The sequence below is a fragment of the Oreochromis aureus genome, linkage group 9, assembly GCF_013358895.1.
Source record: "Oreochromis aureus strain Israel breed Guangdong linkage group 9, ZZ_aureus, whole genome shotgun sequence".
NCBI classification, from domain to species: domain Eukaryota; kingdom Metazoa; phylum Chordata; class Actinopteri; order Cichliformes; family Cichlidae; genus Oreochromis; species Oreochromis aureus.
The window spans coordinates 32,389,668-32,461,548 of record NC_052950.1 but is presented as its reverse complement, the minus strand read 5'-3'; the positions used below and the strand labels follow the sequence as shown (position 1 = coordinate 32,461,548).

At 39.5% G+C, this 71,881-nt stretch overlaps 4 protein-coding genes and 1 long non-coding RNA gene across 7 annotated transcripts in view; 1 reads left to right on the top strand and 4 right to left on the bottom strand.

Annotated features, from left to right (window-relative positions):
• LOC120441873 (programmed cell death 1 ligand 1-like) overlaps nt 1–1,346 on the bottom strand; it is a 9,523-nt gene extending 8,177 nt beyond the window's left edge. Inside the window, exon 1 of one of the 2 annotated variants that reach the window (XM_039617366.1) lies at nt 1,170–1,346. Coding sequence is in view for 1 of the 2 variants with exons in the window: in XM_039617365.1 (XP_039473299.1) it covers nt 338–422 (85 nt within the window). In the remaining variant the exon portion in view is untranslated. Of the gene's footprint in view, nt 1–337; nt 445–1,169 lie in introns of those variants that run through there. The other variant, XM_039617365.1, reaches the window with a different exon arrangement.
• A 2,117-nt stretch (nt 1,347–3,463) lies between these two features.
• Nucleotides 3,464–9,362, bottom strand: LOC116320871 (programmed cell death 1 ligand 1-like). The gene is made up of 6 exons (XM_031740596.2): nt 9,234–9,362; nt 7,637–7,951; nt 6,583–6,846; nt 4,954–5,097; nt 4,846–4,876; nt 3,464–4,507 (listed from the first exon to the last, which is right to left on the bottom strand). Exons 1-6 carry the CDS (start codon nt 9,316–9,318, stop codon nt 4,432–4,434), a joined length of 915 nt encoding a protein of 304 aa, XP_031596456.2. The 5' UTR covers nt 9,319–9,362; the 3' UTR covers nt 3,464–4,431.
• Nucleotides 9,363–43,729: 34,367 nt separating this feature from the next.
• LOC116320872 (programmed cell death 1 ligand 1-like) lies at nt 43,730–46,935 on the bottom strand. Its single transcript, XM_031740597.2, has 3 exons — nt 46,869–46,935; nt 44,486–44,749; nt 43,730–44,007 (listed from the first exon to the last, which is right to left on the bottom strand). The coding sequence occupies exons 1-3, from the start codon at nt 46,933–46,935 to the stop codon at nt 43,730–43,732; spliced, it is 609 nt and encodes a 202-aa protein (XP_031596457.2).
• Nucleotides 46,936–51,865: 4,930 nt separating this feature from the next.
• On the bottom strand, nt 51,866–56,476 carry LOC116320869 (V-set domain-containing T-cell activation inhibitor 1-like). 2 transcript variants are annotated; one of them, XM_031740594.2, is made up of 5 exons: nt 56,381–56,476; nt 53,218–53,532; nt 52,574–52,675; nt 52,444–52,499; nt 51,866–52,195 (listed from the first exon to the last, which is right to left on the bottom strand). In XM_031740594.2, the coding sequence occupies exons 1-5, from the start codon at nt 56,457–56,459 to the stop codon at nt 52,193–52,195; spliced, it is 555 nt and encodes a 184-aa protein (XP_031596454.2). In that variant the 5' UTR covers nt 56,460–56,476; the 3' UTR covers nt 51,866–52,192. The 2 variants fall into 2 exon arrangements, with proteins under 2 accessions (XP_031596454.2, XP_039473677.1); XM_039617743.1 differs by lacking the exon at nt 52,574–52,675.
• Nucleotides 56,477–67,586: 11,110 nt separating this feature from the next.
• Nucleotides 67,587–68,344, top strand: LOC120441967. The gene is made up of 3 exons (XR_005614424.1): nt 67,587–67,659; nt 67,778–67,912; nt 68,213–68,344. It is a non-coding gene; the product is annotated as an uncharacterized LOC120441967 (long non-coding RNA).
• The last annotated feature ends 3,537 nt before the right edge of the window (nt 68,345–71,881 follow it).

Sequence of the window (71,881 nt, the reverse complement as noted above, 5' to 3'; positions counted from 1 at the left end):
TCCTGTTACCGTACAGAAAGTTGTAAATACTTCAGTTTTCTTTTAATTATACACTCATCTTTGTGTATGTTTAATTAAATTAAACTCACTATTGTGCAGTCAAACATTGTGTGAACCATATTCCTACTTCACTGAATAATGATCACATTAAAAAAAAGAGGTTTCTCGATGTACCTGTAATCTCTGACATTTATACCTGAGCTTTCTGCCTTGGAAGCTTCTAAGTTTAACTCAGTTTCTCTCTTCATTACCTCTGATGCTTGGTTTGTAAACATCATAACTGTGATTTGTATTTAAAATATAATAAGATAATATGAGCAGTGAAGCTTTTACTCACTTCCTCTTACAAAAGTCCACTGAAAAGTCAGGACCACCAAAAACAGGACACACTTGATCCCGGCCATTCTCCTGCTGTGTTTCATGGTACGCTATCTGAGTGTTTGTGAGTAAATACGTCTACATGAAGTCACATGAAATCTGACCCAGCTGGTTTGCTGCAGCTTGGCATATTCACAGTGATTAAAATCACACCCTTCATCTGAATGTTTTCAATGCTTTTTGTGACACACTCGGGAACAAGTTAATCAAAAACTGCTCACAGTATTCATGTACTTAACTGCCCAACCAGAAAAAAAAATGTTTGGATGAATAAGAATCAGTGACACTGTCTGAGGTACACGGGCGTAACTTTGTGCTGAACATTGGGGGTCAAGATCTCTGTGTAAATAAATAAATAAATCTGAGTAAAGTCCCAAATGGCCAAACATGCAACCATTTTGCTGGTAATAACTGAAATGAGCGAAGAAAATCAACAACCTATTTCTGCAAGATAATTCATAACTTTATCGAGGAGGACTGTGTGTGTGTGTGTGGTGGTGGTGGTGGTGGGGGGGGGTATTTTGGCTGGGTCTAATTATTAGGGGGGGTCAAAACCCCCCTAACCCCCTTGGAAATTGTGCGAAATTATCCAGTCATGGTTTACTGACTCTAAATATTTTCTCTGACTGTAGTACTGTGGACGTGATGTTAGCCTTGGACTTGGCCAAGGTTCACTTCCCCTGGTGCTGAACAGGACCTGGGTATGTCACATAACCACTATAAGTATACTGGAATCATCTCTTCACAACTAAAGATGGATGAATACATAAAAGTTTAAGTAAGACTGTCACCTTCTGATATTTCATATTGTCAGGGTGTGCGTGGAGGAGAGGATGACATGACCCAAACGCTGGACTCACGGTGCAGGATAATGGTGTCTGTTATGCCGAGCAGATGAGTTGAACATAAGATGACTGGCTGACTGAACACACGGGATAAACAGCATCAGTGACATGACGATGACCAGGATGAAACTGAGGAGTTAAATACATCGGCTGAATAATGACTGATTGGAGACAGGTGAGTGAACAGCTGAACATAATTGAACTGATGATACATGGAAGTAACATGAACAGAACAACAGGAAATGAGAACGAGTGACAAAATAAACTGAACCTGAACAAACTGAAAACACTGGGTCACTGACCCAGGAACCCTGACACATATTACATACATTTCTTTTATTTGGGCCCCAAACTGGACTTCATTAGTAAATAAGTGATGTCACAGTGGCTACATCTACTGTTAGTCAACAGTTGTTATCCAGACTTCATGGAATCAGATGGAGTTGGATGCTAGTCGGGTGAGCATTTTTGCATAGCAGTTATTGTCAAACAGGAGATTTTAGATAATTTCAGCATGCATTAGCAGAATACTGCTGGACAGACATGGCAGGTCACAGACCCTGCCTCTAAACTCTGTCAACCCCTTTCTTTTCATTTTCATTTTCGAGCACAAAGCTACTTTCATGCCTAGTAGTGTATTTTATGAACCAAATTGCACTGTTTTAGCCATAATTGAACCCTAAACCCTGGCAAGATGTATTTATTTATGCAAAGGAAAAGACAAAAAATCAAGAACCACGTACTGAAAATAAATTGGAACAAATAGGAATGAGGCTCTATGCTTCATCGTGTGATAAAATAGCAACTCAACTCATATACAGGCAAGAGTTACTGTTCTTTCATGTTTACTTCAGTTTTGTCTGATATCAGGCTACTTTTGTCTTTTTTTATACTTTTGTTAGACAATCCTAAAACCATGCTAAAAAACACCCAACAAAAACAAACAACCTGAATCTCTCCTTGGGGTAACTCAGTCCGTCTTCCACAGACTAAATTCCAGCATGTTTTACAATGCTGCTTCTACCTCTTGGTTTCCCCACTTCAAAATGTTATTAAAGGCAAAGGGTGATACAAAACAAAGCCAAAAGGGATGAACTAAAGCTAGGGCACAAGGAGACACAGGGAAACCACAAGGAAACACACACAACACTTTGAGATGATGCGACACGGAACAGATGGAGACTGACACAAATACACAGAAGGTAATGAGAGACATGGGAGCACAAGGGGAACACAGCTGAGGACAAGATGACAAGACAGGGAGGACATGAAAGTGAATATACTGACACAAGGCGTACCTTCAACGTAACACAGGAAGTATGACAGACACACACAAGCACAGGCCACCCGTGGGACCAGGGCAGGCACAGAGACACAGACATGACTCGAGCTTTATAACATAGAAAACGTGGACATAAAACATGACAGATTAACAGACGAAGACTTAACATGGCGATCAGGAAACTTAACACGGGGGGGATGGCACAAAGGAGTCATAGGGAAAAAAGAACTGTTACTAGGCAACCTAGGAGCTAACAAAGACTAAATGAACCAAAACATAAACAATGAATATCAAAATACAATGAAACACAAAAACACTGGATCACACAACCCAGAAGCATGACAGTTAGTCTGTTACTGTTACTGTCTCGGAGCAACTGTAACCCATGTCATTTCCTCAGGGATTAATAAAGTAATCTGATTATGATACGACTGAGGAGTCAAGCGCAGGTCACAGTGAAAAGTTCAGAAAATTTAATGAACAGAACTAGATTTTTTTTAATCTATAGAGCTATAGAAAAGGTGACATAAATCTGATTCAAATTTTAAAATGCCACGTGGCTAGGGAAAATAAATTATAAGTATTTAATTGCAGTTTTTCTTATTTGTGTTATAGTTTTGTGTCAGAACATTGTGTCAGAATGACAAATGGAGTAATACTGTGATCCTTCCAAGACCAGACAAACTTGTGTTTGAAACATGGAACGCCATCCTCAACACATAAACATGAAGAAATATGCATTTGGAGTCATATGCAGCAGCTATTCTCCACCATGAACTATGTTAAAAATAAACACCGCTCACACCTCACAGATGACAGCATGCAATCCAGCGCAGATGAAAGTGACTTCGTACAGTCCCGATTTGCAGACGCTGTGCACAGAGGTTCAGGAGCAGAAGTCCCATTAACCAGGTAAAATACATATTCATGCCACTATTTTGGAAATATTTATTTTTCATTGTTTAGTGACATAGTGCTTTTTTTCCAATGTATTTTTTAAATTCAGGTCAAGGCTCTGCTACAGGCTCCGAAAGCCCAAAGGCGATATAAGGATGACTGCTCACCACAGTTTTTGTTTGCTACATGGATAATTTAAGTTCAGCTTTTTATTTGTATTTCTTTTTTGTTATTATTTTTTAAGAGTTCAAAATGTGTTCATTAAATAAATACAATTTCATTTTCTCTGTAGCACTTCATGGATTTCATAAGCAACACACTATAGTTGTTTATACAAAGTGCAAAGGTAAAAAAAACAACAACAATATATACAGTCGGCCCTGACCCCTGATTTAGCCGCACAAATACATCAATACATTTTACTCTATATTTATTTCCTTGCAACTATAGTTAAAAAAAAATAATAATTAAAACTAAACTAAACTCAAGTTTTTCTTTCCACATTTTCAGCATGTTTCCTTCTTTTTCATCATTCAGTTTGTCAAAGACTCCAAGCAGGAAACAGCAGGGATGGATATTAAAATATTTAGGTTATATTATAAAATAAACATTCAGTCTGCTCTGAGGAGGAGAGAGAAAAACATGCTGTACTTCAAGAGCCGGAGTCTGCTAGTAAAAAATCTTTGTTTGCAGTGTAGAAAATGTGAAGCATGCTTTCAGTGTTCTTGTTCCTCAGCGACAGTGTTCCCAGTAACAGCTCCAAATCACAGATGTGAAGGTTTTCTTCTGTAGTTGTTCATCTGTTAAACTTCCTGCTTTGCTGAGCTGACAGCCAAAATGATTTTAGCTTCCAACTTAATGCTGGTCTGTGTTTACTTCCCTGAGATCACAAAGGAATTGTAACTGTTCTGTTCTTAGTTGCTGGGAGACAAAATGTGTTTGCTCTGGAATTCATTGAAATCTTCTGTCCATCATTTATTCCTTTATATCCAGAACAGAGGATAGGGAAGGTTTTTGTTTCCACCTATCTTAACTGTAATTGTTACTTGACAGAAGCAGTTGTTCAAAGGAAGCTGCTTGTTTGGTGTCAGATGTATTGGTTGACCTAATAAAATGGAAATGAAAACATATATTCATTATTGAAAAAACATCACCCGTACAGAGAAAAATAAGTCATCACATCAATCAACATTTTCTTAATTTGATATTCTGTTTAATTCTGCTTTCATTGAGCTCAATGTTTTCATATTCTGAATGTTGTTCAACTTTATTCTGACGGTGAAACTTCTGTTGTTAATTAAAGAGATGATGAAGGCTTTTTGTAAAAAAAAAAAAAAAAAAGGTTTTAATTTTATGATGGCAATTCTGTCCTTTAATATGTTATTTTATATACTGTCATTTGTACAGTGTTGTAATTCATTACGATGCATTGCATGTACTTACTCTTGGTTAGTATGGAGAGCTGAGGAAACATCTGTATTTAGAAAAACAACAATATTAGTACAAACACACAAAATAAAATTTACAAATAAAGGCAGAACTCAGTTTTACCCTTTTTTTTACTCCAGCACAGGACTGCTGCTGATACTGCTAATACTGCTAATGCTGCTATAACAAAAAGTCCTCCAATGATCCCTCCTCTGGTGGCTCTCAGCTGGTTTGAATTCGGACTCTGAGGACTGTCATTTGCTGGATCTTTAAAAAAGAAAAAGAAAACCCTCTTCAGTTTCAAGACAGAGACAGTAAGGTAACAACTGTTTGCTTTTCCTGTCACATGCCAGCATGTCCTGAGCAACACAGGACAGGAGGCAAATGTGTGTGCTACCACTGGCTCTAGTATGTTCTTATCTTTAGTTGTTTTTAGTACTTTTTAGTAACTCTAGTTTTGTTCATATAACTTTGTCAGTTTACAGCCCAATATATGTTCCTATCTGAAGCTATGGGCACCACCTGTGTGTAGAGACTTAAGGTCTATGATTGTGAATAAAATCAGTGGAAATTAGTTTCCTCTGAAGTGGGTCCAGTCTCTGGCTTAGAAGCAGGTTGTAGAACTTGGTCATTTGGGAAGGCTCACAGTAGAACTACTACTCCTCTTTACTAAAAAAATGCCTGCTAATATGTTTCAGGCAAATAATGTAGGCCCTGCTGCAGACCCGGGGCATACTGGAGAGATCACATCTGTGGTCTGTTTATTGTGTGTTTTTTCAATTATTATAAATTGGGGTGAAATGACCCAGACTAGTATCATCATATAAATTCGAGACAAATAATTTTACTTGGAGTTAATTAAAACTAATACCAGAATCAAAAGATGGTGAATAGACTTGGACTGCCTGTTGGACAAAAACTGCAAGCAGTGTTAAAGAAAGGGTTTACACTAAATGCAAATTAACTGTCACTTTGTAAAGATATTAATACTAATCATTTTTTCCTTAGACAACATTATTAACAACTTATAATAATTTGAAAAAAATTAAGTTTTCATCTCACTGTAAAACATTCTTATGGTCTCCATGGACCTCAGCTGTACTCTGTGTATGTGAAGTATGTTTATCAGATGTGTAAGCTGAAAAGCTGTCTTCTCTGGTCACTGACAGGATGTCCCCTTATATCTTAATTTGCTTCAAACATGAAAGAAAACTTCCTCCTCACACACCTCTTCAAAATCCTCAGACAACCTTCAGATTCAAACCCAGAACCCTCCTGCATAAAGTGGAAGTACTACCCAGCCCACGACCATAATGCCTTAGTGGGAACAATAAATACTGACTAAAGTTCCTACAAAAAGACCTCAGCAAACAAATATTTACATTTAGATGTATATGAATGGACTAAGCATATTTTAAATATGTAATGAGTGTACATTAATACCAAACTCTCTTCCTCTGGAGTAGATGAGCTCAACCCACTGTCCTGGACTGTATAGATAACATTTACTTGACCACATTGTTGCAGCTTCACCCCTCTGTCTGAAAAATGACTCAAAATTGGACTTTGGAACTAATAAAACTAAAACTGATTAATTATTAAATTGTTTAATATAATTTTTAGTGGAATCCAACATGCATCATATTTTGTTAGATCATACTTATTAAATGATATAAAAAAATAGTAGCTGAAGCTGTCATAAAATACTGTTGTAAATGTTTATTGTTAGTATTAATAACTTTGCATCCTTACCTGGTTTAAATAAAGTTGCTTTCTTTCTGTTTCTGCGAGTGCTGATGGTGCAGCTGTAGTCTAAATCAGTCTCACTGTCTGAAACGATCAAAGAGCTGCTGATGTTGTAAAGAAGCTGTTCAGTCGGCTGGACTGTGATGTCTTTGGAAGTTATGTTGGATGGAGGACTGGTGGACCAGGTGAGTTCAGGTTTAGGGTAGATGCCCTCTGAGCTGCAGGTGATGATGTTTCCTACCTGCTGAATGTTGACTTTTTGGATCTGAGCTGCAAAAGCAGAAAACAAACATGTTTTATGTTCACATATTTTACTTTAGAAGTTTTTTATGCAGGGGAATGAAACTGATATTTAAATCAAAATATGATCAATGTTAACAAGAACAAGGATTTCATTTTTTGTATCTGTGTAAGTTCTATGAGGTGTTTTGAATCAGCTTTTTGTGAGCAGCAGATCTTTTCATGCTGTGGAAGCTTTTTTCATTATATGGATCCATGTTCGACAACAGAAAGATTTATTATCATGGTTGCTTTTCCCACACATGTTTGAAGCTACCAGGGTAAAAAAGGAAAAGCTCTAATAAATATTAAATTTTATGATGCTCGAATGTAAATATGAATATAAATATTTTACTAGCTTTTCAGTCTGAATGTTTAAGATTGCACTGTTTAGTGTTATTGGTGATTTGCAGTTTTCATACATATATATCATCTACAGATGGAGTACCACTCAGCCCTGAATAAATAACATCACATCCTCATATTCTGATCACAATCTGAACTAACAACTGTATAAGTACATAGAGCATGGTATTCATAGTTTCAAATTCAAATTTCTGTGCATAAAAGTGTAAATAGTCTGGCACAAATTAGCAATAGACATAAACTATAGACAATAGTATGAAATTTTCTAATTAACAAATACCAAAAAACAAAACCAAACAACAGAGAACACAGATTTCTTGAATAATTGCACTGTGTATGTATTTACAATGTATCTTTAGGTTAATAAATGATTGTTGGTTTCCTCTGTCAGTTCAACACTGAATTTGTCTCTTACCATCTATCTTTAGGTTGATAAATGACTCCTTGTTTCCATCGATGGTGCTGATGTAGCACTTGTATTTGCCTTCATCCTGAACCTCCACCTTTGTCAGCTGCAGTGAGGCGTTTCCTGTGGAGATCTGGTCGTTGAACAGTGATGTCCTGCCTCTGAAGTGCTGGTTCTGACGTTCCAGCTGATCTTGGTTGTGGTAGAATGAGTGGACAGTAATGTCTCCTGTTGATACCTGAATCCAGTGGATGACTACATCTCTGCCACCATAGCTACACGGTAACATGCAGCTTTCCATGAAAATGCAGGACACCTCAGTATCTGCAACAACAGACAGAGACACATCATCAACGTTTAACCCTTCTGGAAGGTAAGAACTAAAAAATGCGCCCTCCTCCACCTTGGAAGCCCGACCACCAACTTAAATGTTGCAGAATTAAAATCTTTTCTCTCCCTTAAAGCCTCTTAACATTTTTCTGCACCAGGAAACTCTAACCCAATCACGTAGCACCAGTGTGCCATCTTTGATTAAATCATTTTTTTCAAATGTCATCTTTTTTGTGTTGTGCAGAAAACAAGAAAAGTATGTAAAAGTATGTAAATAATATATTCTTTTTTTGCTGGTGATAAAAAAATATGTTTAAATAGGGCCTGTCTTTAAAGTCCATATGTCATTAATATCAAAGAAAAGCGGGTCCATTGATTTTTGAACTGTAACAGACTTCATGCTTAAACACTCCAGGAGGACTTTGAGAACAAGGTTAATGGAACAGAAAATAAAGAGAGCACAATTTAACTAAAATACAGCGGTAAAATGAGAAGCTAAAAATGTTGTTTTCAAGTCAATAAGCTGGAGAAATTACACCTCAAACATAAATTTGTCATATATGATTGTTTTATTTCTCATAACATTATGAGAAATAAAATCATTTAAATAAAGTCATTTATGGAAACACAATACAAAAAAAAATCTGTGGAATGAAAAAAAAACAACACTGATATCTGGCTCTATTTCCTGCTCTGGATTACTTACAGGTTACTCACAGATTCTCTGACAGTCCTTTAAAATTCTAAGAGCTAAGAACAGGTTTATTTTATAAACGTAACATCATTAACTCCTGTGTTTTTTGTAACTAAATATAAATATCAGATGTTTTAAATTAAATATAATTAAATGTTGCAGATAGAGTTACAGTAAAAGCTGTCTGTATTTAAATTATTCTTTAATTAAAATAATACCTGACGACCTGCCAGTGAGAACATGAGCCATGCAGTCAACACATACCAGTGCTTTGCTTTAATTATAAACTTCACACAGGTACACTGAGGGTTTGTTCGATTTATATTTTATCTTTGTGTATGTTTGATTAAATCCTCACTGCTGACTGTGAGAACAAACACACTATTGTCAAACATTGTGTAAACCATATCCCTGCTTCACTGAATACTGATGATTAAAAAGAAACAAAAAGAGATTTCCCTTAAGCACCTACACTGACCCATACACACTTACATTCCTCCTGTATTTGGCTTTCCCAACCACATAACCTTGATTTTTATTTATACTGGAATCCGTAATATGTGTAGAGAAGATCTCACTCACCTCCTGTTACATGAGTCCACTGGAAAGTCAGGACCACCAAAAACACAAGACCTTTGATCCCAGCCATGATCCTGCTCCGTTTCATACTACAATACCTGAGTGCTCAAAAGGTGAAGAGCGAAAGTAAAATCTGACCCAGCTGGTTTGGTTGCATACGGCATTCACTGTGAAAAAATTCACACCCTTCATACCATAAATGTCTAAAATATTTTTCTTGTGACAAACTGAGCCAGTCCACAACTACTCACAGTATTCATGTAAGAAACTGTTCAAAGAGAAAAGCTGTAAAAAAAATAAATAAATAAATAAAAAAAATGTTTGAGTAAATAAGAATAAAAAAGAACCAAACAATTGGCATTTTCATTCATATTGTAGAATTGTGGATGTGATGTTAGCCTTGGACTTGGCCTGGGTTCTCTTACTCAGGCAGTGGTGGTCCTAGCCTGTTTGGTGCCCTGGGTGAACACCCCCTCTGGTGGATATTGACATATTCTTGTCAATTTTCTTGATATTTATTTATAATCACCTCTGTTAATCCTTGATATTTACAATTGAGTGATCAATATATATTAGTGCTATTTCTTAAATGTGTAAACATAATGTATTGTTTGGAGTTTAGTCTGTTACTGTTACTATTTTTAGAATTTCTTCTTGGAGCAACTGTAACCCACATAATTTCCTTAGGGGTTAATAAAGTACTCTGATACTGACTCTGAGTGTTTCAGGATACATGACCTGCCATTATCCAATGACACATCTTGTCACGATCCTGGGTCTTTGACCCAGCTTTTTGAGTTTTAGTTTATTTTGATGTTTATGGTTTGTTTAAGTTAGTTTTCCCTTGTGTTTTCAACCCCTGTTGAGTCTCCCTTGCCCCTCGTGTGTTTCATGTCTGTGTGTCTTATGTTGTCAAGTTCAAGCTGTCATGTCTGCTTCTCATTATGTTTCCTGTTTTATTTTGAAGAGGTCCTGTGTTCCTATGTTCATTATGTTTAGTTTTAATCTTCCTCTGTGACGTCGTTATGTTCATGTGTGTCAGCTCTTTCCCCATGTGTTCCCACTTCTCTCGTTATCCTCCTGTGTGTATTTGGTCTGTGTGCTTTCAGTCTTTCCTGGTCGGATCGTCAGCATTGTTCCCATGCCATGTCCTGAATTGAGGTTTTCCTAGAGCCTCATCATGTTGCCATGTTTAGAGTTTGTTTGTTTTTTCGAGTTGCCAGGGTTTTTCATGGTTCATGTTTCCTTTCTAGTTAACCCATTTTAGGTTATTGCTTAGTTTGCATTGTTTTTGCCCTTTTATTTTGTACTGTTTTGTCTGCCTTAGTAAACAGCTCATCATCAGTTAGGTTTGAGCATTAGAATGGCTGCATCTGGGTCCACTCTTCACACTCCACGCAGTTTGCCTCGGCAGACTGTGACACATCCTGTATCTTTTGCTTGTTTCACCTCCTCTACTTTACTCTTCTTTCTAAACTGAGCACCTGATGGCTTTAAACTTTTCTTGTCCATCTTCCATTGGTTTTAATGTTGCACTCCAGTATGAACACCCATCCCCCAACCCGAGGATCACCACAACATAACCTAATAGACCTACACCTTAGTTCACAGATTCACTTTGTCTAAGGTTTATTTCTGGGATTTCACACAACCCAGTATTCAGATCATGAATACATAATGGGCTTGGATTTACAACATTATGAATGAAATGTGCTCTATTTGGAAGCAGCATGTCTCCCTCCCCTTTCGACAGGTTGTGTGTGAGACTTTAAATCACCAAACTGTAAATTATAAATTTTCATTTGTTATTGATCCCTTTACCCCGAGTCCTAAAGTGTATATTTATTTTCTTAAATATGGGCAGCTGCCCATGTTGCCCCTATCAAAAACCACTACTGTACTCAGGTATTGAAAAGGTAAGTCATAGAAATGCCTTTTTCAGTTTAATGTGGAGCATATTATGACTCGGTATAATTTCTAACCTGCAGGATAAAATTTAGTTTTTAGATTCCCCTTTTCTAAATCTGACTGCAGTGCTTTAAAGCAGACACTGTATCCTGAGCAAGGTCAATTGTACAGGTGTGATACAGGAGGAAGAGAATTTACTCTGAAGTTGTTTTACTCTTTCATAGAAAATATTCAGGCCATGTTTTATTTATAATCTCATTTACTGTAAGATTATTTTCTCAATATATGAAAAAGCGTCACTTCAGCACCTCCTGCTGGAGAAAAAAGTTAAAACAATTCATTGTTAGACATTATTCATTTTTATTAAAATTGAACTAAAACTAAAGAAAATATAACCAGTAAGCAAAAAAGGAGATATAATTGATATAATTCTTTTTCATACTTTTCCATTTTGAAACATCACAATAAACCACTTGCATAACCAACAATTTACATTATTGTTAAAACTCTTTGAAGAGCAGATCAAAAGAGCTGCATACTGAGTTTATAATTACAAGATGTACAGAGAGACCAGACAATCTAATATGTGTTCACATGAATCACATTACAATATGACATCCTGCTGTCCAGAAGTTTCAGGTTTCTGTACTTGGTTTGTATTTTGCCCAACCCATCCTTTTTTATTCCTTTGCATTAAAATGCTTAGCTGGATAAGTGTTAAACTTTGAAAAATATTAAATAAATATTTTATCTACATCTTGTTTTAAAAAAAGAAAGAAAATAAACAAATAATAATGAAAAAAACTAACAAGCAATCTCTTCCTGTTTTGGGGCTCACTCAATTACAAACCCACAGAATCTTCCAACATCTCCACCATCATGGAAAAGAAAACAAAGAAGAAGAAGAACGTCAAGAACAAGATTGTAGACCTGCACAATAGGATGAGCTACACGCAGATACATGAAATACATTTCAAGTGTAATTTCTATTTCCTTGCACCATAGTTACAAAAAAGAAAAACATAAATAACTACGACTTTGTTACTAAACTCAAGTTTTTCATTTGCTTTTTGCACAGAAAAATCGAGCTGCCCTTTTTTCCTTCTTCTTTATTGTTCAAGCTTCACAATCCAGGAAACAGCAGGGATGGATATTGAATATGTAGGTTAAATTTAAAAATAAACAGTAAGTTGGTTTTGCCAGTCTGCATGAGGACATGAGAGGGGGAGAGAGAAAAATCACGATGTATGTCATGAGCCGGAGTCTGCTAGTGAAAAAATCTATTTTTGTGGTGTAGAAAATAGGAAGAACCGAGCCTCACAGTTTGTGTTGTTGGCAGTATGTGTCAGTAACAGCTCACAATCACTGATTTGTAATTATTCATCTATGGAGGTTCCTGCTTCGTTGTTCATTGTATGGGAGACAAAATTATTTTAGTTTTCAACTGGTCTGTTTTTGCCTTCCTGAGGTCACAAAGAAACAGGAACCAGACTTTTTTTTTTTTTCTCTCTCTCTTTGTCTTTGTAAGTGCCCTTTCTCACTGTCCCTTTTCCCTTCTGTTTTTCTTTTCCTTCCTCTCTTTCTTTCTCCCTTTCCTATCCCCCAGTCATGTCTGTCCCATCTGTAACAACTGAAAATAAAATAAATAAAAATAACAAAGTTTGATCAAATGGACCAATACGGCATTGCCATGATGATCCATTTGGCAAAATAAATCCATTTAGTATCCTTGTTGGTCTTCAGACAACAATTCTGACGGCTTAAGAACCAAATGGGACAGACAAAAAAAAAAAAAAAAAAAAAAGAAACAGGAACCAGTCTGTCCTTAGTTGCTGGAAGATAAAATGGTTGCTCTGGAATTCATTAAAAGCTTCTGAAAGCCGTTTATTTCTTTATGTCCAGATCAGATGTTAGGGAGGCTTTTTTTGTTTCCACTTGTCTTAATTGGAATTGCTGCCTGACACACTCCCTTCATTGGACGTTGGCTGGTTGGTGCCAGATGTTTACCTTAAAAACGGCATCAAAAACACATTATATATTAAAAAAATATATTTAGAACAGAAAAATATCCTGCTGCAGACCAAAATAAGCCATAACATCAGTCAGCATTTTCTTATTTTGACTTCCTATTCTACCTTTACAGAACTTTCCAAATCTTGGATCTTCTCAAACCTCAGTCTGAGACAGAAGTTAAATGAGCCTTTTTGTAAAAACTAAATAAATAAATGTTGTAATTGTATAGTCACAATAATGCCATATTATGTCTAACATTAGTTCACATAGTGCATTAAATGCATTTTCTGCACTTTGGTCTGGTCTGACTCCATCAAATTCAAATTCAAAAAAAAAAAAAAAAAAAAGCCACAATTCAATTTTACCTTTTTTTAATGCAGTACAGTATCAGGCCTACTAATGCTGCACAGCAAAGAACCGCCACTATGATGACTCCCACGCGGGTTGAATGCTTCAGATTAGAGTCCTTTGCTGCTTTTTGATGTTTAAAAAAGACTCTTTAGTTTTATGTCGCTTTAATTTTGCATTAAATAGATTTAATTAATTTGCAAACATCTTTTGACATTTAAACTTATGGTACCTCACCTGGGTCTGTCATCATCATCATTTTATTCTCAGATACTTTCATCTCCTCAGCATCACTGAGTTCACATGTGTATATCCCCACATGATTTGCTGTAAGGTCCTGTAATGTGAGGCTGCCTGACTCTGAGACATGCTTCACGTGCTGCTCCCACCCTGCATAGACTGTGTAGGAGATGTCAGCCCCACTCCTGGTCACAATGATCCGACTGTGGTTGAATCTCCAAATGAGGTATGAGAAGGAAGTGTCAGAGGGAGGGCAGAGGATTGTTGTTTGTTTGTCAGTGTTTGACCAAACAAGAATAACTGGAACAATAAAACAGAAACATTGATTAATAAATAAGTAAACACTTTAGATAACTTTGTTATAAGTGTGTTTGTTCCCACACTTATGTTCATAAGTGTGTTTGTTCAAAGTGGGAGACTGACAGATTGGTGATGTGGCGCTTTTCCATTATTCCCTAATCAATGCGATTTGATGCAACTCAAATCAGCTTGGCTCAGCTTTGGTTGTTTTCCTGTACAATTGAGAACCACATCAGTGTGGTGGCCTGAAGGTCCTGTGATGTTATTTGTTTGTGACACACAGACAACAACATTGGAGGCATTAAAGCCCCGGCATACCTGCTACTCAGTCTTTGGCTTTTTTGTCAGACTCAGGCTGATGAGAGCCAGAGAAGGCAACGTGCGGCAGTGTTGGTTTTTGTACAGCTTGTTGTGGGGTATCAAAAACAGCAAGATTGATTCTTGTGAAGGAGTAGGTCTCGTGACTCATTGAGTGAAACCATTGCTTGGCCAGTCGGTGGCATGCACCTGATGGAAAAACCCTAGAAAATGAGTCAGGTTGAGTCAATCTAAGTAGCTACTAGTGGTAAAGGGCTAGTAGCTACTTAGATTTGGGTCATTATAGCAGAGTAATCTGTGAGTAATGACTGACAGACTAAAATTACACATAAAGTAAGAGTTTCCTCTGCAGGGAGTCTGGACTCAGCCTTAGAGAGGGAGTGTTGAGCCTGCTAATGTGGGAGGGGCTCAGTTTAGAGCTACAACTCCTTTTCACTGAAAGGATCCAGATAAGGTGATGCAGGCACCTGAATAAGATGCCTGCTGGACCCCTTCAAAGTCAGGTTTTTCAGCCATGTAATGTATTTTGGGCCTGGGGACAGAACCAGTACACACCAAAGAGATTACATCTCCAGCTTGTGTTTATTATGTCTTTATTTCTATAATAACATATTGGATAATATCTACGAAAATATTCTGATTGGTGTAATCTATAAATACAACATCAGTAGTTTTTATTTGAAATGAGAAAACATTAACTGATGACCAGAAGCAAAGGCTGCTAGATGGACTGAAGTAATAATGTGAACTGAACATTGGATAAAACCTGGTTAACAAAAATACACAAATGAATTATGACCTTACAAAAATAATAATATTAATATAACGAAGAAGACTTTTTTTTTCTTTTAGAAGAAGATGGTTTGCTTTTTGTAACATTTACCATCATGATCGTTTCTCACATACATTATTCTTGTGGTCTCCAGGGATGTGTTAAATATGTTTGTGTGAACAACATTAGGATTGGTTCAAATGTGAAAGGTGAAAAGTTATCTTCTCGCGACGTTAAAAAAAACATCCCTTTACATATGAATTTGTTGAAAAGTGAAAGAAGACCTCTTCAAACACACATAACCTATGGAGTAACTGCCAGAACTCTCCTGCTGAGAAGTGGAGGTACCAACCACTGCACAAGCATAATACCTCAGTTAGTAGGAACTATTAGTATTGACTGGGTTCAGACAAGAAGGCCCACAATGCAACACAAAACAAGACATAACAAGAAAAAGAAACTTCACACATAGATGTACATGAACAGGATAAGCATATTTGCATGTTGCATTAAACTACACGGATATGCTTTTACAACAGGACCTCCAATCTTTTCACTCTAATCAACCAAATTTAGGTATGAAAGAAAACTAAGGTCCAGTTTGCCCAGAATAAAACAAAGACAGCACCATCACTGGTGCTTTTGGGATCATCTTTGCAAAGGTTTGAGAGGTTGGCTTTGGTGGTTTTCCTAACCTAAAGACCTCGATCCATGGAGTTCAAATAATAAAATTTACTTGACCCTATTGTTGTAGCTTTAACTCACACTCCTTTGGTAAAACGACTCTAAATGGAACTTTTATGACTGGTTAAACTGATGAACTGATTTTTATTTCTAATATTATTTTAATACTTTTTAGGTTAATTTAACATCATTACAGTTTATTAGATAATATGTCTTTAATATTTTTTTTTTTACTTTTTTAAATAATTAAAGATCCTGTACATCCTTACCTGGTTTAAATAAAGTTGCTCTCTTTCTGTTTCTGGGAGTGCTGATGGTGCAGCTGTGGTCTACATCAGTCTCACTGTCTGAAACAATCAAAGAACTGCTGATGTTGTAAAGAAGCTGTTCAGTCAGCTGGACTGTGATGTTCTTGGTTGAAGGACTGGTGGACCAGGTGAGTTCAGGTTTAGGGTAGATCCCCTCTGAGCTGCAGGTGATGATGTTTCCTACCCGCTGAATGTTGACTTTACTGACAGGAGCTGCAAAAGAAAGAAAAGGAGCAGGTGTTATGTTCACATATTTTAGGCTTACTTTATTTATTTTAAAACAAATAGTGTGGCGCAGAAATATGATCAAGTGTTACAACAACAAGGATTTCACTTTTTTTAACCTATCAAAGTTCTGTGAAGCATTTTAAATCAACCTTTAGGTGGAAAATCTCTGTGTACAAAAGTATAACTGTCTCACATTTTCAGTAAATAAAATTAGAAAAAAAAAACATACCAGAGGAGAAAAAGTTCTTGAATGAATACATTTTTTGTGACTCTTACCATCTATCTTTAGGTTAATAAATGATTCTTGGTTTCCTCCATCAGTGCTGGTGTAGCACTTGTATCTTCCTTCATCCTGAACCTCCACCTTTGTCAGCTGCAGTGAGGCGTTTCCTGTGGAGATCAGGTCGTTGAACAGTGATGTCCTGCCTCTGAATTGCTGGTTCTGACGTTCCAGCTGATCTTGGTTGTGGTAGAATGAGTGGACAGTAATGTCTCTTGCTGATACCTGTTGCCAGTGGATGACTACATCACTGCCACCATAGCTGCATGGCAACATGCATCTCTCCATGAAAATGCAGGACACCTCAGTATCTGCAACAACAGGTAGAGACACGTGATCAAAGTCATGAATCAGAGGTTTTGTGTTTGTGTATTTGAGTTGTTTCTGTTTGGGTTTTCCTTTATTACAGAGTTAGAAGTTTTGATTCTTCAATTTGGATGAATTTTATTTTTTTTATTATTCTACTGAGGCTGTTGTGTGTTTATAGAGTTTTAGGTTTCAGTTTATATATTTTACTTTTTTATTCCCAGTTTTGCATCATTGGTTTTAAGTGTTTCCCTGTCTGTCTGATCCTCTGTCACATTCTTTCTGTGTCAGTCATGGTTCCCCTATTATTATTATTATTATTATCATTATTATTATTATTATTACTTTGTGTTTGTCTATTTTTTTTTTGTATTGTACTGTATCAAGAAAAGAAAACGAGAAATGATAACACAGGTGCTTACCTGGAATGTAGTCTCGGTCTGCACCACAAACTGTTAAACTATCAGGAACCTCTTTCTAAACTTGTTCATGAAGTTTGAAGTTTCCTGAACTTTTGACCTGAATCTCAGAATTACAGAAATACATTGGCTGACATATAAATTCATGTTAATGTAAATTATTAATTATGATATATTATAATATAATCATCTAGAGTGCAAATTAAAAATTGTTTAAATAATAATTTTTCACTAACGAAGGAAAAACGTTTTCAAAACAGGCCCTACCTATAAAGTCATATATCATTCATATCAAAGACGACAGTGTGGATGAATTTTTGCAGTTGTTACAAAAGAACTCTAACAGACTTCATTCAGGCTTAAACACCTGAAGACCTGAAATACAAGGTTATGAAAATAGGACACTGCTACCATGAGAGCAGAATTTAACAAAACTACATCTGATAAATGAGAATCTAAAAATATACAGAATAATAATTAATGATGACCACACACCTCAAACATAAATTTGTCACATCTACATGTTTTCAAATCTTTAACGTTATGCGAAATAAAATCTTGTATAACGAGATTGTTATACCTTGTAGTTACATACACTTTGATTTGCTATAATTTATCCCACCAAATGAAGCAGTTATTCATCCTGACATGTGATTTTCTTAAACTTTACAGATAAAGTTAGAGTAAATGCTGGCTATATTTAAATTTGTTTTAATATAATTTTTTAAGTGCCAGTAAGAACAATTTTGCTTCTGTGCATCCAAACAATGAATAAACCTTATTCACATTTCATGATAAATAGTATATGACATCTTTGCCTCCACTCCCACACGTTGAATGTGTTCAGTTTAATTCCATCTCCAACCCAGCACCTACAGCAGGGTGCAAAATGCTACCAAGCAGGCCATACGTGGACTGCTATGACCAAGTGGTCAGCAGAGTGTCCAACATCTGGCAACGTATGCCCTGGAGGTACAAGTGTTACAGCAACCCTGGGGTGGGCTAAGATCAGCAGGACTAACAGATACTGATGGACAAAATGGTGGCGGCTAACCAACCAGACATAGTAGCAGTGGACAAGCAGAGTATAGACGGCTGTAGTGATAGATTTAGAGATACTGAGTGATGGCAGCATCAGGGAGAATGAACATTCTGGCCATTTTGATCATTTTCTAGCTTCATGTTATTCATATTATTCTTAGAGTATTCATGTCATACTAAAATTTTCGGCTGCTCCTCAGTTTATCGTCAAAGAAAGATAAAAAAAAAAAGCAAAAGAAAGAGCTTCCCTAAGATGTTAACATCATATCCATGTACCAGAGGATGCTGCAGAAAGAGTAAAACAGGAAATGAGAAAAAGTAATTTATTTGTAGCGCTATTATACTATACTATCAATAACAAACATGCCTGATACATGACTAGTAGTATGCATGTTTTAAAGACTTCCAGATTGAGACAAAATAACATAACACGAGACATAAAAATGTTTAAATAAAGTCATGCACAGAAACATGAAAATGAAAAAAAGACTTATTTGAGGTAAGGAGAGACAACACAGTAGCAAACTGAAGTATGTTGTCAGAGATTTCCAACCTCAGAGAGTGACTGTCTGACAGGCTCTACGCCCAGCTGTTTGCTGACTCGTCAACAAGAAAATATTCATTTTGGCGGCATGCAGGAATCCATCCTAACAGGTTCTCTTACAATCCTTTAAAGGTCTTTAAAGTTTAAGAACAGATTTACTTCATAATAACCATGTAAACCACAATTCATTAGGATATGTTACAGTCACAGTTTGACTCCTGTTACCGTACAGAAAGTTGTAAATACTTCAGTTTTCCTTTAATTATAAACTCATCTTTGTGTATGTTTAATTAAATAAATATTTAATTAAACATACACAATTTATCAGCAGTTTATTTATTTTTAATTGAAATAAATTTCAATTCAATTCAATTCAAATTCAATTAAATCAAACTCACTATTGTGCAGTCAAACATTGTGTGAACCATATTCCTACTTCACTGAATAATGATCACATAAAAAAAAGAGGTTTCTCGATGTACCTGTAATCTCTGAGATTTATACCTGAGCTTTTAAGTTTGACTCAGTCTCTCTCTTCAGTACCTCCTATATTTTGTTTGTAAACATCATAACTGTGATTTGTATTTCAAATAGATTAAAGTAATAAGTGCAGTGAAGCTTTTACTCACCGGCTTTTACAAAAGTCCACTGAAAAGTCAGAACCACCAAAAACACGACACACTTGATCCCGGCCATTCTCCTGCTGTGCTGCTACGCTATCTGAGTGTTTGTGAGTAAATACGTCTACATGACGTCACATGACATCTGACCCAGCTGGTTTGCTGCATACAGCAGTTTTGCATATTTTCTGTGACTAAAATCACACCCTTCATCTGAATGTTTGAAATATTTTTTTTGTGACACACTGAGGGAGAAGTTAATCATAAACTGCTCACAGTATTCATGTAATTTACTTCTTAACGCAGAGTTCAACTTTCCAACCAGAAAATGTTTGAATGACAAAGAATAAAAAGAACCCAAAATACTTCTTTAATATTTCACTGACACTGTCTGAGGTGTCTGGCGGGACTACATGGTGCAGAAAAATGTTTCTGTTGTGGTTTACTCTGAATATTTTCTCTGACTGGATAATTGTGGATGGTGTGATACAGGAGGAAGAGAATTTCCTTTGATAGAAAATATTTAGGCCATGTTTAAGATGTCATATTGTACTGTAAGATTTTCTTCAAGTATATGATTTTCACATTACATTATTTCAACCATTATTTTGTGGCATCCTCAGTACTGTCAAAGATCTATAGAAGAGTAGAGATGGCACCCAGACAAAAGAAAAAAAGAGCTATATCACGTTATAATTCATGTTCTTAAAATATAAATATTATATTGTATAAACCTGGTAATTATGTGTATTGTAATAACGTTATATTATGTTGTTCAAACGTGAAAAGCATATTGTTAGAGTAATAAACTTCATGTTATAATGTCTTTTTCTTTTGCCTGGGTGGCAGCTCTATGCTTGTGTAGAGATCACCTTCTCAGTTTGTAAAAAAGTTTCACTTCAGCATTCCCTGCTGGAGAAAAAACAGGTAACAATGATTTATTGTTAGACATTATTAATTTTTCATTAAAAAAGGAACTAAAACTTAAGAAAATACAAATTGTAAGTAAACAAGAAGGATAATGCATTTAAATGTTTTTCATACTTTTCTATTTTGAAGCATCACAGGAAATGTGATGCTTCAAAATCACTGTAAAGGGTCACAGATGACTGATAACATCATCAAGATTTTGTATAAGCATCATTTCATTTTAAGATTATATCCCTTAAAATAACTTGAGTTAAAAAAAAAGATCAAAAAAGAGCTGCATATTGGGTGTACAGAGAGAGCAGACAATCTAATGTTATTTCACATAAATTACATTACAACAAAACAATTTCCTGTCCAGATGTTTCAAGTTTCTTTTCAATATTTTTTATGTTTTTTGCTCATGCAGTTTTTAATTTTTTTTTTTTTTTGGGGGGTGGCGAAGAAGACATTTCCTAAAGTACCATCCTCGGTCATTGTTGCTTTGTTCTTTTTAATTTTTGCAGTTTTTTCGCTGTTAAAGAAAAGCAAAAATATTAGTGTCACTTCTGAAAATATTTCGTTACATTAATATCCTTCCTGTCAAGGTAATCATTTCTCTCTTTAAAAAAGAAAAAGCAAAAACAAATGACCTTCTCTAGACTCGAGCCCTAGCTCGTACAGACACTGACTTGTGGGGTATCCAAACAAGATTCTTATGGGACAAGTGAAAATACTATTTTCATCCAACTATCAGTTTTGATTGATTGTATTGCCCAACAGTAGTAAGAGTAGATTAATCTAAACTGAATAAAATAAGTCTAAATGTCACTCAAACATAAGCACTAAGGAGAACACTTATTTTGATGTTAAAAATGTCTAAAATAATAAACTCTGTCAACTAAAAAACACACAAAAAGTCAAGAACTAGATTAACAGTCTATCCAGCAACTTTGCACATCTGTTGCAGCAGTCTCTAATTTATATACTAGTTTCATGTTAATAAAGAGAACCAAAATCAATAAAAGAAAAAAAATTAAAAAACAAAAACAAAAACACATTGGTTCTTCCAGCAGCTTGATGGTCTCCCCTCTGAGTTTAGTAAAAACCAGACGAGTCAAACAACAGCTGCAAAACTAACAGTTCCCAAAGGTAGTTTGGTTTAATATTTGCTGCAGTTAAATTAGTTAACCCTTGCCTCAGTCGATCAAGGATCAAAAATGGTTAAAGACGAGAACAGAATTAAAAAAGGAAATTAATGTCTCAGTGTCCTTGGCCTCAGTGCACATATGAGTTATTAATGGCTCCAAGTCACTGATATGAAGGTCGTCTTCAGCAGGTCTACTGAGCAAGGAGTAGGTCTGTTACTCTGTGTTGTGGGGTTGGGTGTTGATGCTAGAGTGCAAAATTACTGATAGAAGATGGACAAGAAAAAGTCAAAGCCATCAGGTCCTCAGTTTAGAAAAAAAGAGAAAAGACATCCTGGACAGGGAGGAACGCTGGTTTGAGCGCGGAGTCAAGGAGGCCATTTACGTGATGAGGGAAAGACCATCTCTGAATCAAGGAGAGGGCCTAAGGGTACATCTGTCACCATCTTTCAATGCTGTGATTGCAGCCATTCCCCAACTCTCTGTGAATGGTACTCATGGCCATGGACCAGTGGTCTTTGATCAGTGGTTGTTGATCAATGGTCATGAAAATTTGTTTACTACCATAGCCACTTGGCTATGGTAGTAAACAATACACACACACTAAACACTGATGTGGCTTAATGAATCTTTTTGAACTGTGTTCAGCATAATATTAATTAGCCATTAATTAGAAGAGGTGTATTGTTGATTTGTTTGTTATTCTCAATGTATGATGAATTATGATGGCTGTTTGTTATGCATTTGCATTCTCTCTCTCTCTATCTATCTATATATACATATATATATATATAGTGACAGTAAGGACCCAAGACATGCAGGCAAAAGGCTGTGATGCGAGTGAGTGTTTATTTACAAAATGCAAGACTATTAACAAAGTAAGGATGGCCAGAACGTAAACTAAGAAAACAAACTGAACTGGGTGAGTGAATTAACTAAGCCTGAAAACAAATAGCAGGGAGAACCATGTGATGAAGAGAAGAGAGACACACAATAACACCAACTAATGCAGACGGACCAACGAGCACAGGCAAACACACAGTATATATACACACAGAAGGACACAGCTGAACCTAATTAGACTGTGAAGACGCAAACAAGAAAACATGAACCTAAGGAACCAAAAACACTAAACATAAGGAAGGCACAGTGAACCAAAACCCTAGGAACTAGAACATAAGATAATAATACAAATACTAATACAAAAGACAAAATGCTGGGTCAAATGACCCAGGACCATGTCAGTTATTTTATTTATTTTGTATTTTTTGTATTTTATTTGTATTTTTTGTATTCTTCTTCTGCTATCTGTACCTGAGCTGAGGTAACACACAAATTTCCCTGCCGTGGGATCAATAAAGTCTTATCTTACCTTTGTTATTATTTAGCAATTAATTGGAAGAGCTGTATTGTTGATTTGTCTGCTATTCTCAATGTATGATGAATTATAATGGCTGTTTGTTATGCATTTGCATTCTCTCTCTCTCACTATATAAAATATTTATCTGGCTAAATTCAGTATGGTTCCGACAACAGTTTTCACAATATCATATATTAATGCACAATCCTTAATATCTTTGGTGTGTGTGTGTGTGTGTGTGTGTGTGTGTGTGTGTGTGTGTGTGTGTGTGTGTGTGTGTTTATTCATGAAGGTCGTCTTCAGCAGGTTTTTCACTTATGAAAGTTTGTGCTTTACTGAGCAGAGAGCCAACACTCAGAGAGAGCAGAGGGTTCACTGCGGGGCTGAAGCATCACTGCTGGGAGCAGTCATGGGCTGAAGTTCAGTGTTACTATTAACAAAATGAAAAGAGAGAGTCTGAAAAAATGTATTCATTACCAATGGAAAACAACTTCTATAGTCCAAAATAAATACCACATCCATCTGAATTTGTTTAATCAAATTTTCTGTTTTTCATGTCATGGATGGTGTTGAACGCTGCTTCAGTCTGACACACTATTAAATCATTTTTGACCACAGCTGGACTGGCCATCGGGCATACCGGGCATTTGCCCGGTGGGCCGCTGGCGATTTTTTGTTTTTATGGGCCGATGGATTTTTTTTTTTATTTTTAGGAAGGGTATATATAATGAAAGGTGTTGGATTGGCCAATTGGTCATGATCGACTCTGGGCTGGACCAATTACAGCCGAGGAGGCCGGATGCACCCTCCCCCTTGTTTAGCAATCTTATAGACGAACTAAAGAAAATGGAGAACAAAAAAAGGAAAGGAGGTGTTTATGAAAATATCACTAAATCTGCCATTTATTAATTTTAATATTAATTAATGATCATGTCTCACCTCTAGTGTTCTTGGTCTTAATTTAAGGTTTCTACCATGTGTTGTAGATAGTTCAGGAGGTTAACTCGACCAAGCAGTCTTTTTGTTTCTGCTATGTACTGTTTAAAATCCAGAATAGGGAGGATGGTGTAGGTTTAAGTTTATTAGATTGATACATATATACCAACAAGGCAGTGTACATCAAAGCAGTGGTTTTCATGCAAAGGCTTTATGGTTTTTCCTATAGCGATTGACAGATTACGTGACTTTAGCGCATTGCATGCCGGGAACTCGTGGCAAAACAAGTACCGCATCAAATGCAAGCATTTGCAGCACCGGAAAACGTCCATTCTCCGGTTCCAATACCTTCTTGATTTTTCTTTGCCGCACAAAAAAGGAATGTACAAAACTAAGGAGAACAATGCCGGTCCGTACAAAGACAGACTCGACGAAAAGACAAAGAAAAGATACGAGGAAAAAATCAAAGGAGTGAGAGTGTCAGACCCTTATGAGCACACAAAGTGGACAAAAGACGTTAGCGTGATGCCCAACTTTCACCACGCTCAGATTTATAATTATACGGTTCTTGGAGTGAGTGCATACACTCATGAAGTTTAGTAACTTCAGGTCACTGCAACAATCCCGGTACAGTTTACCGACGGATGGGTACAGGACCTTGAAATGCACCATGTAGAACGAAAGACCATCGTACAAACAAAGGTAAGTTTACCAGTCTCACAAATCGTCGTCATAAATACAATTCAATTCAATTCAATTTTATTTATATAGCGCCAAATCACAACAAAAGTCGCCTCAAGGCGCTTTATATTGTACAGTAGATAGCACAATAATAAATACAGAGAAAACCCAACAATCATATGACCCCTATGAGCATGCACTTTGGCGACAGTGGGAAGGAAAAACTCCCTTTAACAGGAAGAAACCTCCGGCAGAACCAGGCTCAGGGAGGGCGGGGCCATCTGCTGCGACCGGTTGGGGTGAAAGAAGGAAAACAGGATGAAAGACATGCTGTGGAAGAGAGACAGAGATTAATAACAGATATGATTCGATGCAGAGAGGTCTATTAGCACATAGTGAGTGAGAAAGGTGACTGGAAGGAAAAACTCAATGCATCATGGGAATCCCCGGCAGCCTCACGTCTATTGCAGCATAACTAAGGGAGGATTCAGGGTCACCTGGTCCAGCCCTAACTATATGCTTTAGCAAAAAGGAAAGTTTTAAGCCTAATCTTGAAAGTAGAGATAGTGTCTGTCTCCTGAATCCAAACTGGAAGTTGGTTCCACAGAAGAGGGGCCTGAAAACTGAAGGCTCTGCCTCCCATTCTACTTTTAAATACTCTAGGAACAACAAGTAGGCCTGCAGTGCAAGAGCGAAGTGCTCTAATAGGGTGATATGGTACTACAAGGTCATTAAGATAAGATGGGGCCTGATTATTTAAGACCTTGTATGTGAGGAGCAGGATTTTGAAATCAATTCTGGATTTAACAGGAAGCCAATGAAGGGAAGCCAAAACAGGAGAAATATGCTCTCTCTTTCTAGTCCCTGTCAGTACTCTTGCTGCAGCATTTTGGATTAGCTGAAGGCTTCTCAGCGAGTTTTTAGGACTTCCTGATAATAGTGAATTACAGTAGTCCAGCCTGGAAGTAATAAATGCATGAACTAGTTTTTCAGCATCACTCTGAGACAGGATATTTCTAATTTTAGAGATGTTGCGCAAATGGAAGAAAGCAGTCTTACATATTTGTTTAATATGTGCATTGAAGGACATGTCCTGGTCAAAATGACTCAAGGTTTCTCACAGTGTTACTGGAGGCCAAGGTAATGCCATCCAGAGTAAGAATCTGCTTAGATACCATATTTCTAAGATTTTCAGGGCCGAGTACAATAACCTCAGTTTTATCTGAATTAAGAAGCAGAAAGTTAGCGGCCATCCAGGTCTTTATGTCTTTAAGACATTCCTGCAGTTTAACTAATTGGTGTGTGTTACCTGGCTTCATGGATAGATAGAGCTGCGTGTCATCTGCATAGCAGTGAAAATTTATGCTATGTCTTCTAATGATGTTGCCTAGGGAAGCATGTATAATGTAAATAGAATTGGTCCTAGCACTGAACCCTGTGGAACACCATAATTGACCTTAGTGTCTGAAGAGGACTCTCCATTTACATGTACAAACTGGAGTCTATTAGATAGATATGATACAAACCACTGCAGTGCAGTACCTGTAATACCTACAGCATGTTCTAATCGCTCTAATAGGATATTATGGTCAACAGTATCGAACGCAGCACTGAGGTCTAGCAGGACAAGCACAGAGGTGAGTCCACTGTCAGAGGCCATAAGAAGATCATTTGTAACCTTCACTAAAGCTGTTTCTGTGCTGTGATGAGCTCTGAAACCTGACTGAAACTCTTCAAATAAGCCATTCCTCTGCAGATGATCTGTTAGCTGTTTGACAACTACTCTTTCAAGGATTTTTGATATGAAAGGAAGGTTGGAGATTGGCCTATAATTAGCTAAGACAGCTGGGTCTAGAGATGGCTTTTTAAGTAAAGGTTTAACTACAGCCAGCTTGAAGGCCTGTGGTACATAGCCGATTATTAGAGATAGGTTGATCATATTTAAGATCGAAGAATTAATTAATGGCAGGACTTCTTTGAGCAGTTTTGTAGGAATGGGGTCTAAAAGACACGTTGATGGTTTGGAGGAATTAATTATTGAAGTTAACTCAGAAAGATCAATTGGAGAAAAAGAGTCTAACTTAACATCGATGGTACTAAGAGTAGCTGTAGATAATATTACATCTGTGGGATGATTATTGGTAATTTTTCTCTAATGATAAAAATTTTATTTGTGAAGAAGTTCATGAAGTCATTACTAGTTAACGTTAAAGGGATGGTTGGCTCAGTAGAGCTCTGACTTTTTGTCAGCCTGGCTACAGTGCTGAAGAGAAACCTGGGGTTGTTCTTATTTTCTTCAATCAGTGACGAATAGTAAGATGTTCTGGCTTTGCGGAGGGCTTTCTTATAAAGCAGCAAACTATTTCTCCAGGCTAAATGATGATCCTCTAAATTTGTGACACGCCATTTCCTCTCCAGCTTACGAGTTATCTGCTTTAGGCTACGTGTTTGAGAATTATACCACGGAGTCAGGGACTTTGGATTTGAGGCCTTAGTTTTCACAGGAGCTACAGTATCCAGAGTCGTGCGTAGTGAGGAGGTAAAATTATTAACAAGATAATCGACCTCTGTTGGAGTAGCGTTCAGATAGCTGCTCTGCTCTATGTTGGTACAGGGCATTGAAGATGATAACAGTGGGTGGATTATATTCTTAAACTTAGTTACAGCACTTTCAGAAAGACATCTACTTTGATAAAGTCTACTCTCCACTGCTGTGTAATCAATTATTGTAAATGTAAATGTTATCAGGAAATGATCAGACAGCAGAGGGTTTTCAGGAAACACTGTTAAATATTCAGTTTCTATGCCATACGTTAAAACAAGATCTAGAGTGTGATTAAAGTGGTGGGTGGGTTCTTTTACATTTTGAGAGAAGCCAATTGAGTCTAGTAACAGATTAAATGCGATGTTGAGGCTGTCATTTTAGCATCTACATGGATGTTAAAATCACCCACAATAATTATTTTATCTGAGCTGAGCACTAAATCAGATAAAAAGTCTGAGAAATCAGAGAGAAACTCTGTGTAAGGCCCAGGTGGACGATAGATGATAACAAGTAAGACTGGTTTCTGAGTTTTACAGCTGGGGTGGACGAGGCTAAGCATCAGGCTTTCAAATGAATTAAAAGTCTGTCTTGGTCTTTCGTTAATTAATAGGCTGGTGTGAAAATTGCTGCCACACCGCCCCTCGGCCTGTGCTTGGGGATTTCTGGTAGTTAGAATGACTCGGGGTGTTGATTCATTTAAACTAACATACTCATCCTGCTGCAACCAGGTTTCTGTAAGGCAGAGTAAATCGATTTGTTGATCAATTATTAAGTCATGTACTAACAGAGACTTGGAGGAGAGAGACCTAATATTTAATAATCCACATTTCACTGTTTTACTCTTTGGTTCAGATGTGGATACTGTATTGTTCTTTCTTTGTGATTTTTTATGTTTAAGTTGTTTATTGCTGGTTTTAGTTTGTTTTTGTCTTTTGGGAGCTGACACAGTCTCAATGGAGATGGGTTTTTGGGGGTAGCAGGAGGAGAGAAGCTGCAGAGAGGCGTGTAAGACTGCAACTCTGCTTCCTGGTCCCAACTCTGGATAGTCATATTTTGGGGGTTTAATGAATTTGTCCATATTTCTAGAAATGAGAGCTGCTCCATCCAAAGTGGGATGGATGCCGTCTCTCCTAACAAGACCAGGTTTCCTCCAGAAGGTTTGCCAATTATCTATGAAGCCCACATCGTTTCTGGGACACCACTCAGACAGCCAGCAATTTAAGGAGAACATGCGGCTAAACATGTCACTCCTGGTCTGATTGGGGAGGGACCAGAGAAAACTACAGAGTCCGACATTGTTTTTGCAAAGTTACACACCGATTCAATATTGATTTTAGTGACCTCCGATTGGCGTAACCGGGTGTCATTACTGCCGGCGTGAATTATGATCTTACTGTATTTACGTTTACCCTTAGCCAGCAGTTTTAAATTTCCTTCAATGTCGCCTGCTCTGGCCCCTGGAAGACAATTGACTATGGTTGCCGGTGTCTCTAGCTTCACATGTCTGAGAACAGAATCACCAATTACCAGAGTTTGACCCCGGCGGGTGTGTCGCCGAGTGGGGAAAAACAGTTGAACACATGAACAGGTTGGTGGTGTACCTGGGGCTTCAGTTTAAGACTATGCTTCCTCCTCACCGTCACCCAGCCGCCCTCTTTCCCCAGCTGCTTGGGGTCTGCCGGGGAACAGCTAGCGGGGCCTCGCTATCTTCGGCTGCACCAGCTACAGGGGCCTGGCTAGCTACGGGTGAATGAAGGGTGCGGCTTGAGTCTCCAATTCAGTAATCCTGGCCTCCAGAGCTGCAAATATGCTACATTTATTACAGGTATCATTACTGCTAAAGGAGGCCGAGGAGTAACTAAACATCTGACACAATGAGCAGGAAAGTGCAGGAGGGACAGGTGAAGTAGCCATGGTGCTAACGAGTCGGCTACGAGCTAAGCTAAGCTAGCGAAACAGTAAAGAGACAGTGAGTGAATACTTTGGCTATAAATTAGGTAGTGAGTACACAGAAAGGGTGATTCAGATGAAGCACGTTAAGATTATACTATGAAAAAGGGATGTATCAAAAGATTTAAATTAAATTGCTAAGCAGAAAAGCTACTCAGAAACACCACTGTGTTTGAGCAGGAACAGGAAGTGATACTATACCACAGAGCGAGCGAACACCAAATACACAATCGTTAACCGTTTATTAATATAACCTTTGAGCTAAACGGTAATTAATTAGTAGTGGAAATAATTTCTGGTACGCATTACAGAAATGTAGCAGTGACAATAATATTGTATGTTGTAATCGCACTGGACAATTAGTGATACAAAACAACTGTTTTATCCTGTGAATAAAAGTATGTTTTTGTCAATGTACCGTGGTAATAACAGAAGCGAAACGCAGTATTCTGTCAGGACAATTCACTATTTATGCACAATAAATAAAGGAGCATAGTGCGACAATTTCTGTTCAGCGCCAGACTTGCTTGTAACCTATATCACCAATTATGTTATGAAAAATGACGTATTAACAACTACAAAACACTGACCTTTGTGGGAATGCTTGGAGCAGACTAACATGAGCTGGAGTGTTCTGAGACGTTATATTTGGTATATCCAGACCATCCGTCTGCTCTTACTTCAGAAACATGGCTTAAACAATTTCTCCTCAACGACGTAATCCGATAAAAAAAAACAAAAACGATCTCTTTACCTGTCGGCTTCCTGTGGCTGTCATGCGACCGGCTATTGCAGTTAATAATACAACAGCTTCTTGCCATTTTTTGGGTTTCTTTTTATCGCTGTGTAACTGAGTTCAATTGAAAGCCTGCGTGCACTAGTACCTCTTGCCACAAGTTCCCAGAATCCTTTGCGGTTTTACCCCTGAATGACGTCACATTTTCAATCTCTATCCTGGTGGGCCGGTCTCTAGTCAAAATGCCCGGGCCGATTTTTTGTCCCAGTCCAGCCCTGTTCAGATGGGTAGGACCCAACAGACAGAAACATGAGCAGTTCCTCGTATTTGTTCTCCATAACTAAGGAGAAAATCGGACAATTTCAACATGGCTTCGGAATCCATACAGTAAATAAAATGACTACACAACGTTACCACGCAATTAACAAGTATGTGGTGCAATAGTAATTTCTTCGACATAACAACGGAGCGTTTATTCAACATAACAACGGAGCGTGGTGTCCAGTAACTGCAGGAGGACTAAAATAAATTGAGGTTTGCACAAGTTTAAAAGCACAAAATAAACACTTGAAATATGACTTCGAGTGAGCAGCTTAAGGTAAACAATTATTATCTGTAATAAAGAAGTAAAACTTATAATACAAACCTTTTTTCGAAAGCAACGAGATCGGCACAAGATCGGGGTAGGATGAAATAATAGGCGTGTACTAGTGATGCGCGAATCATGAACGAATCGTTCAATACTCGAGAATCACTTTACTGACTCATGAATCATGATTCACAAGCCCAACTGACTCACTGACTCATCCCTGTTGCTGTTAGCAGCAACATATCTAGCTTATAATTAAAATTGTGGAGAAAAACACAACATCCAGTATCTTAACAAAAACATTTCCATTCTGAACTGGAAGAAAAAACCCTGAGTAGAAGCTCACATCAAGACAATAGCTCCTCGGTTCACAGTAGCATCGCTCCGCTAACATGCTAACAGCAGATTTGAGCTACTCACCCCCTCCTTTCCTGCGCTGAATCGTAGGGTAAGCAAATCACTCAGGACTCGCTCACCCCCTCCCTCCTGTGCTGAATCATAGAGCGAACGAATCACTCACTCACTCACTCACTCACTCACCCCCTCCCTCCTGGCTCACAGCTTCTTCTGCTTCTTGGTTGGCAACCAATGTTAAGGCGCATTACCGCCCCCTGGAACACAGCTCAGTGGACATTTAGATGAGAAAATATATATTTGACACATTTAAGGAAAATACTAATAAAATAAAAATAAACAAAATAAATGTTCCCTTTAGAAATTTGTTTGCTCTTTTTTGCTCTATAAAATAGTTGTTTTCTTTTAGAATCACTCATCTTAGCAGTAGAATTTACATGAAAAGAAAAAAAAAGAAATTAAGTTTGAGTGAAAATGTACATTTTTTGCACTCTCTACTCAACTGACTCAGTGAATCAAATGACTCAAAAAACCCGATTCACTTTGGTGAGTGACTCATTAAAACTCGATTCAGTAAAAAGAATCAAATTTACCATCACTAGCGTGTACTATTTACACCGGACACATGGCCGTTTTGAATTGTGCGCATGCGCAGTAAAAACAAGTAGGGCAGCTTGATGGGTAGGACGTTTTGTCAGAACACCTGCAACAGCGAGGAGGGACTCCCGAATGACGACAGTCGTCAGGTGACACCTTTCCCACGGCGCATACTTCCGTAAACAGCCCCGAGGACCAGGGGGGAGAGAGAGAAGCAGACACACGCGCACACACACTCTACATACAAATGTGGACAGAACAGTAGACGACACAGCCCCCACATAATAATACTAATAATAACAATCCCCACTGCTCACAGACCCCCGAGTCCTCTAGAGCCGGGTCCGTGACATGTTCTTTTTTATTTTTGCATTTTTTGCAGGTAAAGACAAACTCAAAGATTAGTGTCACTCTTGAAAATACTTAATTACATTAATATCCTTCCTGTCAAGGGAATCATTTCTCTCTTTAAAAAAATCTTTAAAAAAAAAAGCAAAAACACATGATCTTCTCTTTGCTTTGAGCCCTCGCTCGTACAAACACAGATTTGTGGATTAACCAAACAAGATTCTTATGGGACAAGTGAAAACACTGTTTTCATCCAACTATCATTTTTCATTGATTGTATTGCCCAACACTGTTAAGAGTAGATTAATTTAAACTGAATACAGTAAGAGTCTAAATGTCACATAAACACAAGCACCAGAATGAGCACTTATTTTGATGCGAAAATGTCTAAAATAATGAACTGTGTCAATTAAAAAACACACAAAAAAGTCAAGAACTACATTAACAGTCTATCCAGCAACTTTGCACATCTGTTGCTGCAGCAGTCTCTAATTTTTATACTAGTTTCATGTTAATGAAGAGAACCAAAATCAATCCCAAAAAAAGAGAGACAAAAACACACTGGTTCTTCCAGCTGCTTATCTGGTTTGTCAAAAACCAGATGAGTCAAACAAAAGCTGCAAAAATAATTGACTGCAAAGCAAGTCTGATATAATATTTGCTGCAGTTAAATTTGCTAACAATCACCTCAGCTGATCAAGGATTGAAAATGAGTACATGCAGGCACGTGAAAGAGGGGAGGGGTTGAGCACCTGCGCCTTTCCTGTTGGGTGCCCAAAGTCCCTTTGCCTTTTGTTGTAGTGACGTTTTTTAAAATAAAAAAATAATAATAATGTGTGTGAGCGTGCGGAGTCCTGTCTGTGCCCCTCAACAATAATATTTAACTATTAATCACAGTTGTGCTAAATAAAATGATCTGGCTTGACTTGCCAGTCACATGACTACCACTAAACAATCGCCCTTGATGGCAGAGCGCGCTGGTTACGAACCAGGAACGTGCTTGCAAAGAGCACGCGCATTTTCTTGCCACCTGAGCGGTGCGGAGCTGTAGGAGAAACATAAATTAACTCAGCGACACAGACTGACAAAATCAGTAAGTAGTTGTAGTCTATAGCACGCAGGAGTATGAGGGGCCGTACAAGCCAAAATTCATTCTTTCACTCTCACACACATACATTCTTCTCTCACACATATATATTTTCACTCTCACATACATACATTTTCATTTATGCATTCCTACATTTTGCTCTCATTTACATGCATTCAATATGCATTTAATCTCACAAATAATATATGTATGTAAGCAGAGAATGCATACATGTCAGAAGAAAATATATGTATGTGAATGAAAGAGTATAGTGGAAACGGAAGGAGTTTAATGGAAACGGAAGGCTGGGTGTCTGTACCGCTGTGATTGGCTGAGAAGCACGCGCGGGTCACTTTCAAGTGTCTGCAGGCATGGAGGGGGGAGAAGAAACTCGAGTTCTTCAGCAAGCTATCGGGGTGTTAAGAAATATTTTATCATCTCCTGAAACGGTCACATCGTTGTCCTCGTCACTTGATCGAGATGGGACGGGCTCAACTTTTTTTTTTACGTGCGCTCAGAATAGTGGCACAAAAATAACGCCATAGTGACCCAGAAAGAGTAATATTTCAAACTCCGCCACTCTGTGCTTCTCTGCCACTGCCTCGTTTGAGTTTTGGACGAAATGGATTCTGAGATATTGCATTTCGTCATTTCGAGCTGATTGGAGACCAGAACAGCCAATCAGATATTTTTGCATCCAAGTCTGTGATTGGCTGGTTTTGTGGCACAAAAATAACGCCATAGGTCACAAAATAAACTTTTAAGATATTTTCATGCGAGAATGGTGCTGTGTAAACTTCAAATATCTGCTTGATTCATCAAGACATCACATATTTCCATAAGTGCTCTAACATTTTCGGAGATGCCTGTTACCTATGGCCTTATTTTGTCCCACTATTCTGAGCGCACCTAAAAAAAATTTGAGCGCGTAAAAAAAAAAAGTTGAGCCCGTCCCATCTCGATCAAGTGACGAGGACAACGATGTGACCGTTTCAGGAGATGATAAAATATTTCTTAACACCCTGATAGCTTGCTGAAGAACTCGAGTTTCTTCTCCCCCCCTCAATGCTGTCAGACACCTGAAAGTGACCCGCGCGTGCTTCTCAGCCAATCACAGCGGTACAGACACCCAGCCTTCCGTTTCCATTAAACTCCTTCCGTTTCCACTATACTCTTTCATTCACATACATATATTTTCTTCTGACATGTATGCATTCTCTTCTTACATACATATATTATTTGTGAGATTAAATGCATATTGAATGCATGTAAATGAGAGCAAAATGTAGGAATGCATAAATGAAAATGTATGTATGTGAGAGTGAAAATATATGTGTGTGAGAGTGAAAATATATGTGTGTGAGAGTGAAAATATATATGTGTGTGAAAGAAGAATGTATGTGTGTGAGAGTGAAAATATATGTGTGTGAAAGAAGAATGTATGTGTGTGAGAGTGAAAATATATGTGTGTGAAAGAAGAATGTATGTGTGTGAGAGTGAAAATATATGTGTGTGAAAGAAGAATGTATGTGTGTGAGAGTGAAAATATATGTGTGTGAAAGAAGAATGTATGTGTGTGAGAGTGAAAGAATGAATTTTGGCTTGTACGGCCCCTCATACAGGAGTATTAGCTTTACACGTTGGTAAGTTGTCTTAAACAGATAATAATAGTAATAAATAATAGGGGAAGGATTGTGGATCAGCACCATGATGGAAACTTGTGGCCATAGTATATACAGTATTCTGAAGAAGCTCTAAAATGTCATTGTATGTGCGTGATTGTGTTTTATGTGTATAGATTTTTAAAAATTATTACTCATGATATAACACTGTCCCGACATGCCTGGTAAGGACATGAGGAGGTAACAGTAGGAGCTGTGTGAGGATACTAAAGGCAGTGGATCCCTCACCAGCTGGATTACAAAGAGCACAGGTAACATACATGTACCAGCTGTTTCAGAGGTATTCAAGTATAAAAATAATAATAAACATAACTGGAATGTTTTGGTTCTATAACATTTTTCTTTTATAACTTTATTATGGATTACGTGCAAGAGTTGTTAAGTGTGGATAATGAAATAACAGATTAATGCAATAGCAAATTGTGCCTTGTTCTCAGATGGACAGCAAATGGAGAGTGTTGATGAGATGGAAGGAGGAAGAGAGGCAAAGAGTGAGTCACAAACAGAGCCTTGTTTATTTCTCAGTTTTGTTGCCTTATGATTCCAAGTGCTGTCTCAGATCAACACATCCCTGCCCTCCAGCACTATCAGCAGCAGGAGCAGCAGGAGCAGCAGCAACCCCTCAACAGCAACATTGCACCCCATCAGGTAAAACATAGGCTAGGTTTGCTCTGCACTGTCGCCACCTGACGACAGTGATATAGTATGATGCGATTGCATATTAGATTCTTGATGAATGTGTGCTGTTGTTATTCAGCCGGGTTCTATATGTCCATTTTTAACTTTGAGCACCCGCCCCTTTAAACATCTCTGCACGGCCCTGGGTACGTGCACGTTTCAGTTTTTAATGGCTCCAAGTCACTCATTTGAAGGTCGTCTTCAGCAGGTTTTTCACTTATGAAAGTTTGTGCTTTACTGAACAGAGAGCCAAAACTCAGCAGAGTTCAGAGGGATTGACGTCTTCACTGCAGTCACAGAACTACACACCGGACTGAAGCAGTGTGTTTACCGGGGCGTGCTTGGATGGTTTCAGAGCTTCCATTTCCCATTAGCTGAAGTTTAGCACTGTCAACAATATAAAAAAAGATTATAATGAATACAGTTTTTCAAACAAAGAGAAATCTTCTACAGTCCAAAATAAACACCACATCAATCTGAATTTGCCTCATCTTACATAATTTCCTTAGAAATTAATAAAGTATTCTGATTCTGATCTGATTTACTGTTTTTCATGTCATGGATGTTATTGGACGATGCTTCAGTCTGACACACTATTAAATCATTTTTGACTAAACAGCAGTTACAGTAGACTGATTATAGACATCTGGTTGTATCTTTACAATCATACTGTTTTCAAACAAGTCCATTTTTTTTTGGGTGTAGTTCATACAAGATTTACTCACGTATCCTTTTTGCTGTCTCTACGTCGTTGTTCTCGATGCTCTGGGGCAGTGATTATGAAAGTGTGTAGCGCAGCCCACAGGTGGGGCGCAGAGTTCTGGCAGGTAGGGGGCATTTTACCTGGCAGAAAAGTCATGCGGAACAAATGTTTAACATTGGATTCACTTTTACGGCGGAAAAAAAATAATTCGCGGCAGTTACGTTAATAATATTGTAGCGGGCCGGGGCTGTTCGGGGATTTGTTATGGACATTTATGTTTGTTATTACGGTTATGTTTATGTTGTTGCTATGGTTACAGGTGACGCTCCCTCCGACGGTGTGTTTTGGGTGAGGGAGCGCCTTTTTTGTTGTTGTTGTTGTTGCTGCGGGGAGCAGAGGGCTCGCGCCAGTGTTGCTTCCCAAGAGCTAAATAAACGGGTGCTCCCGAAGAAACCTCCGTCTCCTCCGTTTCCTGAGCTCGCCACATTGGTGTCAGAAGTGGGATTAGCTCACCCTCGCCGGAATGGAGAGAGACATTCGGAGGCTAGAGCAAGCTATCGAGGAGAACATTGCTCGCCTGGGAAGCTGGCGATTGAGGAGAGAGGAAGCTAGCGGCCATGTAAGTCCCCGGCGGGTCCCGACGGCGCGAGTGCACCGCACGACGGCGGCCCGCCCGCGACTGATGCTAGGGCAATGCTTGATGGGCTGCCTCCGTCGGCCGACACACGGGCCCCGACAGCGAGCAGTGGCGCCTGCAACGCCAGCTAAGGTACCGAAATATAACGGGCTAACCCGCTGAGCCCTACCTCTCACAAGTACGGCTAGCCGCAAGACATAATGGCTGGAGTGACGGAGAGGCTGCTACACACTTAGCGCTAGCATTGGAAGGAGATGCATTGCAGGTACTCCTTGACCTAGCAGCGTCAGAACAGCATGAGCTCCAGGCCCTCACCATAGCACTTTCGAGGCGATTTGGGCAGCGGCACTCCACTGATCAGAGCAGGGAGCAGCTGACCAACCGGAGCCGTGGGCGGGGAGAGCCTGGGCACCTTTGCAGCGGATGTGTTGCTGTATGCTCGTCGTGGCTACCCAGAGTTCCCCGCAGCAGCCCGTGAGGAGCTTAGCCTGCATGCTTTCCTCGTGGACTTTTTCCAGAGCGACTGCGCCAACACGTCCGCCTGGCCATGCCTCAGACTCTCAGTGAGGCGCCCTTCAGGCTGAAAGGGCCGAGCTGGTGCTCACCCGCCACCTAACCAGCAGGTGCGCCCCCAAACTACCCTCAAATCAGAGCCGCAGACTGCGGCGGGAGGGCGGTCGCGGAGATATGCCAGCTGCAGCCCTCGGTGCCTCGGAGGCGTCGTCGTCGTCCCACCGACCGCTGTTCCCGGTGCGATGAGCCTGGCCACGTGGCGTGTGACTGCCCAGCACCTGCCCGGCGGCCAGAACCACGAAGCCGCAGGGAAGCGGGTGGGAGCGGTGTAGTGAGGGACCACCGCCCAGTTTCCTGCCCCCTCCAAGGGCGATGCACGGTGGTGGGCGGGTTGGGCACCTCAAGGGACTCTACCTGAGCTGCTGCGTTGAGGACCAGCCATGCCGGGCCCTGGTGGACACGGGGTCTACCATCTCCCTGATACGACCTGGCGTGCTTCCTGGAACGTCCGGGTCGTTGGTCGAGGGTTGGTCGCCCACCGACACCCAGCTGATGACAGTGACGGGGGAGAGAGCTGATATGCGGGGGAAGAAACCGTTGCAGATCCGAGTGAAGGATCTGGAGCTGATTCACGACTTCTGGCTTGCTGACATTCAAGACCAGTGCATCATCGGCCTGGATCTGCTGACCCGCTGGGGGGCCTGCGTCGACACCGCAAAGCGGGCTATCACTCTTGGCAGAGAGACTCTTGCCCTCCAGTGCGGTCAAAAGCAGGGGGCGGAGGGAACCCGAGCCAGACGGGAAAGGCGTCGGGCAGCTGCCGCTCAGCAGATTTCGGGTGCCGGTGGCTCTGGGTCATCTCTACGCACCTCAGCCCCGGCCTCTCAACCCGATAAATCTCCCTCGACTGAGACAACCGAGGCTGTTGGTGACCTGTGGCAGCGCAGCAGCGTAGGTCTCAACGTTGACCAGCGCCAGCGGTTGAGGTGCCTCCTGGACGAGAATGTGGACATCTTTGCCGCCAGTGACAAAGACTGCAGGCAGACGGGGCTGGTCCACCACACCATCGACACCGGCTCTGCTCAACCCATCCGTCTGCGCCCACACCGGCTGCCCCTCTCCAAACGGCAGGTGGCAGAGGAAAAGATCCGTGAGATGGCTGCGGCTGGGGTGATCGAGCCGTCCAACAGCCCATGGGCGGCATCTGTGGTCCTGGTGGGGAAGAAGGACGGCAGCCCGACGTTCTGCGTGGATTTTCGCCGTCTCAATGCAGTCACCAAGAAGGACTCGTACCCGCTTCCACGGATCGACGAGGCCCTGGATTACGTTACCGGCTCCAGCTGGTTCAGCTCCCTCGACCTACGCAGCGGTTACTGGCAGGTGGAGCTAGCCCCCGAAGCAAGGCCTAAGACTGCATTCACCATTGGACAGGGGCTGTGGCAGTTCAGGGTCATGCCATTTGGGCTCTGCAATGCGCCAGCGACGTTTGAGAGGCTGATGGAGAGGGTGCTCATGAACATCCCTCATAGCCGCTGTGTTGTGTACCTGGATGACCTGTTGGTGCACGGTGGCGACTTCGACAGTGCGCTGTCTCACCTGAGCGAGGTCTTCAGCGCCATCCGTCAAGCTGGGCTGTGGCTCAACCCTGCGAAGTGCCGTCTGTTGGCGAGAGAGACTACGTTCTTGGGCCATGTGATCAGCGCTCAAGGTATCGCCACCGATTCCGCAAAGGTGGCTGCGGTCCGGGACTGGCCGACTCCCTCGAACGTCAAAGAACTGCGGAGCTTCCTGGGCCTAGCCTCCTACTACCGTTGGTTCATCAAGGGGTTCGCGACGATAGCCAGCCCCCTCCACCGCCTGACTGACAAGGGCCAGCCGTTTGGCTGGGGTGATGCCTGCGCTGCGGCTTTTGCACAGCTGAAGGAGGCCCTCACCAGAGCCCCAGTTCTGGCCTACCCCGACGCCCGGCAGCCTTTCATTGTGGACACTGACGCTAGCAATGTAGGAGTCGGGGCGGTCCTTTCCCAGCAGGGCGAGGCCGGAGAACGAGTGGTGGCATACTTCAGCCGTGCTCTGGGGCGAGCCGAGAGGAACTACTGCGTGACCCGGCGGGAGCTGCTGGCCGTAGTGCTAGCGGTGCGGCACTTCCGGCCATACCTGCACGGTTGCCGGTTCCTCCTGCGCACTGACCATGCATCTCTGACCTGGCTCCTGAACTTCAAACACCCAGAAGGTCAGGTGGCCCGCTGGCTTGAGGTCCTGCAGGGCTACGACTTTGAGATCCAGCATCGGGCAGGTCGGCAGCATGGCAACGCTGATGCCCTCTCCAGACGGCCCTGCATGGCCGTCGAGTGCCGCTACTGTCTGCGACAGGAGGAGCGGGCTCAGGAGGCGCTGGGGGTGGCTACTGCTCAGGCCACAGCCAGCGGAGGGGGGTGGCTCCCACTGACAACGCAGCAGCTGAAGCGGGAGCAGGAGGCCGACGCGACGTTGGGTCAGGTGGGAGCCTGGCTGGGGGCTACGCAACGCCCAGACTTGACGGGGGTGTCGGGTCAGGAGCCCGAGGTGAAGGCCTACTACTCCCAGCACAACAACCTGGAGACCCACGACGGCCTCCTGTACCGGAGAGGGCGGGCCCCCGGCCAGGGCAGAGATCTCCTGCAGCTGTTGGTGCCTCGGTCGCTGCGGTCACAGGTGCTTGAGCTTGTCCACGGCTCGGTGGGGGCAGGCCACTACGGGACCGCCAAAACTCTCCGCCGCCTCAGGGGACGGTTCTACTGGCCTGGCTGTCGACGGGATGTGGAACTCCACGTGCACTGCTGTGACACCTGCACGGCGCAGAAGGGCCCCACTCAACGCTCCACTGCCCCCCTTCAGCAGTACTTGGTGGGGGCCCCGATGGAGCGAGTGGGAGTGGATGTCCTAGGGCCGTTCCCCGTTACGGAGTCAGGGAACCGGTACGTGCTGGTGGCGATGGACTATTTCACAAAGTGGCCAGAGGCCTATGCGGTGCCGGACCAGAGTGCGACGACGACGGCAGAGAGGCTGGTGGAGGAGATGTTCGCCCGTTTTGGGGTCCCGGCTGAGCTCCACAGTGACCAGGGGCGTAACCGAATCGAAGGTCTTGAGGAGATCTGTCGGCGGCTGGGGTGGAGAAGGCGAGGACCACACCGCTTCACCCGCAAAGCGGCGGCTTGGTCGAGCGCTTTAACCGCACGCTGGCCACCCAGCTCGCCATTCTCACCAGCCGCCACCAGCGGGATTGGGATCGACATCTGCCCCTGGTCCTTTGGTCGTATCGGACTGCGGTGCAGGAGTCCAGCCAGTGCACGCCTGCCGCTTTGATGTTTGGGCGGGAGCTCCGGACGCCTGTGGATCTGGTGTTTGGGTCCCCCCCTGAGCCGGAGATTGACGGTGGGCCAGAGATGGACTACTACAGGAGGCTGAGGGAGCGGCTGCAGGTGGTTCACAACTACACCCGCCAGGCCCAGGCCAGCGCCGGAGTACGGCAGAAAAGAGCCTACGACACCAGGTGCCGGGGGGAGGCTTTTGTGCCCGGCGCTAAGGTTTGGGTGTACTGCCCGGTTCGCAAGAGAGGAGTGTCCCCGAAGCTCTGCAGTCACTGGCAAGGGCCAGCGGAGGTCGTGGAGCGGCTAACAGAAGTGGTGTACTGTGTTCGCATGCCGGGCCCGGGGCGCCTGGTGGTGTTGCACCAGGACAGACTCTCGCCGTATCGACTGCTCGCTCCGGTGGATGCCGGGGCAGGGGATGCTGGCAGCGCCCCATATTCTGACCCGAGTGACTTTTCCCCCGCCTGTCGTGACCGGCCGGTGCGCCAGAAGAAGGCACCGGGACGTTTGCAGGACTTTGTGTGGGGTAATGGGGTTGTCGGGGATGACTGACCGCTTAGGTGGGGGCTATGTAGCGGGCCGGGGCTGTTCGGGGATTTGTTATGGACATTTATGTTTGTTATTACGGTTATGTTTATGTTGTTGCTATGGTTACAGGTGACGCTCCCTCTCCGACGGTGTGTTTCCGGGTGAGGGAGCGCCTTTTTTTTGTTGTTGTTGTTGTTGCCGCGCGGAGCAGTGGGCTCGCGCCAGTGTTGCTTCCCAAGAGCTAAATAAACGGGTGCTCCCGAAGAAACCTCCGTCTCCTCCGTTTCCTGAGCTCGCCACAATATGCACATCCGCTGAAAAGCTGCAGCCGCGTGTACAAGTGACCAGTGGCAATAAAGAAGTGTCCTGAAAAGTGCAAACATGTGTTCGGGTCCGTCGTGCGTCGTTTACAATGGTGCAGAAACCCAGGATCGACCCGATGTTTGCACTTTTCAGTACACTTCGTTATTGCAGATGTCGACTTACCCATGCAGCTGCAGCCTTTTGGCTACAGCCTACACACATCATCAACAACAACAACAGGACCTAGTTCTGTTTAAAACCGGCGAGGTGTGATTGCAGATGGCGCTCAGGTGCATCCGCCTCCCCTACAGCCACGCCGCCGACCACGCCCCGCCACTGCTCTGCGGTCAAAAACAGGCTCACTGCAGCCACTAAGAGTGAACAGTATTAAACTCTCACTAAATTATTTATTTTTCATCTCTCTTCACAAGTTTCTGGATTTCTTTTTTCATATAAGACTAAGACTGAACTTTATTTTTTCCATGTCTGGCAATGTTCACTTGTTTAATAATTGTTTTAAAATAAAGTTGTTTGTTTAAAACAAAGATTACTGAAGGATTCATTGTGAATGGATTTATTATCTAAATAAAGTTGCAGCTTGGCTTTTCTGCCCATCCGTTTTGTTTTGATGGGGTGTGAAAATATTTCTTCCTGCTATGTGGGGAATGATGTAAAAAGTTTGAGAACCACTGCTCTAAGGAATCGGGTCCAGAAAACAACATAATCAGTTGAAATAACTTGAACAAAATGAATTGCAAAGTGACGAAAAAGTCATTTACCTCTTCCTGGTCCACACATCTTAACGACCACTGCTGCTAGTAGTTTAAACATAATGGCCACAAACAAAGTTGCTACAATAGCGGCAAAAAATTCTAAAACTGAAAGAAACAGAAAGAGTCATTTAGCTCCAATCTCCCAGGATGGATGGATTTAAAAAAAAAAAATACAGTCCCATAAAAAAAACCAAATCAAATAAAAAAACATATAAGTTTCTTTGTCTGTACGTCGTGGTTCTTGTTTCTTTGAGGAATCGAGTCCAGAAAACATAATCAATAGAATTTCAAAATAAATTTCAGGAAGTAAAGTGAAATTGTTTACCTTTTTTGTATGTATGAATTATGAAGGCTACTGCTGCTGATATAATGACACTGACTACAATGACTCTTCTTAAACTAGATCCTGAAGTACCTGAAACAGAAAGAAACAGAGTCAGTTTAAATTTCTTTTGGTTTTAACTTCTTCATGACTCTGAATTAGAGAAGTGGAAAAAAATGAATTTAACTGATGAATTGATGGAAAAAATAAAGGTCCACGTAAAGTGAGACACTCTAGACAGGGCCAGAAGTTTTGTTCAAAATTATTATATAATTTACTTTGTAGTTTTAGAAGAGATTTGAAGTCAGAGAGAAAGGCATGGGAGGGAGAACCATTTTCCTGACTGCAACAAGAGGGTCTTATATTTTAGAAATATGTACCGGGGGATACAATTTTCATGTTCTGAAGGCTGGTCCGTGATTGAAATGGGCATGTACCGTATTCTTTTGCCCATTACATCAGGATGTATTCTAATTCAGTACAACAGCAGCAATCAAATTCAGGGCAACTAGATTGTGAACAGAATTTCATTGTGTGTGTGTATATGTGTATTTATATATATAGAGAGAGAGAGAGAGGATGTGGAGGGTGAAGGTAACGGTGGTCCCCATGGTAATCGGAGCACTAGGTGCGGTGACTCCCAAGCTAGGCGAGTGGCTCCAGCAGATCCCGGGAACAACATCAGACATCTCTGTCCAGAAGAGCGCAGTCCTGGGAACAGCTAAGATACTGCGCAGGACCCTCAAGCTCCCAGGCCTCTGATAGAGGACCCGAGCTTGAAGGATAAACCGCCCGCAGGGGCGTGCTGGGTGTTTATATATATATACATACATATATACATATATATCACAGTGTATTGTATGTATTAAAATTCATTTTAAAATCTTAATCATTTAAGTGTGAGAAAACAAGAAATACTTTTTCACAGCACTGAAATTTTGCAAACAGTTTCATGCTGTTTCAAGCTACCTTACCTTTATGAATCATCACAGGTCTGAGACTTATTGTTGTCTCTTCAGCATCATTGACTTCACATGTGTATGTTCCCTCCTGATCTGCAGATATGTCCTGTAGTGTGAGGCTGCCTGACTCTGAAAGCTTCTTCACATGCTGCTTCCATTTCTCTGAGACTGTGTAGTTGGTGACAGTCCCATTCAGGATGAGTTGACTGTGGTTGAATCTCCAAATGAGATTTGAGAGTTGAATGTTTGATGGACTGCATGGGATTGTGTTCTCATACTCAAGAACATCTTGAGAAGCTGAAATATTATTACAAAAACACACAAAATTTATATTTATGAAAGCACATTATGAAATTTTCCAATCTAAAAATTATGCAGATTTACTGCATATGAATGATCATTTATCATTTTTCAATGATCTTCAACTCAAAAACTGAATCTGTTTAATAACAAATTTCCACTTAAAGTGTTAGTTACATTCATCACTGCTTACGCATTTTTAGAAGAGTTGCTCTCCTCCTGTTTCTGCGAGTGCTGACGGTGCAGCTGAAATTCAGATCATGATCACTGCCTGAAAGGATCAGAGAGCTGCTGATGCTGTAAAGCTGCTGTTCAGTCTGCTGGACTGTGGTGGTGTTCTTGAAAGTCAGACTGGATGGAGGGCCGGTGGACCAGGTGAGTTCAGGCTTTGGATAGATCCCCTCTGACCTGCAGGTGATGCCGTTTTCTACCTGGTGAACGTCGACTTTATGGACTGGAGCTTCAAGAAAGGAAAAGAAAATTGTAATCTTTTGCTAACGTTATGGAGGGATTTGGACTATAGCAGATTAAAAGGGAGGGACAGGTATTTGTACAGAATGAAGTAATATAGTGAATGAACTATTGAAAGCAGAACATCTTTCCATGTTGAGACTAGCATCTGGCTACAAACTCTAATAAATGTTGCATTTCATGTTTTTTGAATATAAATCTCTTTACTGTTCTCAGTTTGAACAACAACTATTCAGAGTTTCTGTAGTGTGTGAATAAGGTTTACATTTCCTGTTCAGGTATGTGATCTACATATATACAACTACTGTTGACCACTAACCCTGAGTAAATAACTTTACACTCTTACTTTCTAATCATAACACAGAGTTACAAATGTTAAACTTTATTCAGTGGAAAATAGAATAGACAAATAAGTATAACAACTTTAAACTGAATTACTGAATAAATGTATCGTTTTTGACTCATACCATCTATCTTTAGGTTGATAAATGACTCCTCCTTCACTCCTGTCAGCAGGACTGAGGCGTTTCCTCTGGAGATCTGGTCCTTGAAGGTTGATGCTCTGCCTCTGAAGCGCTGGGCCGAGTTTTCTGGCTGGTCTTGGTTGTGGAAGAATGAGTGAACGGGAAGATTTCCTGCTGACACCTGATGCCAGTGGATGACTACATCAGCACCCTCATAGCTGCATGGCAATGTGCAGTTCTCCATATAAACACAGGACACTTCAGTATCTGAAACAACCAGAAGATGGACATCAAAAAAGTTCAGCTTACTAGAAGTCACTTTTACTATGTCACTAAAGTCACTTTTTTTTCAGCTTCTTTGGTCGACCATGACGAGGTTTGTCCTGAGTGGAACCCGTCCTGTTAAACCTCTGTACAGTCTTGGCGACTGTGCCGCAGCTCAGTTTCAGGCTGTTGGCAACATGCTTTTAGCCTAGGCCTCTTTATGTAGAGAATCAATTCTTTTTTTCAGATCCTCAGTGAACTCTTTGCTATGATGTGTCAGGTTAAACTTCCAGTAGCCAGTCTGAGAGAGTGTGAGAGCAATTACACCGAATTCAACACCCCTGTCCCCGATTTGCACCTGAGACCTTGTAAACTAGCGTGTCACATGACACCAGGGAGGGAAAATGGCTAATTTGGAATAATTTGGTCACTTAGGGGTGTACTCACTTTTGTTACCAGCGGTTTAGACATTAATGGCTGTATGTTGAGTTATTTTGAGTTCACAGGAAATTTGCACTGTTATACAAGCTGTACACTGACTACTATACATTGTATTAAAGTGTCATATCTTCATTGTTATCCCATGAAAAGATAGAATAAAATATTTACAAAAATGTGAGGGGTGTGCTCACTTTTGAGAGATAGTGTATGTTAATTTGCCCAGTTTCTTTCTTATTGTTGAATCAAAAACTCTGACATGAACTGAGATTACTGATGCCTGCTGTTCTTTAATGTTGTTCTGGGTTCTTTTGTGACCTCCTGGATCTTTGTCTAATATCAAGATTTGCTTGATGAAACATGTAAGTGTGATACGCAAAATACTAGCAAATCAGGAAGGGGCAAACACTTTTTCACTACTGCATATGCTCTGGTAGAGAATCCAATCTTAAATGATAAAGACTACCCACAGGGCAACTGGGGTGTTCATAAATACATAGTGGAAAGTGGAAATGAGTTTTTCTGTGGAGGATGTCGAATGAAAACAGTTAAGGTAATCAGCCTCAGGACTGATTTTATTTTGATTATTTTCTAGCTCATAATTCATATCATTCTTATTTCTTCTTATTTATATCATACTAAGCTTCAGTGCTGCCCCTCAGTTCGTCTTAAAGCAAAGATTTTTTTAAAAAAAGATTTTTTGAAAGAGTTGCAGAGGTGCAGACACCACATCCCCGACACCAGAGGATGCTACAGAAAGAGTTTAGTGAAACAGGAAATAAGAAGACGGTAACGTATTTGCAGTGCTATTAACAGCAAATTTAAGTTATATCTGGTACAATAGTATCTAATGGTCTTATTGTTACTATTGTTAGATTAATGTAAAGCTAAAGGAATCACAAAGTACTTTTTAATTTTACATGATTTGATTAATGACAAACAAACATACCTGATACATACATCATACATGCATGTTTTAAAGGCTCCAGATTGAGACATAATAACATATTTTAAATAAAGTCATGCAAAGAAACATGAAAATGAAAAAAAGACATCTCTGAGAAGACACAACACAATGAAGCATGCTGTCAGAAATCTCAGACAGTGACAGCTTGTCTGACATACTCGACTCACAGCTGTTTGCTGACTCGTCAACAAGAAAATATTCCAATGTTTTATTTTTAGCGATGTGCAGGAATCCATCCTAACAGGTTTTCTTACAATCCTTTAAAGGTCACTAAAGTTTAAGAACAGATTTACTTTCACAATAACCATGTAAACCATAATTCATTAGGATATCTTACAGTCACAGTTTGACTCTATTATCTTACAGACAGTTATACATACTAGTTTTCTTTTAATTATAAACTTCACACAATTTAAGTGACTTTTTTATTTGTATTTTGCTTTTGTGTATGTTTAATTAAATCTCACTAACGTACAGTCAAATATTGTGTAAACCATATTCCTAGTTAAATAATGATGATTAAAAAAAGAAGAAAATGAAAAGCAGGTTTCTCTACACACCAATAATTTCTGAGATTTAGATCTGAGAGTTTTGCCCTGAGAGCTTTGAAGTTTGACTCAGAGTCGCTGAGTTGTTTGATTTTCTAAACCACATATCCATGATTTTTACTAGAATATACTGGAATAAGGTAGCATGTGTAGAGAACATCTCACTCACCTCCTCTTGCACGAGTCCACTGGAAAATCAGGACCACCAAAAACACGACACATTTGATCCCAGCCATTATCCTGCTCTGTTTCATGCTACCTTAGTGTTCAAAAAGTAAACAGCGATGGTGAAATCTGACCCTGCTTGTTTGGTTGCTAACAGCAGGTTAGCATATTCACTGTGAAAAATATCACACCCTTCATCTATACTTTTTTGTGACACACTAAGGGAAAGTTCATGAACAACAAGAACCAAAAAAAGAAATATTTCTATAATATTTCACAGATACTGTCTAAGGCTTGGTGAGTGTTTGGCAGAACATCATGATGCAGAAAACAGATATTTTCATTCATATTGTAGAACTGTGGATGTGATGTTAGCCTTAGCCTGGGTTTTCTTGACCAGGTGCTGAAGAGGTAAGTCATAGAAATGCCTTTTTCAGTTTAATGTGGAGCATGTTACTGACTCGGTATAATGTCTAACCTGTAGGATAAAATCCTGTTTTAGATTCCTCTTGTCTAAATCTGACTGCCGTGCTTTATAGCAGACACTGTATACAGAGCAAGGTCATTTCTGCAGGTGTGATAGAGGAGGAAGAGAATTCACTCTGAGGTTGTTTTACTCTTTCATTGAAAATAGTCAGGCCATGTTTTAGTTGTCATTTTGTACTGTAAGATTTACATTATTTCAAAACACCTTCACAGACTAATATCAGAGATCATTTTATCAGATTGTAAAAAGATGTTTCACTTTCTCCCTGGTGGTGAACAAAAGGTAACAGGGATTTATTGCTAGACATTCTTTATTTTTTATTTTTAAAAAATGAATTAAAACTAAAGAAAATATAACCAATAAATGACCAAGCAGATATAATCTAATTAAATGTTTCTCATACTTTTCTATTTTGAAGCATCACAGAAATGCCAACATTACACTAAGAATCACTCATGTCTGAAAATCAGTTTGAGATTTTGCATAACGATGATTTAATTTTAAAATTTACATCTCTTTAAGTTACTCGAGTTAAAAATCTTTCAAGAGCAGATCAAAAGAGCTGCATATTCAGTTTATAATTACAAGATGTACATAGAGACCAGGCAATCTAATATTTTTTCAATTCTTTGCATTAACATGCTCAACTAGAGTCCTTTGTGGGTTAAATCCCCCACAAAGATTAGTGTTATACTTTAAAAATTATTAAATAAATATTTTTTTAAAATATTTAACAAAAATATCTAAAAAACTGTAATGACATTTATCTACATCATATTACATAAATATTGTCTTGTTTAAAAAATGAAAATAAATAAATAAATAAAACAACAACAAGCACATTTTCTCTTCCTGATTTTGAGCCCAGTCACTTATAAATACTCCTCATCCTAACTCCTTATATGTGTAAAGCACACCTGTCCACAGAATCCGCAGAATTTTCCAACATCTCCACCATCATGGGAAAAAACAAAGAGCTGTCAAGGACGTCAAGGACAAGATTGTAGACCTGCACAAGCCTGGAATGAGCTGAAAGACCAGCAGAAAGAAGCTTAGTGAGAAGGTGACAACTGTTGATGTTTTTATTCAGAAAAGGAAGAAATACAAAATAACCATCAGTCGCTCTCAGTCTGGAGCTCCAGGTAAGATGTAGACTCATGGGGTGAGGAGCTTGTTTATGATCTGAAGGCAGCTGGGACCACAGTTACCAAGAACACTACTGGTACCACACTGCACCATGACTGACTGAAGTGCTGTGCTCATAAGAAACCAACATTTCTCCCGTGGAGAACATCAGAATATTTCAGCTCCACATTTCAGTGCATCAAATGAAAACTTTAGTGTGTCATTTGCAGGTTTTCAAAGTCTCAGCAATATGAGAAATGATAAAAGCATTTAAATGATGACATGTAAAGAAAAACTATACAGCCTGAGTTGAGACAGCACAGGAATCATTTTAAATGTGTTTTCTTGTCTTTTGTTTGTTTCTTTGTTTTGGGTTTACAGTGAACTCTATCAGCTGGTTGTAGAACAAGTACTGCTGCCCGGTGTTTGTCACCTAGTTTTCTAAGAAAGCGTGCTTACATGTAGTTGTCATTACGCAATAGGAATGTTTCTGCCTCCGTGCCCACGCACTCTGAACTGAGAGGTTTCACCAATAAGCACCATGAACTGTTCTCTGCTTATTTCACCTCCACTGGTCATTGAATACCTTCCATCGTTAATCCTGTAATAAGAAATACAATCACACAGGCCAGAATCAGACCTGTGTCCTATGAACATGCAGACATGGCATCTGCTACTCTTTCACTCTTTTCACTAAGATTAAATGTTTTAGCTGCTTATGTGTTGGCAACATGTCAGGTTAGATTTTCTTTCCTGATTAGGGATGTCACCAGAAACTTAGGAATTTGCATCAGTAGAACTACACAGTTATACTTACACACTTCTTACATGAGCATAAGCGTGTCATGTTTGCTATTGCAAACATTTAGCCTGTGGAAAAAAAAACCCAAAACTGATTCACATCTGTCTCAAACAAAAGAGTAAGGTGTATTTCAGGTTAACATATGAAGGATTATACTTTGGATGTTTTTAATTAAATGAGGCTTACTATGAATTCTTTGAATAGATGTGGATGTCAGCCTGTTAGCTACTAAACTGCAGTAGTTCCTCCCTCAACTACATTTTGGAGTAATTCTGTGTTTGTGTGTTACTGTGTTTGTCTCTTAGAGAATAAATGTACAGATGTTGCTTCTTGCAGGGACTGCAGAAACAATCTTCAGCTGCTAAATATACACTGAAAAAATTATTGTTCTTAATATTTTAGTCAAATTGTTTATTTAGTTTTTATTTCTCATGCATTATACACACACACCAGTCACTTCAGAGATGGCAGCATTTGAAAAGTATTTTTACTACAATACAAATGTAATATAACTGAGGCCAGTGTGTTGATTCCTCTGTTATCATTAAAGATTCAATATTTGACTCCTCTTCATCACAGAGTGCAGCATTACTTCATGTAAGTTATTGTAAATATGTATTAAATGTAATATAAATCCACCTTAAGAAGTTCTGTTTGGTTCTTCCAGCAGCTTGATGGTCTCCCCTCTGAGTTTATTAAATACCAGATGACTCAAACAGCTGCAAACATGATCATCTTCAAGTTTGATGTGACGTCTGCTGCACTTAAATTAAACCAACCCTCATCTCAGTAGATTAAGGACTGAAAATGGTTGCTGGCTGTAAACACTGTGCAGGACATCAGTTTCATACTTTTAGAATTATAAATTATGTTTTAACTGCATAAAACGTGAAAATACAAATGTAAATAAAAACAACAAGAAAAATAAAGCAGCCATGTGCTCACCTGATGGTCTCAAACTTAACTATCGCTAACATCGTGTAAAACTATTGCTTATTATTATTTTTTCGTTTCACAGTAGAATACATATTTATTAGCTACCAGCTAGTACAGGGGGGCAGCAACCTTTAACACTCAAAGAGGCATATGGACCTGGTTTCTACAACAGAGAATCATCTGGAGCCACAGATGGAGCCAAATCACAGATGATTTTATTTGACATATAAAATGATAATAACACTGTATATATTGTTTTTTAGTTTTATACTATGTATAAAAAATAGGCTAATGTCTTGCTATTGAAAATGTATTTAAGAAAAAAACATTGTAAACATTTAGAACGCTGTAAAAAACAAAAAAACAAAACAACCCAAATCAGAACAAAACGAAAACATAAAAAGCCGCTAGGTTGAAGGTCTTTTTCAAATGAAATAAAGAGCTGAACTTAAAGTATACATGCAGCAAGCTAAAATCGTGGCATGCTGTTGTTACAAGAGAAAGTTATACATTTGTTGTTCCTCACGTGTCATCGGACGGGATTATTTCAACAAACTTAGGATGTATTGTATTTGTAGGCTAGTTCCTCATTAACTTTACTGTATAAAGAGGTAACACCAACATTTCAGGGCCAATAAGTTATTCTAAGAAGTGTTTATGACCTAAAAAAGAAAAACAAAATAAGGGCTAGTGTTTGTCTGAGATTTGGACATCACAGTGTGCGCTCCTAATGCAGGGGGAACAAATTCTGTCGGGGATACCTACCTTGGCACCGACATTTGTAACGCATATTTTGAGCTACAAAAACAACAACAACAAATGTCTACAGCACACTTAAATTATTACTTATTTCCCAAAGCCAAAGGGAGCTGCAATGTAAAGGTGAAAGGTCTGCACATGACTCCAGAGCCGCGGGTTGCTGACCCCTGAGTTAGGAGCTAAAGTGAACTTATCAGCAGTTTTCACAGACAAGTCAAAGCTGCCTCTGTGAGTCAGGCTTATTTCTTCTCCTTAGATTTATTCTGTTGCACACCCGAAGCTCAAGGGTCCAAGCTGAAGCAGGGAGGCATATCAAAATATTTAGGTTATGATTGTAAAATAAAAACTTTTCTTTGATAAAATCAAACATTAGGATATTTAAAAGTAGAATGGGAGGGAGAGCCTTCAGTTTTCAGGCCCCTCTTCTGTGGAACCAGCTTCCAGTTTGGATTCGGGAGACAGACACTATCTCTACTTTCAAGATTAGGCTTAAAACTTTCCTTTTTGCTAAAGCATATAGTTAGGGCTGAACCAGGTGACTCTGAATCCTCCCTTAGTTATGCTGCAATAGGTGTAGGCTGCCGGGGATTCCCATGATGCATTGAGTTTTTCCTTTCCAGTCACCTTTCTCACTCACTATGTGTTAATAGACCTCTCTGCATCGAATCATATCTGTTATTAATCTCTGTCTCTCTTCCACAGCATGTCTTTATCCTGTTTTTCTTCTCTCACCCCAACCGGTCGCAGCAGATGGCCCCGCCCCTCCCTGAGCCTGGTTCTGCCGGGAGTTTTTCCTTCCCACTGTCGCCAAAGTGCTTGCTCATAGGGGGTCATATGATTGTTGGGTTTTTCTCTGTATTTATTATTGTGTTACTGTACAATATAAAGCGCCTTGAGGCAACTTTTGTTGTGATTTGGCGCTATATAAATAAAATTGAATTGAATTGACGAAAACAAAATGGAAAAAAAAAAAGGAAATTAATGTCTCAGTGTTCTTGCTCCTCAGTGCACGTATGAGTTACTATGGCTCCAAGAAACTCATTTGAAGGTTGTCTTTAGCGTGTTTTTCACTTATGAATGTTTGTGCTTTACTAAACAGAGAGTCAACACATTAAGAGAGTTCAGTGCTGAAGCAGAGCTGCTGGGGTCTGCTAGGGTGGTGTCAGGTGTTTCACCATTCATGGTAGACCTTCCCTTTGCCATCGGTACAAGTTCAGTGTTACTGTTAACAAGATAACAAAAGATAGCTTGAAAACATATCATCATTATGAATGGAAAACAGTGTGTGCAGTTCAAAAATAAACAAATAAACACCACATCCATCTGAATGTGCTTCATCTGATTCTCTGTTTTTCATGTCATGGATGTTGTTGAACGCTGCTTCAGTCTGACACACTAATAAAATATTTTTGACCATAACACTGTTTTCAAACAAGTTTTCATAGTGTAGTTTATAAAACATTTACTCACGTATGCAGAATCACTGTCTGTACTTTGTGGTTCTTGTTGCTCTGAGGGATTGGGGCCTGAAAAAAACATCATTCTCAGTAGAAAAAACATAAACAAATTGAACTGCAAAGTGATCGAGAGAGTCATTTACCTTTTCTGCGTTTATAAAGCATGAAGCCTACTGCTGCTACTACTCCTGTAATCACAATGGCTGCAATCACCCCTCCTAAAATAGCTCCTGAATTACCTGAACCTGAAAGAATCAGAAAAGGTCATTTGGCTCCAACCTCTCTATTAAAAATAGTCCCGCATCACATGTGACACAGTTGATGGACCTGAAACCAGTAAGTGTGGCAGCACTAACTATGCTGACTGCTTCCAGATACACGCTCCCAAGTATGATCCTGGACAAAAAGTATGGCATACTGCAAAAAATATTCATTCAAATCATTGTCTCGCAAGCTCGCTCCTCATTCTATTGGACTTTTTGAAGTCAAGACTGTCATCAGCCCCTCTGCAATGAAGCTCAAGCTACCACGATCAGTGCGCATCCATCCCATTTCATGTCTTGAAGGTCAAACTTGTCCCCTCGAGTCTGTAAGCAGGAAGTGATCTTTGGGGGGTTCATGATTCGAATGTTCAGTGTTTTTCCATCTTGGGTCTGTTTCTCTTGTGTTCGCCCTTTGGGGCAGAGCCCTGGTTCCACACCTGCATCTCTCAAAACAAAACAAAACAAAACAAAACAAAGCAAAACAGAGACATTTCTTGAATAAATATATATTTTTTGTTTTTTACCCTTTATCTTTAGGTTAATAAATGATTCTTGGTTTCCTCCGTCAGTGCTGGTGTAGCACTTGTATCTTCCTTCATCCTCAACCTCCACCTTTGTCAGCTGCAGTGAGGCGTTTCCTGTGGGGATCTGGTCGTTGAACAGTGATGTCCTGCCTCTGAAGTGCTCATTCTGGAGTTTGAGCTGGTCTTGGTTATTGTAGAATGAGTGGACATTAAGGTCTCCTGCTGATACCTGAGTCCAGTTGATGACTACATCACTGCCACTATAGCTGCACGGTAACATGCAGCTTTCCATGAAAATGCAGGACACTTCAGTATCTGCAACGACAGGTAGAGACACATCATCAGCATTGAGCCCTCTAGAAGTGTGTCACACATTGACATTAAAGTTCTACCTCCAACCACCAGCATTGATGTTGCAGAATTAAAAACTTTTCTCTCTCTTAATCTCTTAAAGCCTTTTAACATTTTTCTGTTCCAGTTCAGGAAAATTTAACCCAAATATGCAGCACCGGTGTGCCGACTTTGATTAAATGATTCCCTGATATTCATCAAATTTCATCTTTTTCTGTGCTGTGCAGAGAACTTAAAAACATTAATGACACAATTTTCAAAGCAGGCATGGCAACTGTTTTTGATAAATATATACTGATAAATATATACTGATAAATATATACTGATAAATATATACTCTATCTGCTGCTTTATTTGACACTTAGCTAAGTTATTTCAGTTATTCATCAAGTTTTTTATGTTTGTGAGAACATGTCACTGTAAAAGATTGGATTAGGCTGAAAACGTAAATGTCAATGTCAGTATAAACTTTTAATGCTTTAAGGCTGCGTCCTTCAGAATCACACACACACACACACACACACACACACACACACACACACACACACACACACACACACACACACACACACACACACACACACACACACACACACACCTGCATACGCACTAACATTCCTCTGTTTATGAACAGACATATTCATTATTGTATCACTTTGTATATAAATAAAGACCAGGGCAGTGGCAGAGCGCGAGTCTCTGAGCCCTCACTCTCATGCGAGTGCTCTGTGACTGCCCTTGCTTGCAAGTAAAACTGTGTGTTTCTCCTCTCTGATTTCTCAGCTGAAGAAGTGTCTTAGAATAAATCTCTTGACAGTAAACATTTCCAGTTTTCTAGTATTGAATGAGTATTGAAGTATAAGTAAAGTGAAACACATACTGTTTCACATTGTCATGAATCTGCAGTTTCGTGTTAGTATATTTGAGTTTCTGTTTAGGTTTCCATTTATTTTCAAGTTTAAAGCTGAAATTCTTTGTAGGGTGAATTTTAATCCCTGCTGCAGGTCTTATTATTCTTGTAATGTTAAATCACTGTTTTATTGCATTATGTGAGTTCTAGCTACTGTTGATTATCTATAGAGTTTAGATGTTTTAAAACTCCAGTCCTAGTTTTGCAGCCTCGTTCTTTATTCAACATAATTTAGAAAAACATAAATTTGTCATATGTGCATGTTTTCCAGCCTTTAACATTATAATAAATTAAATCATTTAGATTAATTGACGAATGGAAACAGAAAAAAATCGATAGAGATGAGAAAAATAACATCGGCAACAAAATAAAAATAAAATGTGTTTTGTTGCTGCTGTGTTCATAGGTTTAAAATCTCAAACACTGACAGCTGGCTGTACTACAAACTCTATTTCCTGCTCTTTACACTCTGGATTGGGCCTGTGAACCAGAGATCACGTGTTATTTTTGAGTTTAATGAATATTAAGAGTTTTATTTGTCTTTCTTAATCCTTTATGGTTGTTTGTGGTGTGATCTGCTCCTGGTGCCTCATTTCACTGTGGGCGTTGTTGTGTCAGTTTTGCTGCCCCACCAGGCTGGAGAGTCCCCGCCTTGGAGCCACCCACACCTGGGATAATCACTCACCTGTTGCTGATCTGCCTAATCAAGGAGCTCTACTTAAGAGAGCATTGGAGCTGCAGTCAGTGCAGGATTGTTAAACTTGAAATTCAGTTAGTGCTCAGCTCATATACTCGTGTTTTCAACCACTCTCTTGTTGGAATGGTTAATGTGTTTTGTCGGCCGGTGGATAGGACGGTTCTCATTGTGGCAACTCTTGTTTTCAGGGTGATTATGGAAACGTGTGGAGGGAGAAGCGCACTGTTAAACACGTGTACCGAGGAGGACTAAACATTACCACACATTACGGAGAGGAATCACAGCATGGGGACTTGGGAGAGCACAAACTGGATTGTTGCCACTGTTTTTCTGTTTTTTCTGTAAAAAAACAAAAAACACACTTTCTCCATTGTAAAAGTCCAGCATTTGGGTTCTCCTTCAGCCAATATGTTTCACTGACCTGTCAGTGAGCACAAACTCACCTCCTACATCCAAACACAGTTTAAACCATCTTCCCATTTTATCAAACCAATCTCATAGTTTGTATACTACGAGTATAGTTTGTGAAATTCCTGCCTGCACTCCCACGCACTGAATGTTTTCAGTGTTATTCAGTTTCCAATAATTACATTTCCTGGAAGTTTGGGCATTTTTTTTGTTTTTGTTTTTGTTTTGTTTTTCGATGAGAGATAGGAAGTAAGAAACATGTGCAGTAAACATGTTTTCCTTAAATGGCATTTTATATATATAAATCCACAGACCAGGCCCTGCTACTATCTTTTTGCTGTTAATTTATAAACATATGTTACAGTCACAGTTTGAAGGGACATTTAACCTGACTTGAAATAGTTTTTGTACCTTGTTATTTATATTACACTTTTCTTTTGATTATAAACTTCACACGGTTACACTGAGGGTTTGTTAAATGTATATTTTATCTTTGTGTATGTTTAATGAAATCCTCACAGCTGACAGTTTGAACAAACTCACTATTGTGCAGTCAAACATTGTTTAAACCATATTCCTGCTTCACTGAATAATGATGATAAAAAATTAAGAGAAAGAACAACATTTCTCTACACACCTTTCTGAGATTTACATCTGAGAGTTTTGCCCTGGGAGCTTTTAAGTTTGACTCAGAGTCTTTATTACATTTCCTCCTGTATTTGGCTTTCTAAACAACATGACATTGATTTGCATTTATACTAGAATAAAGTAATAGGTGTAGAGAACATCTCACTCACCTCCTCTTGCATGAGTCCACTGGAAAATCAGGACCACCAAAAACACAACACATTTGATCCCAGCCATCATCCTGCTCATTACCTACACTACCTGAGCGTTCAAACAGAGTGAGCAGCGATGGTGAAATCTGACCCAGCTGGTTTGGTTGCTTACGCCAGCGTACCGTGGTCACTGTGAAAAACATCACACCCTTCATCTAAATACATTTTTGTGACACACTAAGGAAAAGTTAATCAACAACTGCTCACAGTGTTCATGTAATTAAACTGTTCAAAGAGGTCGGCTGTCCAAAAACGTTTGGCTGAATAAGAATAAAAAGAACCACAAAAAAGGAAATATTTCTATAATATTTCACAGACACTGTCTAAGGCTTGGTGAGTGTTTGGCAGAATGTCATTCATATTGTAGAACTGTGGAGGTGATGTTAGCCTTTGCCTGGGTTCTCTTGACCAGGTGCTGAAGAGGTAAAGCTATAGAAATGCCCTTTTCAGTTTAATGTGGAGCATGTTACTAACAGTATGTCTAACCTGTAGGATAAAATCCTGTTTTAGATTCCCCTTGTCTGACTGCAGTGCTGTAAAGCAGACACTGTATACTAACAAGGTCATTTCTGCAGGTGTGATAGAGGAGAAAGAGAATTCCCTCTGAGGTTGTTTTACTCTTTCATGGAAAATATTCAGACCATGATTTAGTTGTCATTTTGTACTCGAAGATTATTTTTCTCAACATGTAAAAAAGTGTCACTTCAGCACCCCCTGCTGGAGAAAAAAGGTAACAGCGATTTATTGTTAGGCATTATTAATTTTTTATAAATAAACTAAAACTAAAGAAAATAAACCAGTAAGTAGTGAAGAAGAATAATCCATTTAAATGCTTTTCATACTTTTCTATTTTGAAGCATCACAGAAATCTGATGTCAACTGAAATGCTGTGCTCAAACAAAACCAACATTTCTCCCGTGGAGATCTTCAGAACATCAGTGTTTACCCTGTTCAGCTCCATAAATACATGGTTTTAATTTTGAACAACTGAACTTTAAATTTCAGCTATAATAAATTAAATGGAAGAGCTGGTTGTACAACAAGAACTGCTGCCTGATGTTTGCCACCTAGTTTTCTAAGAAACATGTAGCTCTCACTACGCAAGTATGCAGGAATGTTTCTGCCTTTGTGCCCACACCGACTGAACCGAGAGGTTTCCTGGTTTGTTTGTTTTCTTAGATGAAAACCACATAACTGTGAAGAGATCATTGCAATTACAGTTTTTCCCAATTGTTTACACACATTTTCTAAAAGCATGCCTCATATTGTCATATTGCAAGAGTTGCAACTCCAACTTCTACCCTACAGTAACAGTAGGCCAGCGGGCCTTCATCCTGCTTCCCTCGTTGTCATTCCATCAACAAGGACATGGTGTGCAATAGTTGCCTGAATCTCATCAGTAATGACTTCTCTTCATCGTCCTTCCCTCAAACTGACTTTTATCTTGTTCAGTTGGTCTGATTAAATCATTAGAAACACGTGTGTTCAATTGTGCGTTGCTTTGTGTAAAAGATGACTGCTGTAATACAATACAAGTGTTAAATGTGTTTATTGACTGAGAATGTGTTTAAGGTTTTGAAAAAATGAGTGTATGAGTTTTGCAAATTGTGCCTAAGACCCTGAACAGTGTTTAAGGTTTGGACAAAAGATTTTATTTGACAGCTAAGTTTAGGCCACTGAGAATTTGGTTCAGAGAATGGAGTTTAGTGTTTTCGGAAGTCAGAAAAACTATAATGATCACTCACCTCTGCTTATCCACTAGGAAGTAACTAAGCTCATCTAATTTAACCTGCTTCAGCTAGATGTTTGAATAACTTTGGTGGGACTGGCTTTTAAAAAGGTAAAGATCTATGGTTATATCTTACAGGTTTACAGTTTGAAAACTCTTAGCTAATCTTCATCACAGCTGTGTTAGTATAAGAAGGTTCTAATATAATCAGTGGTGTTCAAAAAAGTAAAAGCCACCGATAGGAAGCCTGTAACCTGCATGAGGGCCTACATTTCTCTAAATTGTTCTTAATTGTTCTAAACTGCTGTAGTTCCTCCCTTGGTCCAATAAACTACATTTTGGGGTAAGTCTGTCTTTGTGTGTGTTACTGTGTTCATCTTTTAGAGAATAAATGTGCAGATGTTGCTTCTTGCAGGAAGTGCAGAAACCATCTTCAGCTACTAAACATGGACTGAAAAAAATTGTTCTTAACATGTTTTAGTCAAGTTTTTTTATTTAGTCAAGTTTCTTATGCATTATATACACACACAAAACATTCATTTTCGAGATGGCAGCATTTGAAAAGACACAAAGAAACCTACGAGTTACTAGTTGCTGCTCCTGTTGTGGAAGTTTCCATTTAATAAAGCTTGCAGACAAACGGTGGGTGGTAGCTAACATCCTTTAATCAAAAAAAGAACAAAAAGCCAAGCTTGGTGAGAGAAGCCATCGCTGGGGCAGACGGTCAGCAGTGTCTCTCCCTGAGCCCAGCATGGCCCTGGGTTAAATACCTCCTACAGGAACATAAAGCAGCTTTTTCAGACCATCGGTCTTTCCCCCAAAGAAAGGTCCACACTCCCTTGCTACCTCTCACAGTCGTTGAAGAGACAAAAGGCTCTTCCTGTGGAGTTGTCTGCTTCCCCCAACAATCACCCGGCTGTTTAATGGCATGGATGTGTGAGACACTGATCCATACTAAAACCCAGAGGCACCAAGGCATGACACAGTAAAATAATGTGAATAATACATGAATAAAAGAAATTCCTCTACACTCCTCAGGTCTTTCTCTCACCCATCTTTGATTTTTAGCTGCCCTCTGAGACACAGCAGGTGAGATCCTGTCCTGGTGACAGTTTTACTACAGTACAGTACAAATCCACCTTAAGATGTTCTGTGTGGTTCTTCCAGCAGCTCGACGTCTCCCCTCTGTGTTTATTCAAACAACAGCTGCAAACTTGATCATCTCTGAAGTTTGATATGATGTCTGCTGCACTTAAATTAAACGGTCCCTCATCTCAGCCCATTAAGGACTGAAAATAGTTAGTAGCTGTAAACACTGTGCAGGACGTCAGTTTCATACATTTACATTTATGTTAAACTGCATAAAACAAATCAATCATATGTAAACAAAAATAACAACAACAAAAAAGTCATGCACCCACCTGATGGTCTCAAACTAAAGTATCTCTCACATCATCTAAAACTGTCTGCAGTGCTTAATATTATTTTTTCATTCCACAGTAGAAGAACACATGTTGAACAGCTACCAGCTAGTCGCTAAATTCAAGTTTTTCAGCAGTTTTTGACAAACAAGTCAAAGTTGCCTCTGTGACTCAGACTCATCTCTTCTTCTTTCCAAGATTCTTCTTTGTGTTGCAAAAACACAGCTCAAAGGTCCAGAAGGAGGCATATCAAAATATTTAGGTTATGACCAAGAATCAGCATAGACGAAAACAGAATTTTAAAAAAAAAGTGTCCTTGCTCCTCAGTGCATGTATGAGTAACTAAGTAACTCATTTGAATGTCGTCTTCAGCAGGTTTTTCACTTATGAAAGTTTGTGCTTTACTGAGCAGAGAGTCAACACTCAGGATAGTTCAGTGCAGGGCTGAAGCAGAGCTGCTGGGGTCTGCTTAGGGGATGTCAGCTGTTTCACCATTTGTGGCAGAGCTTCTATTCAGCTCCTCCTGAAGTTCAGTGTTACTGTTAACAACATGAAAAGAGACCATTTGGAAACATGTATTCATTATGAATAATAAAAAAAAACGTATACAGTCCAAAAAAAAAAAAAAAAAAAAAAAAATCACCACATCAATCTGAATTTGCTTCATCTGATTTTCTGTTTTCATGTCATGGATGTTGATGAACGCTGCTTCAGTCTGACACACTATTAAATCATTTTGACTAGACAGCAGTTTAATTAGACTCATTATAGACATCTGGTTTTATCTTCATGACCATAACACTGTTTTCAAACAAGTCATTTTTTATTTAGTGTAGTTCAAACAAGATTTACTCACGTATGTGTTTTGTTGGTTGTTGCCCTGAGGAATCGACGAAAAAAAAACATAATCAGTATAAATAACATAAACAAAATTAACTGCAAATTGAAGTTCAATGCTACTGTTAACGAGATGAAAAGAGATTGGCTGCAAACATATATTCATTATGAATGGAAAATAAATCGTGCATGGATGTTGTTGAACACTGCTTCAGTCTGACACTATTAAATCATTTTGACTAAACAATAGTTTAATTAGAGTCATTATAGACATCTTATTGCATCTTCATGACCATCAGCCTGTTTTCAAACAAGTTTGTTTTTATAGAGTAGCTCAGACAAGATTTACTCACGTATGTGTTTCATTGTCTCTGCGTCGTCGTTCTTGTTGCTCTGAGGAATCGAGTCCAGAAAAAAAAAAAAAATCATAATCAGCAGAAATAACATAAACAAATTGAACTGCAAAGTGAAGGGAGAAAGTCATTTACCTCTTGCGCTTATACAGCATGAAGCCTACTGCTGCTACTACTCCTGTAATCACAATGGCTGGAATCACCCTTCTTACAATAGGTCTTGCATTACCTGAAACAGAAGAAACAGAATCACTTAAAATGTCTTTTGGCTTAAACCTCATCATGGCTCTGAATGGGATAAGTACCCAGTCCCTCTATATTATTATTATTATTATTATTATTATTTTCGCTTTAACATCAGAATGTGGTTTAATTAGAATAATATTATTAGAATATAATGAAATCAGAGTTTATGTTTAAATGAATAAAACTTGATAAATAAATAATAAATAACACTAAACTTGATCATTAACCGATTAATGTCTAAACTGTATGTGAGAAGGCTGCATTGCACATGTAAGTTAAAGAAAATTGACCCTGTAACTCAAATTGTGGTCATAAATATTTTGTACTTTGTAGTTGTGAGTTTCGTAACCTTGTAAACCAAAATATCTGAAACATTTATGTTTGTGCCTCTATAGATGAGAATTTGTGTTTGTAAAAATAAATTACACCTGTTACAAATTATTTTTTGTTGAGGTCTGGTTACAGATACAAAGCAAAAAACTACGTGTAAAACTCTGCGCTCAGGTTCCCAGCTGTGTGGGAGTTTCTACTTGCAAGTACAAATTTTGACCCGATTTTTCTTCCTTTCAGCTGATTGGTCAATGTCATGTCAATCACAAATTTAACAATCCAATCAGAGAACAGACGGGTTTGGCTGTAGGAGGGGTGCTTTACTTCACAGCCAGGGAACTTGAGCACAGGATTTTATACGTAGTTTTTTGGTTTGTATCTGTAACCAGACCTTAACAAAAAAAAAAAAAAAAAAAATTGTAACTTGTATTGTAACACACAAATTCTCATCAGTACACAAATATACATTTGATTTACAAGTACAAAATATTTATGAGCACAATTTGAGCCCATATGTAACACCGATCATATCATGTATCATATTTGATAGATGAGATTTTATGAGTTTTCGAGAGTTCAGAGATTTTTTTCCTGATAAAACTGAATAAATTACACATAAAATCAAGATGTAGCCAATTTTATACAATTAATTAATTTCTCCTTTTTTTTTTATTCCAATTACAAACAATGTGAATTTATTATTCATCTATTTTGTGAATCATGGTTTGCAGAGTTAAAATTGATTTCAACACTTTGTGTGGAACATTATCTGATGTCATGTTGGGATTAAGGTGAATTTAACATCCAGTACATCATATTACAACATTATTGTCTTCACTGCTTACCTGGTTTAGGCAAAGAGGTGGAGGGCCAAGTTACACTCCTCGTGCTACGGCGAGTGCTGACGGTGCAGCTGAAGGTCAGATCAGTTTCGCTGTCTGAAGGTGTCACAGAGCTATTGATGTTGTAGAGGTGTTGCTCAGTCTCCTGCATCCTGGTGTTGCACTTGCTGTTCACATTGGATGGAGGACTGGTGGACCAGGTGAGCTCAGGCTCAGGGTAGATGCCCTCTGAGCAACAGGTCAGTGTGTTTCCTTCCCGCTGAATGTCGACTTCATGGACTGGAGCTGCAGAAAAAAGATAAGGAAGACAGAGTTTATGTTCACATATCTTTATGTGTTCTTTTTTAAGCATTTATAAAGCAAGTACAGTGAAAAAGCTGAAAAGGAGAAATATAGTCAAGTGTTACCGGCGCTCGATTTTTCTACACTAAATGATGTATTTTAACGGAACTTTTTGTGAGCAGGACATCTTTGTCATTATATCGAGTGTTTCATCAAATGATTTATTGTAGTGCTTTTCTTTATTCTCATACATTTTCTGGACTGCATCAGTAGCTGCATTTTCTGCACAGGTCTTTTACTTGCAGATAGATCTAGTTTTTACCAACTTGAATATATAACTGCATGACCTTAAACTTTATTTAGAGTTAATACATACATGCATGGTACATGATACTGTTTTTTTACATTTATATTTTAACTAGAGCTATTTCTGCAAAATAATATCTGAATATAAGTAGAAACATTTATACATACACTTGGAGAAAATGATAAAGATTTTAAAAACTCAGGTTATACCAACTGAAAACATTAATTTTTTTGAAAGAATGCATTGTGTGTCTCATACCATCCATTTTTAAATTGACAAATGATTCTTTGACCCCATTTTCAGTGCTGGTGTAGCACTTGTATCTCCCTTCATCCTGAACCTTCACCCCTGTCAGCAGGAGTGAGGCGTTTCCTGAGGAGACCTGGTCACTGAACAGTGACGTCCTGCCTCTGAAGCGCTGGTTCTGCACTGCGAGCTGGTCACTGCCATCATAGAATGAATGAACAAAAAGATTTCCTGCTGATAGCTGGTTCCAGTGGATGATGACATCACTGCCTCCCTCAGAGCTGCACGGCAGCATGCAGGTCTCCATGAAAATGCAGGACACATCGGTATCTGCAACAACAGGTAGAGACACATGATCATAAAAGTAAGATCTGCAACTCAAAACATTTTTAGATGCTTTAGAGTGAAAATTTGGGCAGTTAAGTAATGTTTTATTGAGAGTGGGATACACAAATGGATGTATAGAATTAAATGTCAAATCTAGTGGGTCCCCAGAAATAATATAATCCTTCCTGACAGGACTACAGTGTTTTCTCACTGACCCTGAAAACAATCTTAGCATGCCACGTCGACTGTTTTCAATTCCTTATTTGATCATTTCTGAATTATACAAGGCATTGATTGAAGACTCCTTTCTCCTCTCAGCTTGTGTCTTGTTTCCCATTAGCTCAGATTTACAGTGGGAGGGACAAAGATACAAAGATGGAGTCAAAGAGAAATGTGCAGTGAATGTGCATCACAGGTGAAGACGATCATGGACGAACGAAACCCAAAGCAAGGAGCAAAAGACAACTATCAAAGTAAAACAGGAAATAGGAAAAGAAAATACTTAAAGGAGACTCTGATGGATGAATGAGACAAAACATGGACAACATTCAAGGAAAACTCAGAAGGACATTAGAGAAGGACTTCAGACAAAACTGAGAGCAACAAAACTCAAGACAGAAACTGAAAACAGAAAAGTATCTAAAACTAAAAATCATCAGGAGCCCAATAAATTTAAACATGAAAATACAGTAAATTACAAAGCAAGAATTGTAAACTGCAGGCTGAAGACTTTCCCTGTACCACAGGCTAATGTCTCTGCTCTTTCCAGCTGAAAAACAGAAACTTGGTTTCAGTTAAACAGGTTCTCCAACAATCTTTTAGAGTTCTTAAGAACAGATTTAATTTATAGCCGTGATGCCAAAGTCAGCTCATCATTTTAAATGTGTATGTAGTTTGGTTTCTCTGTATAACCATTTTAGTTATTTTACCAAGTGACCTTTGACCTGATTTAGTAAAAATATGAGACGTGTGATAATGTTTTTAGAGCTAGGCATGTAAAGGCAGGGATGTTTTTGTTTGTTTCCTTGTTGGCAGAAGGGTTCATGTTGAGCCGACACATGGAAACATTGCTTTGTTGTGTTGTCCAAAACTGATCTTAGAGAGATTGTATCCCTGTGACTCCAGAGGAAAACATCTGTCATGACTGAGTGAGGAACAGGGATCAAGACCAGCAACCTTAAAATGGGGATCCCAAAGATCGAGCACCATAAATTCTGTCATTTCACAGTTCCCATAGGGAATAATTCACAATCATTAGTACTGGTTCAAATTCATTGTTTAAATATAAGGAGTATGAGAACATGTGTTCATTTCTAAACTTACTGATGTCTCTATTTGAAAAAAATAAAACTTTATTTTGTAATCACCATTTTCTACTGAAAACCCCATTGATAACTAATTTAATTTCTTTTTGTAACAATAACAGCAAAAATGTAAAGGATGCCCATTTTGAGCCAGAACTCTGAACTTCGATCTAATTAAGGAACTGTTATTAAAAGATGTTTCTGTAAGAGAGTGTAGTCCTCCCTCGACAGACCCAACACCACGGTTCGGATAATGTTTTTCGACTTCACTAGCGCCTTTAACACAATCCAGCTGAGAGAGAAGTTGGAGGCTATGCAGGTGAATGCTCCACTGGTCCACTGGATCAGCGACTACCTGACAGGCAGACCACAGTTTGTGAGGCTGCAGAGTTGTATGTCAGAGAGTCTGAACAGGAACATAGGAGCACCCCAGGGAACTATTCTGTCCCCTTTCATCTTTACTATCTATACATTCGACTTCAAGTACATCACATAAACTTGCCACCTCCAGAAATTCTCAGATGACATGGCCATTATTGGAAGTGTGGAGATGGGAAGGGAAGAGGAGTACAGATGACTGATTGGTCACTTCGTGAGGTGGTGTGACGTGAACCACCTGCAGCTGAATGTGGCCAAAACAAAGGAGCTGGTGGTGGACTTTGGCAGAAACAGATCCTGACCCTCCCCTGTCTGCATTGGTGGGACTAATGTTGAAATAGTCACATCCTGTAAACATCTGGGAGTTCAACTGGATCACAAGCTGGAGTGGTCTGCCAACAAAAAGGGTCTGAGCCGGCTTTGCTTTCTACTATGGTAAATGGTAAATGACCTGTATTTGTGTAGCGCTTTTACTAGTTCCCAAGGACCCCAAAGCACTTTACATATCCAGTCATCCACCCATTCACACACACATTCACATACTGGTGATGGCAAGCTACATTGTAGCCACAGCCACCCTGGGGCGCACTGACAGAGATGAGGCTGCCGGACACTGGCGCCACCGGGCCCTCTGACCACCACCAATGGTCAGAGGGCCCGGACCAGTTCTACAAAGGCTCAGATCCTTCAATGTACGCAGCAGGCTGCTCTGTATGTTTGATTAGTCTGTTGTTGTGAGCACCTTCTTCTGTGCTGTGGTGTGCTGAGGTGCAGGCATCAAAGCAAAGGATGCAAACAGACTGAACAAACTCATCAGGAAGGTCGAGTTTCTTCTTGGCATAAAGCTGGCCACCCTGGAGGAGGTGATCGGTGACAGAATGCTGGCAATCACAGACAATGACTCACATCCCCTCCATAACACACCAGGCAATCTGAAGCGCAGTTTGAGCAACAGGTTCCTTTAACCTCGCTGTCTGAGGGAACAATACAGGAGGTCGTTCCTTTCTGCTGCTATCAGAGTCTTTAAATGATTCACGTGGGTCAGATCCACACATGTGGACCAGAATAATCCCACCTCAATGCACCCTGTCACTTTTGTACCCCACGACATATTTCCACACGTACTTGTCCTTTTATATTAATATGTATATTTATACCTATATTTATCTATTTATCTTTATATTTATTTATCATTACTCTATGAGTGTTTGTTGTTTATTGTATATTTGCTGCTATGACAACTGATTTTCCCTCTGGGATTAATAAAGTTTCTCTGATTCTGAAGTGTGACAGCCAACCCTGATCTACCGTATATTCTCTATTTTCCCGTCACCAGCAGGTTTTAGATGTAGATACAAACTGATTGTTTAACATTCCCATTTCACTGAGAGTGATAATATTTAATGATAACGTTTTCAGGAAAATAAATCACAAACATTAGTTGTCATGATCCTGCTCTGTGACCCAACGTTTTGAGTTTATCATTGGCTGTTGTGTTGACAATTATATTTTCTGCTTAGTTTGTTCCTATTCTTGTTATTTAGATTGTCGAGGTTCAGCCTTTTTTCATGTTTGTTTCTATGATATTATTCTCGGGCTGTGTTCTCAGTTGCCTCCTGCCTTGTAGACTGCTGCCTCAGCACAAATAAAGATTCATTTTCTATTTCTAAGTTCTGTCTTGGAGACATTTGTTGGTTTCTGGTTATGACACTTCTGCCTCTCCTCACACATTGAGCCATTTTGGAGTATCTCTCGTTGCACTTCCTGGTATTTGTTTTCTCAGATTAAAACCAGGTAATTGCGACTTCTGTTTAGACTCGAGTAAGCTGGTGAGTGTAGTGAATGTTTAACTCACCTCCTCCGGTTAAAGTCCACTTAAATGTCAGGAGCACCAGAAACACTGCACACTGGATCCCAGCCATGATCCTGTTGTTTTATCCGTTTGCAGCCGCATTAATGTTGAAGGATCGAGTAAAAAGAAAACTCACCCAGCCGGTCTGTCTGTCAGGTAGTGCACATTAACGCACTGAGAATGAGGAAAACGCTAATCAAACTTCGCCTGAATGTTCAAGGTCAGCACCGTATAATAATTAATATTAACAGTTTGTAACTTCACCTGCACTAACGTGCAGAAGAGGCGTCTGCTGATCAACGACAAACCGAGTTTCCGAGTGACATACAAGAAGAAAACATTTAGAGACGAGTCCCTCTCTGTCGAGTACTGCACAGAGATTACTTTCGTTTTCGAGGGTTGTACTTTGTATCGCAAGCCGCACTATCACGTGACTGACTCAGGAAATGATTGCAGTAATCCGGAGTGGACCCACCCTCATTCTGCGGACTTATTATGAGTTTGTTTGCACTCTGGTCAAGCTTTTTTTGGAAGAAGCAAGAAATTTCACCCGTATGAAAACATTTTCAGCTGATCTCACCTAATAAAATATACACATAGTTATAAATGAGTATTAATAGTATTTATATAATTAATATTAAAAAACGTGACAACACATTTATCCCTTGTTCTAGTTTCTTTCTTCTAATTTCCGGTGTATTTAAAGGTGAAATGTTGTTTTGGCTCAACAGTAACACCTGATCTGACATTACAGAGCCCTGCGTGAAAACCAGACCAGCTCAGGTAACATTGTGTGGTATGTTTGTATTAAACAACATTAATTTATATTTTAAATGTGAGTAATTGATGAAATTTGTAACTGATATGGCATTATGTGTTTATTTGTTTGTTTGTTTTGTAGTCATCAGTGGCGAATAGTGCAGTGGATGAGGCCTTGGTTATTGAGGATCCCCAACTCATCACTACTGTGGAGGACAAAGTGTTCAGGAAGCTTGTTAAAGCTCTGAGCCCTGCTGATGTTCTCCCCACAGGACAGGTGTGCATGTGAGCATTTTACCTCATTTTCTCATATTTGCCATTCCAAGACTGGCAAATTATTTCCTTTAGGCTTTCAAAGCTGTAGTGAAGGACAGATAAGCTATAATGATTCAAACCCAAAGCCACTGTGTCAAAGACATCTGTAGTTAGTTTAACAGCAAATATGTGAACCTCTATCAGCACCACTGCAAGGATTATTTGCTTTTTGTCATTGCAATATTCTAACTGATGCCATTTTGTTTAAGTTGCTGCTGCAGTGACACTTGAATAAATCACTTTTTGTTCACTGATTTTATAGGAGACACTGACACATGTGTTGGAGCAAACAGGTCAGCCGGCTTAAGGATGATTAAAGAGATGAATACACATATTTGAACAGCACATACCATATGCTCCAACATCTTCATGATCCCAGGGAACCTGCAGGAGCACACTGACATTGTCACATGAGAACATCTCATCTGAACAGTAAAAAAATTATTTTAGAAAGTCTAAAAAGTGCTGTCCCCATTTAATGATGCCACAGTTGAGCCACCAAATGTCATTCCCCTTCATCATTGCTGTGCCATGCACGAGAGGAGGAAGGAAATGGCCACTGTCCATACTCCAGAGAGTCTGAGGAGACGGTTAAAGGAGAAGCTTACATTTTACAGTAAATGAGCATCATATCACTGGCAGCACTGCTCGATCCCTGGTTTAAAAACACAGTCTACATTAACTCTGGTAAAGCAGCAGATGATGAGGAGATGCTCACTTCTAAATGTGCTGTTGATATACGAAACAGCACTGCTTCCTCATCATCATCATCACAGCTGCACATATTAGAAGCTTCTCAGTCTGTGATTCAAGAAGAGATGGATACATTCTAATTATGTTATTGCCTTTAGTCACTTACAGCCTGTTTATGTTAGGTAGCAAACTGTGCTGCTGGTTGGACACCACAGTCCTGCAGACGAGGACCAACCAGCACTGTAGACTCTCTGTGGGCTCCTCCTGTTTGTCTTTTTACATTTTTATTCCTTTTATTATTCAAACTAAGATCAGAGTGGTTATTATGCCGGGTGCTGTGGTGAGCGATGGGTTGGTGAATGAGAGAAGAAGAGTGTCAAACTGCTGCATCTGTAACAAAACACACTCTAACAACAAACGACACTCAAAACAAATAAACAAACAAAAAAACAGGACAAGGTAAACAAACTTTTGCTGTTGTGTGTCAGAGAGAGAGACATGTGCGAACTTGTAAAAAACCTGCTGGATAACTTAACTTCCTGAACTGAAGAAGCCTCTTGGATAAGATGTAAAACGTAAACAAGTCCAGCCATGCTCGTAAAGAGCTCCTGAGACAAATCAATGCTTTTCTCAGCACTCCAGTGTTTTCTAAAGAAGGTGAAATCATCTGAAAAAGAAGAAACCGCCTGAAGCCCAGCACTGTGGAAAAGTTTTTTTAATGAAATAAAAGTCACAGAAACTCATTGCATCCTTTTTTCCTAATCTTCCCTTTTGATCCTGCTATTGCAGCATAAAGACACACACCATATTTAAAAGGTCAGAATTATTTAGAAGTTCACAAAAATCATTAAGTCATAAATTCACACCAAAGCCATGGTGTCACTGTAATCACTCTGCCTGTTTTACATTTATTGTCCACTTGATGGCACCTTAGAGCAAATGAAGCATCAGTGCATGAACGCAACAGGTGAATGGGAAGCTTCAGTGCTTCTTGAGGCTTTATATCAGCACCACTAAAAAACAAATAAAATTAAAAATACTAATAATTCTTCATTTTGTAATATTTAACCAATACTGTCTGAGGATTGGTGAGTGAGTGGCAGAACCTCTTGGATCAGGTGAGGGCGATTTTGGAAAAGAGAGTTAAATGTGAAGCACATTTATTCCTGGTCTTCTATGTCCCAGCACACTGCTGCGTATGAGGAAAACAAATTAGCAGACTTGCTGCAGGTGTATTACTCACTCACCTGACACTGCTCCCTGTAAGCTCCGCACCCTCAGCAGATAAGCTGCAATCCACACATTTTACTCAGAGTCTACTGGCTGTGGTCCTTTCAGAAAAGACTGACTTAGGTTCCCTTGATCACTGCTGAAAAGCTCAGTTACCAGAACGGCCTCCTGTCTGTGTCTGAGTGCAGAGCAGGTCCTCTCTTGCTCTCTTGCTTCATAGAAAAATAATCATGATTTGCTACAACTTGTTGCAGCTCTTCGCAAGCAGCTATGAGGAAATCACAAACTTTGCCTCTTTAGGATTGCAGCATCGATTACTGTGCATGTTGTAATGTTGATAAGTGGTGGTTTTATCCTCCCCAGTGGACTTCCCGCTCTGCCTGTTTAAATAGCTTAGATAGTAAATTATTATACCCGTTATGTTGTCAGCCATCACAGCTGTTGTAACTTAATATTTAAATGAGTAAGTAATAAATCTTATTATGGGTTGGGTTGACGACATTGGGTTTTGAATTCAATGCACGTCTTCAGCTCATTTGTGAATTATTTGTGTCAGTTCTCTGCTAGTTGGTATTTATATTAATGTCAGCTCTTCTCACAGCGGGTGGTGACTCCACCGTGTCTCCACCATCCAAATCTCCCAGTTTATTTCCCTACAGTGTTTTTGTGGATATCATTTTTGGTTGGTTTGTTTTTGCTGTTTTTTGTTATTTTGGACTTTTTTCAGCTTCAATAAAGGTTTACTTTTTGTTCATTGGACTTCTTTCTTCTGTCATTTAGGTCAATACCTGCACATTATGGGAATAATGGTTGTTTGTTGAAGTTTGACAGGAAGCACTATCTTATATCTCAAATGTTTTACTTAAATTGAACTTCGATCATTTCATAGCCTCCAAAACAAGATCATATTTACACTTGACTTAAAAAATGTTCCACAAAATGCAGAATCAGATGAAGTTTTGACAAGACTGTTTTTTTTTGTTATAAGAAAACTTTGTCTTTAATAGATGAAATTTGTCAGTCCCTAAAAACGTTAGCAGTAAGAAAAGCAAAAATAAGTTTTCAACAAATAATAAAACAGTAAAGCGCATTAAATCATAGTCAGGTCTTAAACATTTAATATTTTTGAATGTTTTTACAAAACACTGAAGACATGTGCTGCTTACAACCTCCAGATTTCAAAACTGTGTTTTTTTAATAAAACAAAAACAAACAACTAAAACTATTGTACAAGTAAACATTTTAATTTATGTGTTATGAAATATAATGAGTGACTTCTTCTTTCTGCTTGATTATTTTGTATCATTTTATCGAGTAGATGAGGTAGAGGAGGAACCATACGCTGTAATCTCAAACTCAAAATATCAAAGAACTTCACATCGATGTGCAAAGTGAGCATTAGTGTCACTGATGGAGAACAGAAAAGACATCAGAGTGTATCAGCATCATTTAATGATACTGACTCAGGTACATTTAACAGATACATTTAAAAATCATTTAATGAATGGAGAGGTCACGTTGTCTGAGGCCGTGTTTCTGCAGGATTCACATTTCTGTAGGTTCTTCCGCTGCCTTTAGTAATAAATCATCTTCCTCATTGTTGTGCCTGCAAAATGAAATTATAAAGAATTCTGTCCTGAAATACATTAAGTGTAGAGAGAGGGTGAGAGAGAGATTTACCCAGGAGTGATCAGTGTTTTCAGTTCCTCTGAAGTTTTTTCTGTCAGGACCAAATCGAGTCGACTTGATATTTCTGCAGCATCAGGAACCTGCTGAGCCTGATGGGACTGAAGAAGAGTTTGTCATCCAAGAGTTTATAGTAGCTCTATAGAAAGTAGTACAGCTATTAAATCATGTACTAAAAAGGGTTTTGTATAAGTATATCATTTTTAAAGGGTTGCATACAATCGTGTGAACATTTTCCTTTTCACATGACCTTAAACATTTTAAAATACATAGACTTCAACTGTGTTGTTACTCTTTTGTCTTTGAACTTGCACATGTTGGG

Bases quoted from the DNA above. Each gene is read 5' to 3' on its own strand.
- LOC116320871 (XM_031740596.2), bottom strand. From the start codon at position 9,318: ATGAAACGGAGCAGGATCATGGCTGGGATCAAAGGTCTTGTGTTTTTG. The intron at 7,952-9,233 runs GTGAGTGAGATC...CTGTTGTTGCAG, and splicing joins GTGGACTCATGTAACAGGAG to ATACTGAGGTGTCCTGCATT. The intron at 4,877-4,953 runs GTAAAACTGAGT...TTCTAAATACAG, and splicing joins GTGCTGGAGTAAAAAAAAGG to ATGTTTCCTCAGCTCTCCAT.
- LOC116320872 (XM_031740597.2), bottom strand. From the start codon at position 46,935: ATGGCTGGGATCAAATGTGTCGTGTTTTTGGTGGTCCTGATTTTCCAG. The intron at 44,750-46,868 runs GTGAGTGAGATG...TGGTTGTTTCAG, and splicing joins GTGGACTCGTGCAAGAGGAG to ATACTGAAGTGTCCTGTGTT. The intron at 44,008-44,485 runs GTATGAGTCAAA...CCTTTCTTGAAG, and splicing joins TATCAACCTAAAGATAGATG to CTCCAGTCCATAAAGTCGAC.
- LOC116320869 (XM_031740594.2), bottom strand. From the start codon at position 56,459: ATGAGCAGGATGATGGCTGGGATCAAATGTGTTGTGTTTTTGGTGGTC. The intron at 53,533-56,380 runs GTGAGTGAGATG...CTGTCGTTGCAG, and splicing joins GTGGACTCATGCAAGAGGAG to ATACTGAAGTGTCCTGCATT. The intron at 52,500-52,573 runs GTAAATGACTCT...TGTTTTTTTCAG, and splicing joins GCTTTATAAACGCAGAAAAG to GCCCCAATCCCTCAGAGCAA.